The sequence below is a fragment of the Ursus arctos genome, unplaced genomic scaffold (assembly GCF_023065955.2).
Source record: "Ursus arctos isolate Adak ecotype North America unplaced genomic scaffold, UrsArc2.0 scaffold_30, whole genome shotgun sequence".
Lineage (NCBI taxonomy): Eukaryota > Metazoa > Chordata > Mammalia > Carnivora > Ursidae > Ursus > Ursus arctos.
The window spans coordinates 11,095,234-11,167,322 of NW_026622986.1; the positions used below are offsets into that span (position 1 = coordinate 11,095,234).

Consider the following 72,089-nt stretch of genomic DNA (forward strand, 5'->3'; position numbering starts at 1 on the left):
TTTACCATATTCTTTACGTTTCTAAGTTTTTTCTCCCATATGAATTCTCTGATGTCCAATGAAGCTTGACTTCTGATTTTAAAGGGCTTGCCAAATTCATTATGTTTGCAAAATCTTCTCCAGTATACATTCTCTGATCATAAGTTAAGACTTTAGCATTGCTTAAAGGCCTTGACACATTCTTTATTTTGGTTAGGGTTCCTTCAAGTATGAATTCTGTGATGTTGAGTAAGGTTTGAGTGCTGGTTAAAGGCCTTGCCACATTCTTCACTCTGGTAAGGTTTCTCTCCAGGATGAATTTTGTCATGTTGAATAAGGTATGTGTGGTGGATAAACACCTTGCTACATTCTTCACATTTGTAAGGTTTCTCTCCAGTATGCATAGGCTGATGTTGAGATAGTGTTGAGTGCCAGTCAAAGGCTTTACCATATTCCTCACAAATGTAAGTTTTCTGTAGCGACTGTGTTATGTATGTTTAGTCCTGATGATTGACTCAACATGTCCCCAGGTTTATTATCTGTATGAATTTTTTTCCATGTGAATTCTCTGATAATCACCAACATGGGAGGACTGCTTAACAGATTTCCCACATTCATTATATTTATAAGGACTCTCTCCCATAGGCATACTCTTATGTATAATCACGTTGGAGCTTTGATAAAAAGACTTCCACACATGTATCACGTTCATAATGATTCTCTGGAAAATGAGTCCTCAGACATTTATTAACATTTGAACCCTTGTTAAATTTTTTCTCAGATTCACTGCATTGAGCAATTCTATTTTCACTGAAAATACTCTGGTCATCTTGTAGGGTCGACCCGTTGGTGAAGGACCTCTCAAATGGATCCCACTTAGCACTTTGTTCTTCATTTTTAAATCTCTGATTTTCAGAAATATTTGACTCAAAGGTCAATCCAATCCTACTTTCAAAATGGTTCAAATAATTATTTTCAGTGTGGAGAAGGCAACTTTCCAGATTTTCCAAATTTTCGTTCTCCAAATATGTATGTTTCACCATTTGATTTGAGCCCTTGCTTACAGAAAGACACTGCCTTTCAGAAGTAGCAGACTTAAGAAGGGATGTTTTCCAAAGTGTTTTATATCTTTCACCATTTTGGGGAGTGAGAGTCATACTATGGACAGTTCTCTCAGTTTGGAAAAGTCCTTCATGATATCTCTGATGCTCTTCACTTTCCCCATCATTTTTCCAGTCTATCATTAAGTGTAAATTCTCAAGGGCACTATGATTATATCTACCCACTGCCACATTTTGGAAAGAAGCTTCTATGCACAGCTTTGACAGGAAACTCTGGGTGCCATGTGAAGATGCAGCTGGGTGGATGGCCACTCTCTTCTTTCTCTTCATATCCCAGAGCTCCTTCTCTTGCTCCAAAAAGATGACCAGGTTTGGCTTCCACACAATGAGATCTGAGAATTGGCCATTTCTTCTTCTTTTACCTCATTCTCTGGATTTCTTTTTCAGAGCAGATTCATGGAGAAATCACAGCTGCATCAGGAGAAAATGTCCTGAGAGCCACCAATAGAGCCTCTTCACACGTAAACCGGTTGCCTGCAGGCAGGACCGTGAAATGCAGAAAAGGCCCAACTTCCTAGTCCTTTGTGTCAGGAGCCAGGCAGAAACTTTTTTTTTTTTTTTGCCTTATTGCACTCAAACTTCTGGTGTAATGTTGAATAGAAGTTGTCATAAAGAAAATTCTTGTCTTTATCTGGATCTCAAGGAGGAAACTTCCGTAACTTCACCATTAAGTATGACAATTTGCTTTAGAAGTTTTGTATATGACACTTGTCAGATTAAGAAAATTCTTCTCAGTCCTAATTTTCTAAGGTTCTCTCTTCATAGGTAGGTATTGAATTTTATCAAATGCTTTTTCTCTATTTTTGAGATGGTTGTATAGTTCTCTTTATTCCATTAAAATGATAAGTTTACTTGATTAATTTTCAAAGCTCAAACCAACCTTGCATTCCTGAAATAAACCCACTTTGTGATGCATTATCCCCAAATAATCCATTATCAAAGAAGATATCACATTGGAAATTTGAGTATATTTTGGACTGAATGAAAATGAAACTATGATATAGATCAGATCATAAACATGACATTCTTATACTATTCTTTTAGTGTCTATTCTAGATCACAAAACATGCATCCTTGATTTACTAAAGACTAATATAAACTGTAACTTTTACAACCTACTGGACAAAACACGTAATTTAGAGCACTTTAACTCCATTTACGTCCCTCCCAACTTATGTGTTATTGCTGTTGCTATGGGTTAAATTGTGTCCCCCTGGGGCGCCTGGGTAACGCAGTCATTAAGCATCTGCCTTCGGCTCAGGGTGTGATCCCGGTTCCGGGATCGAGTCCCACATTGGGCTCCTCCTCTGGGAGCCTGCTTCTTCCTCTCCTATTCCCCTGCTGTGTTCCCTCTCTCGCTGGCTGTCTCTCTGTCACATAAATAAATAAAATCTTAAAAAAAATTGTGTCCCCCAAAAAGACATGTTGAATTGCTAACCCCCAGAACCTGCACATGTGACCCTATTTCGAAATAGGGTCCTTGCAAATGTAATGAAGTAAGATGAAGTCATACTAGATTAGTGTCCTTAAAATGATTAGCACCCTTATAAGAAGAGGAAATACAGACACAGATACATAGGAGAGAAGGCCATTAAAAAATGGAGGCAGATTTTGACTGATGTATCTAGAAGCCAAGGAACGCCAAGGTTTGCCAGCTACGAGGGAAGTAAGGATAATCCCCTAGAGCTTTCAGACAGTATAGCTTTTACCAACACCTTGATTTCAGACTTCTGGTTTCTAGAATTGTGAGAGAATACATTTGTGTTGTTTTAAGCCACCAAGTTTGTGGTACTTTGTTACAGTAGCCCTGGGAAAGTAACACAATTGTCATGTATTTAAATTCTATATAAAATTTAATCTCTACAAGAAAATATTGGTATTGTTTGTATAGTGAATATTCATTTATGTTTATCTATGTTTGACTCTTTCCACTTTTCTTCATTTCTTTTTAAATCTCTGTATATCCCTTCTAGGATTGCTTTCTTTTTTTTCTTGGAGTACTTCTACCAGTATTTCCTTATTTTGGGTTTGCTGTTGGTGAATTCTCTTAGTTTTGTTTGCCTGAAAATGCTCTTATTTTACCTTCACTTTCTGAAGTATATTTTTGCTGGGCATAGAATTCTCGGTTAGTAGTTCTTTTAGCATCTAGCACATCGAAGATACCATTCCATTATCTTCTGACTTCTGTTATTTGGTTTTGTGAAGTTTTACTATAATATACACTGGTGTTGTTCCCTTTGGCTTTGTGTTGCTTGGTATTTACTTTTCTTAATCCTGTGACTTGATGTCTTTCATCAATTTTTGACAATTTTTGTCATTATTTCTTTACATATTACTTCTACCCAAATCTTTCTCTTCTTTTCCTTATGGGACACAGATGATAACTTTATTAGACCTACTTGTTCCTAATCTCTTTTTATAACCTGTTTTGTTTTTCCCTTCCTTCCCTATTCTTTCCTTCCTAGGTTTTGGAATATTTTCTACTCCACAACATTTTCAGCATTGCTTCTAAAAATTTCTTTAAAATAGGTATCTAACTCTATGAGATGCTTGCTTAAAAAACTTCAGTATCTCCTTTTCCACCTGTCCTTCAGCAAACATGTATTAAACAACTATTATGGGTTATGAACTGAGTTTAGTGCAGGAGACAAAAGGATGAGCAGTATAAAAGCTATTTCTATCTTTTTAGAGCTTATAGTCCAGGGACAAAGAAAATTTATAATAGAGTGCAGTAAGTGCTTTGTATGATGGGGGAAGTATAGGATGTTAAGAGAATACATATCAGGAGCATAAAACTCATTTGGTGGAGGCCAGAAGATGGACTCTTTGGAGGTAGTGACATGTAAGTGGAAATATTAAGAATGAATAAGATTTATCCATGTGAAGATATGGGTGACGGACCTTGTGAAGGCCTAGAGGTAGTTATGGTATGCTGGAGGAACTAAAAGAACTTCAAGATGGTTGAGGCACAGAACACAAGATGAATGTTTGATGAGATAGGTCGGGCCAGGCTACAAGATACATAAACAATTTCATGGGTTTGAGCTTCGTCATGAGGACAATGGGAGGAAAAAATGAAAATATATTTAAGTATGGAAAGTGAAGAGGTTTTTAAAGATAAACAATATTTTGTGATTAATTATAGGTGGGAGTTGAGAAAGGGAAAGGAATAGAGAAAGATTTTCAGGTCCTAGGGTTTCTGAATGGCATCTGCTGAGATATAGGGCAAAGGTGGAATGACAAACTTTGAGGGAGAGATGATGAGATAAATTTTGTAAATATTAGGAATGAGACACTCACGGGGCATCTAAGAAATTATAAGCAGTTGGCCTCATGAATCAGGAATTCAGAATAGAGGGTTAGGCTACAGATACAGATTTTAGAATCTTTACTACTCCATTTCATTTTCCATATAGCTTTCAAAGTTCTCTTTCAAAAATAGATCTACCTATAAGAGACACCTGCTTATAAACCATCAGAGTCTCCTCCTAGTTACCTGATACAGTCTAAACTCTTTCACATAATGGTTTGCAAAGGCCTTTAAAATTTAGTACCCACCAAACTTTCCAGACTAACGTCTCAACATATATTTCAGTTGGATACAATTTCTCACTGTTCTCTAGACACACAGGGTTTATTTTTATCTCCATATGCTTTTAAAATATGCTGTTTCTTTTATTCAAAATGCCTTGTCCACTTTCTTTTCAACCTGAATAACTTCTATTCATCCTTCAATATCATAGTTCAAATATATATCCTCTGAGTTGCCTTTTCAATTGCTTTCATGTCACTTTATAAATGTTTCTAAAATAATGTTTTTCAAAAAGCAGATCTTATCCCATTTATTGGTTATGAAATAAATTTAGAGGGTCATGACAGGTACTTGAAATAGAACAGAGTAGGAAATACAGACGGCTCAAAAAATTAAGTATTGCCTTTTGAAACTTTTGTTTCAGTTACATATGTACATGTATATGTATATTGAATAATTATATATACCATATTTCTTATTGTGGTTTATGGTCAAAAATATTTGAAACTCATTACCCTACTACTTTTGTTGCTTTACTAGTTATCTTTCTCCCTAGAAAGAGGGTGCCTTATTTGTTTTTGTGTCTCTGGTGCTTAGCACTGTGATTCATTATAGGCACTCAGTCATTTTTGAATAAATTGTCCATGGTGGAAGATGCTTTGCATAGTTGCCAATGTTCTCTCCCCCTTTCTTTTGTTCAGTGTTCCTTCAATTCTTCTCTTAAGGTAAAGAAATAGTTTAAGTTTGTTGATAACATATCTTTAATACATATTCATACTAAAAGGAATGATGTGTTCTAGGTTTCAAGATATATTAACAATTGCGGATAAATTTTTTGAGCTTCAACAGCTCAGAGTGGAAAAATTTCAGAATTTTGAGTTAGATTTGAGCGGAACAACAATACAATACAAAACACCACCACCAACAACAACACCTAAGTTCATGGATATTGCTTCAGGGAGAGGGGGAGGAGATAAGGACCACAGAAGGAACTACAGGGGGATTCTGCTTTATAAGTATTCTTTATGTCTTTTAAAATAGAAAGTTGCTGATGCAAATATGACAACATATTAACATTTTCAGCTGGGGGAGTAGGCAGAGGAGTGTCTTTTGCAACTTTCTGTATCTAATAGCATTAAAAATTTTCAAAGAGGGAAAATTTTCTAGCTCTATTACTAACTTTCTTTATCTGTCAAATGGGAATAATAATAGAACTTATAAAGAGATGAAAATGTTTTAGTATCTATCATCAGATTTCTCTTAAGATAGGGGAGGATATATTGATAGCCTTTTGATAGAAGTTGCGGGTATCTCTGAAGTTATGGGAGTAAGTGTGCTTCTAACAGATAAAATGAGAGCAATTGTGGCAAGAGATTTAGCTGTTCATGGAATGAAGGGCCAGTGGATGCCCTCTCCCCCTTGGTAGGATAGCTGAAAGGATCTTCAGGAGAATCTATTCACAATTTTTGGCTTTTTTTGTGGGGGGCTTTGATGAAACTCTCTTTCATAACTCCATAATTATCAGGAGTACTTTCTTTGTGTGAGTGGTTTTTGTGTGTGTTTTAGTTTGTTGTGAACATTCAGTGTGGAAGAATGAATTTCATATCTTATTTAATCCTTTCATAATGTGTAGGCACTAAGTTAAGGGGAGCCTTTGTGCATTTTGTGATTTCTATCAGATTGGAAAAAATTCCCATACATTTTAGAAGTTCAGAACACTCCCCCAAGTTTCTGCTAATTCCAATGGGAATAAATTCTCAGCAGATCAAATGATAAGTGGTAACTCTCAGCAAACATCCTGCTGTTGCTTTAGAAGCACTCTCATCAAGGGTAAAAATAAGCCAAAGATGGTCATGCTCACTGGAACTATTCCATAATATACCAGAAAACCTAGGCAATTTAACAACATAAGAAAATGGTAAAGGACTTCTGATGAAGATGGCAGAGTGGGAGGATCCTAACCTCATCTTGTCCCACAGATACAACTAGATAACACCCACATCAGTGCAAATAACAAGAAAACAACCTAAAGACTGGCAGAACACACTCTCCACAGCTAAATGTAGAGAAGAGGCCACATCAAAGAGGGTAGGAAGGGTGGAGACATGGCTGGGAGCCAAACAGACCCACAGGACTTTCCCAAGGAGGGAGGGATGCCACCAGTGTAGAGGTGGGGAGAGGACCAGACCCCATATCAGGCACCTCAGGCACAGGGAACATACATGGAGAAGATGAATCCCTATAACATTTGGCTTTGAAAACCACAGGGGCCTAATAATCAGTGGGGCTTAATACCTGGAACTTTAAAAATCAGTGGCTCAGCCCTGGGATAGCTGGGAGGGTGGAGTCCCTGCCCTTATAGAGACAGCACAACAAACAGTCCTGCGAAGTTACAGCATAGAGGCAGCAGTTTGAAAACTGCCTGGAATATACAAGAAGGGGATTTATTGGCTCATCTCAGAGCATGTGCTGGAGAGGCAGGGATCTTTGGGAGACTACTGCAAGAACAAAAGAGCTGGTGGGTGCCATTTCCTTCCCCTGTATCCCGGCCTAGATATGTGGACGCCTGTGGGAATGAGTGCAATGCCAACAATCTCCACCTACCTTGCTAAAAGCACACCCCACTCCTGCACTCTTCTGTGGACAGCCCATGCACCAGCCTCTGCAACAGTTCTCCAAAGTGGCTAATGGGTCCCCTGCCATAGCAGAGGCAACCTTGCTAACACTGCATGCCAGGCCCCTGTGAACTTCTTCTGATCTACCCCCATCAACCTGGTGGGCCTTGGCAATTTTCCTGGGTGGTTACAAGGGCTCTCCCACAGCAGACCAGCATGACCCTTGCTGGCACCTCAGCCCACCCCCATGTTTTTCTGTGGACCTTCCTCCTCCAAAATGCCCTTGGATGGAGCCCATCCAAAGTGGTACAAAACAGCCCCATCAGGGACCAGGACCACTGCAGAGTGACTCTTACTGGAGAGGGAAAGATAATGAGAGAAACCAGTCCAACTAAAGCCGCACAGTGGGCTGGGGCCAAGTATCAGGTCTGACTACAGGCCCTGACCACCAACAAAAGCTTCTCAGGGGCAACACAAAAGAAAGCTTTGCAGTTTAGTGCTACTGAAGTGCTGGAAAACAACTGGTCTGATTCAACTCAAGCTCAAGGTGACCCCAGACTGGCCCACTAAGAACACAGAGACCAAACACTGCCCACAACAGGCACAGAGTCATTGCAGATGACTAGAATGAAGGTAAATGTGACTCAGCTACAATAATAGGGCATACACAACAAACATGGAAGGCACCCCTGAAGTGCCAGGTTCTGGTGAACAAGAAAGATTGCACTGCAGGGCACTATAAGACCTCTTCTTTATAAGGTCATTACTTTCAAGGGCAGGAGATATAGCTAACTTTCTTAACATTTTGAAAGAGACATGGAGAGTTAGACAAAATGAGGAGACAGAGGAATATGTCCCAAATGAAAAAACAAGACAAAATCACAGCAAGAGGGCTAAATGAAATGGAAATAAGTAATATGCCTGCTAGAGAATTAAAGTAATGGTCATAAAGTTACTCACTGCACTGGAGAAAAGACTAGAAAACATCAGTGAGACCCTTAACAAAGAGACATAAAACATAAAAAAGGAACCAATCAGAGATGAAAAACTCAAAAACCAAAATAAAAATACACTAGGTGGAATAAAGGGTAGACTAGAGGAGGCAGAATAGATCAGTGACCTGAAGGACAGAGTAATGGAAAGCAATCAAGCTGAGCAGGAGAAAAAAAACTAATAATAAAAAATGAAAGTAGATGTAGAAAACTTAGTGACACCATGTAGCATAACATTTGTATTATAGGGATCCAAGAAGAAGAGAGAGAAATGAGGGCAGAAAATTTATTTGGAGAAATAATAACTTAAAACTTCTCAAATCTGGGGAGGAAACAAATCCAGAACCAGGAGGTCGGCAGTAAGTACACATACCTATCACTAATTACTTCGAATGTAAATGGACTAAAGCCTCCAGTCAAAAGACTATATAGGGTGACGGAATGAATAAGAAAGCAAGAGCCAACTATATGCTGCCTACAAGAGACTCATTTCAAACTTAAAGACACATGCAGATTAAAAGCGAAGGGACTGAAAAGCATTTATCATGCAAATGGATATGAAAAGAAAGCTGGGGCAGCAATACATATCAGACAAAATAACCTTTAAAACAAAGATCATAACGAAAGACAAAGAAAGACACTATGTAATCATAAAGGGAACAATTCGACAAGAAGATATAACAATTGTAAATATTTACGCACCCAATATGACAGCAGTCAAATACACAAAGCAGCTAATAACAAACATAAAGGAAGTAATAGTAATACAATAATAGTAGGGGACTTTAACACCTTACTTATCTGATAAAGGGTTAGTATTCAAAATCTGCAAGAACTTATAAAACTCAACACCTAAAAAATAATAATCCAGTTTAAAAAAAGTGAGAAGACATGAATAGACATTTTTCCAAAGAAGACATACAGATAGGTAGCAGACACATGAAAAGATGCTCAGCATCACTCGGCATCAAGGAAATACAAATCAAAACTACAATGAGACATCACCTCACACCCGTCAGAATGACTAAAATTAACAACATAGGAAACAACAGGTATTAGCAAGGATGCAGAGAAAGGGGAAGTCTCTTATACTGTTGGTGGGAATGCAAACTGGTGCAGTCACTCTGGAAAACAGTATGGAGGTTCCTCACAAAACTAAAAATGAACTACCCTACATTCTACAATTGCACTACTAAGTATTTAACAAAGGATACAAAAATACTGATTCAAAGGGAAACATGCACCCTGATGTTTATAGCAGCATTATCAACAACAGCCAAATTATGGAAAGAGCCCAAATGTCCAGTGACTGATGAATGCATAAAGAAGTTGTGGTATATATATGCAATGGAATATTAATTAGCCATAAAAAGAATAAAATTTTACCATTTTGCAAAGATGTGGATGGAGCTAAAGAGTATAGTGCTAAGTGAAATAAGTTATTTCACTCATATGTGGAATTTAAGAAACAAAACAGATGAACATAAGAGAAAAAAAGAGAGGCAAACAGGAAAATGGACTCTTAACTATAGAGAACAAACTGATGGTTACTGGAGGGGAGGTGGCAGGGGAATGAGTTAAATGGGTGATGGGTATTAAGGAAGGCACTTGCTGTGATGAGCACTGGGTGCTGTAAATAAGTGATCAATCTCTAAATTCTACATGAAACTAATATAACACTGTATGTTAAAAAAAAAAGAACTATATAATTGAACACCAAAGAAACAAATAATCCAATTGAAAAACGGACAGAGGACCTGAATAGACAGTTTTCCAAAGAAGACATACAGATGGCCATTAGACACATGAAAAGATGCTCAACATCATTAATTATCAGGGAAATGCAAATCAAAACCAAAATGAAATATCACCTCACACCTGTCAGAATGGCTAAAATAAAAAAGACAAAAAATAACAAGTGCTGGTGAGGATGTGGAGAAAAAGCAACACTTGTGCACTGTTTGGTGGGAATGCAAATTGGTGCAGCCACTGGGGAAGACAGTATGGAGGTTCCTCAAAAAAATGAAAACATAATTACCATATGATCCAGTAATTTCACTACTGGATATTTACCCACAGAAAATGAAAAAACTAATTAAAAAAGATATGTACCCCTATGTTTACTGCAGCATTATTTACAGTAGCCATGATATGGAAGCAGCCCAAGTGTTCATCCACAGATGAATAAATAAAGAAGTGGTATGTGTGTGTGCATCTATCTATCTATCTATCTATCTATCATCTATCATCTATCTATATAATGGAATATTATTCAGCCTTAAAAATGAATGAGATCTGACCAATTGCAACAACATGGATAGATCTAGAGGATATAATGCTAAGTGAAATAAGTCTGTCAGAGAAAGATAAATACCATATGATTTTACTCATATGTGGAATTTAAAAAATAAAACATGTGAACAAAGAATAAAAGAAACAAAAAGACTTTTAAAAAATTATTATAATACCAGTAGGGTTAACAGACAGTGTGGTATTAGTTTCAGATGTACAATATAGTTATTCAGCAGCTGAATATATTACTCAGTGCTCATCAAGATCAATATAGTCTTAGTCCCTTCACCTATTTCACCCATATAATATAATATTAAATATAAGTATTGCTAAAAGAACTCTTTAAATTTCAGACCAAATATTTTACTTGACAGATGAAGAAACTCAAGTATAAAGATATAGGGTATTTAATTTTATGAAATGGAATATATTCAGGATTTTACATAATTTTCATCATTTCACTTCTAAAAGTTACTATTTGGGGGGTGCTACATCCAATTATGTGTTGGTCTACTAACACAGTGGTTTTCATACTATGGTATAGAATTCTGTGATTCCAGGGAGGTGCCTCAAAGATCACAGGGAAGAGGGAAAAAGCAAGGAAAGATGAGATGGGAAAAGGGTGTAGTGGGCAGTGGGAATTGCTATCTTTTCTTCAACTTGGACAGGCTTGCTTTTACCCATTTTATATATTGGGTTTGACATTTCATTTAAAAAAGCATCCCTCTACTAAGTAAATGTTTGCAAATCATTATAGTTTGAACAGGATATAGCACCTGTATGAAACAGACTTTATCCACAGCTTAGGATCTGGCACTGTGTTATAATTAGTTTCTTGTAAACATCTGGGGTCACCTGATGAACCTCATGAACTCTTTTCCCAGGAAACAGCATACAGACACACATTTGTGTACCAAATACAGGAGTTCAGGCACTTCCTGAAATCTATTCAAAGATCCTGGGTTAATAACACAACTCTGAAAACTTAAGATGACTTAAATAAGAAACTTCTTGTTGAAAAATAATAAGAATTTGGAATTAAATTAGAATGTGTTTGGAAGAGATGGATTTATCTTTAAGCAGAGCATAACTTTGTAGGGCCAGTTTTTCCTGCCTAGTGAAAAACAAATGTACTTTTGACCAAACTTCAAGGATCCTATGTACTCTTGCTGGCCACACTATTCTTTTGATTCACTGATTCATTCAACAGATACCAAGAACGGTAGAAGACACCGTGCTAAAGCAAAGGGAAGTGAAGGAGTTCAGATATTTGCTTTAGAAGCCATCTATACTTGAGGATATGAATAGCTTTTAGTCCTTAGTGAATTTTACCACTTAACCCCTTTCACCAGGTCTCCCTCATTCCCTCCTACTCTCTTGCCCTCCCTCCCCACACCCACACATCCCTTAACTCTCCACTGGAGTAAGTATCCCTTTGACTTGCCTGGGCTGGATCAGGCCTGGATGACTGAGGCCTTGGCTGTCTATTTAAGCTGCTTCTAGCCATGCATGTAGTGCAAGTTTCAATCAGAGGACTGTAGGGATGTGCAGGGACACTGGGACTGTGGCACCAAGGACTGCTATTGGGAAAAGGGTTTGGTGGGTTTTCTTTTTCTCTATAAAAAAACAAAAAGCCAAAAGTGAATTCAAAAGGTATCTTATATAGTGGAATTAGCAATGAAAGCTCAATTAAAGTGAAAGAATGTTTTAAGACCAGAGAGTATGGCTTTTCTAGACCTTTGGGCAGCACTTTTATCAACATCAGAAGCATTTGCCTAGATATGTGTGACATAAGTTCTGTACTTTAAGCCACAAGCCAGCTCTTGATCCAAGATTAAATTTCTAGATGATGCACCTCTTCCTCCACCTAAGCACTGCTAAAGACATGGTGATAACTTCATCTCTTCCCCTCTCCACAGCCTTGCCTCTAACAGCAGTGCCACTAAGAAGTGAAATGGCCAGAGGGGTCTTGTTATTGCCTAATGGAAGTCACCAGCCTTTACTGTCCCATGACTATAACCCTGCTTGCTTTGTGTTTTTCATAAAACACAAAAGTATTATGGTTTTTATGGTCCTATTTGAAATAGGATTTTTTTAAATTTGATTTACCTATTCATCATGTATCGATTTGTCACCCAGTCATTCCTACTTGCTCAGTTACTAATTGTGGGAAGGACTCAATTAAAAAAAAAAAAAAGCCAAGCAACTTTTACCTTTTAAGAAAACCTCTGACTTGTTCCATCTGATACTTTGAGATATCTTTATTACATTTATCTTGTTTTTCTTTAGTTGTAGTTATAGTTGCTGGCCAATTAAACATGTGTCTTCGAGACGCTGAACTTACTACTGAGCATCTGTCAAATTCAATGTCAGTCTCTAATTTCTCCCATGCTTGCTTCCAGTGAATAGGAGTGTACCAGGCAACAGCCTAACAAAAATGATTCATTAATATCAAATACAAGAGCAGTTAGATAGATTTTTTAAATGTCATAGGCTTATTGCAATAACATTTCAAAGTCAAACAGTTTAATGTCACTTACTTACCGTGCGTGAATTAGTGGAACACCATGAGGATGTAATAAGACATCCTGGCCTTAGTTTCTAATTCTGAAAATTATAAGGGGCATAACCTCAGGCAGATTAGTCACTTACTGTCTTGGGCTGTGTCGTCCATATATGAAATGGGGAGGGTGATAGTAGGGAATTGCTATATGAATGTGTTGTGAGATTCAGCTAAACTTCTAAATTTCATAACTATAAAGAACTATGCAAAAAGTAGTTGTAATGTTATCATTAAAATTTAAATATTTTAGATATTATATATATGTATATGTGTATATATAGGTCTCATTTGAAATGAGGAAATGGGCAGTAGAACTAGAGACATGGAAAGGAAACCACTTTTGAGCTAGAATCCTGCGTGGAACTATTAAGGAGACTAACTAGACTCTGAATTTCCTGAGGATAGAAACTATGCAATAGTTATGCTCTTTTTTTTCCAGCACCTAGCATAATGCTTGGCGGACACTAAACATATGTAAATGTTTCCCACAGGAATGAACCGGTCAGTTTCACTCTTTGACTAGCAAATAAAATTATATTTGTGTTTACGTCACCCTGCAGAAATAATCCGATCCTATATGTGCAAAGTAGTTCAAACCAGAGTAAAAAGAGTAGTGTAAAGACTAATCCCACTGCAGGGGATGACAACTTACTCAAACGGGCATTCCAGGAGCTTAGAGACCTGTTCTGTCTGGTTCAATACTCAGTGCCTGGCAACAGTCTGCATACTAAGTAGAAACCCCAAATGTGTTTGCAGAGTGAATAAATGGGTGGATAAATGTGATGAAAAGTCTGAAATAAGAATGCCTTAATCTTAGAATTTTGCCAATGATTTTTATGAGCCTGAGTAAATAATTTAGATTACATCACCTTATTTTTCCCAACAGTGAAAATCATTAGAGAAGTATTATAAAATTCATTTTAAGCCCACTAAAAGATCTAAAGGTGAGTAAAGGCTTCAAAATTACATCTAATGAGGGTTCTATCTAATGACAACTGCTGTTCTTACAGAAAGACATTAAGTGGCTCTTAATAAATTAGCAAGTCTACTCTAAAGGAAGAGTTAAACTAAGCATGAGGTATAATGTAGTAAGCAAGACAAACAGAGAGATAGATTCTAATCAATCTGGATTAGTAGTTATATGACATAGTAAGACTGAAGGTAAGAAAATAAAAGGGCAGGTATTTTAGAAAAATCGAAAGAATGGTTTTGCAAAAGGAATAACTTTTTTGTTGTATACAAAGATATCTTTCAATTTTATTAGTGTGTCTTTGGGCATATATTTATGCTAATGTTATGCTAAGGAAAAGGTAGAATGAAAATATAAAATTGTCAAATACTGGGAAAGAGTTACCCAAAATTATTACTAATACACTTAATTTTATAGTGAATAATGTATAGTTGTTACAAATTAGACTATAGATCCTTTCATTAGAATATTAGTCTCTTTTTTTTTTTGAAGATTTTATTTATTTATTTGACAGAGAGAGACGGCCAGCAAGAGAGGGAACACAAGCAGGGGGAGTGGAAGAGGAGGAAGCAGGCTCCCAGCAGAGGAGCCTGATGTGGGGCTCGATCCCAGAACGCCGGGATCATGCCCTGAGCCAAAGGCCGACGCTTAACGACTAAGCCACCCAGGCGCCCCTAGAATATTAGTCTCTTAAGAGCAGATATTGTGTCTTATTCTACACTGTATTCTCAGCACTTACTATAGCCATTGGAATAGAGAATCATCTCAACAAATATTTGAGAAATGAATAAGTGAATAGAAAAAATCTCTATGTAGTACTTCCTTTCTTATCCCGTTCTTCAACCTAAATATCATAAATAAAATCCATCCTTGACTCTGAAATTTGAAGTACTTCTTAGAAATATGGGCTATGAAAATTATTTTTGTCAAATTATAAGTAGCTCTCTGGCACTCTGGCCCTGGGAACAGGGTGCTGTTGATTTGCCTGACATGTTCTTGCAGTTAGTGATGGTTTTATCTAATCTATTAAGGATGGGAAATACTTGAGTCAGCTAAGAGGAGAAGGGGAACCTAAGGACAGCAATCCATTCTTCTTTTAATTTAATTCTTAACTGTTGTTAAGAATAGGACACTGACTTCACCATTCGGTTTGCACAGAATCGTTGTACAGTTTGGGCTTGTTCCAAACTTGCTTTGTTCTCTCCAAAGAAAATCCGATGGTGGCTGATGCTTTGCTTCAGAGGCAGCTGCCCACACCTGTAGGAAAATGGTGTGTTAATGACAAATGCTATTTGAGTTCCATGTAGTTTTGCATATGTCAGAGGGTCACTGCAATGTATCATTCTGAACAGATGAGGTTCTAAAATATGACTTTACAATATATAACGTCAAGCTGTGTAACACCAAGCAGCCACTATATGTAGTTTAAAGGAAAGCACAAGAAAGAGAGGAAACCTTCCAGCATCAGCTAATTACCTGTTCTCTAAGCAAATAATCTCTTTGCTTTTCTTTTAAGGCTTATGTTTGCTTAGTTTTAGGAACCTAGGTATTTTGTTTTAATAGCTGAATCATAAAAACAAAAGGCATTCAGGGCGCCTGGGTGGTGTATTTGGTTACCTCAGTTACCTCACCGACTCTTGGTTTCGCTCAGGTCATGATCTCAGGGTTATGAGAGCGAGCCCCGCACTTAGCGTGGAGGCTGCTTAAGACTCTCTCTCTCTCTCCCTCTGCCTCTCCCCCCCCAAATAGATAAGTAAATCTTTAAAAATCCCCAAAGGTATTGTACACTAAATTGAGGAAAGCCATGGAAATTTAATTATGGGTATTAATTTACATTCAGGAATGGACAAAGTGGGACAAGCAACTAGTAACAAGAAATCACATTTTACCTGGAGATTGAGTGATGAAGAAACTGGTGCTAAGCCAGTCTGGCTGGGTGAGGTTTTTCCTATAAAATTCAAGTTCATAGCATTTATATCTCATACTCACTGTTACTGCGCAGTTGGCCTGCATTATGATATGCGGAAGGAAGCGGTAAAAAGAGACTGTTTGTCCATTCACATTTTGCTGGAGAATATGACCTCCAATCTCCAGTTCTTTGTCAAGGGAAGAGTTAATGAGTCTCACGAATAAACCCTTGACATTTACTTCAGCTATTTTAATGTCTCCAAGAGCACTAAAAAAGAAAGCACAAAGATTATAGAGTGACTTTAGAGAAATGTGTGCTTAGTTCATTTTAAGAACTGAATAATATGCTTTAAAAGTACAACTTTTAAATAGCTGTATATTCTATTGGACACATTCTATGTAGAAATGGTGTATTTTATAACCTAAGACATATGGTTTGATCTCTTAGTTCTGTTTATCTGTGTAATGAAATTATCTCTTTCACATAAAATAATTAAAGGAAAGTTAAAAAGTGCTTTAGGTGTCAAGGTATAAATGCCATAGGAAGAGGTGATTGTCATTATTTAAATTTCCTTCTATTCACCATAAAAGCATGAGACATGAAACTATCAAGTAAATAAAGAGGAAAGGTAAATCATTTAGATTGTTTCTGATAAAGTTACTCTGAAGATGAATAGCAACTATGTGCTTAAAAGAATTTACAAACTTAGAATATTATGCAAATATAAGATGGTAATTTTTCCCTCTAACATGTGTTGAGAGCCTATTTGTACCAGGGACTAGGGTAATAAACGTTTTTACGTTAGCTTTTCTCAAAGTGTGGGTCACAACCTAATAGTACATCATGAAAGCCCTTCAGTGGGTTATAGCTGTCATTTTAAAAATGAAATGCCAATAATAATAACCAATACTTATTATGTGCTGGATACTTTTTAATGATTATATCTACAAATTCATATCCACAATTCCAAAATCCATAAAGTTCTGAAAAACCCAAAACTTAAAAAAAATGCATTTGATGTTTGATGAGTACCAGGTGTGGTATATAAGAGATGAATCACTAAATTTTACAGCCAAAACTAATATTACACTGTATGTTAATTAGCTGGAATTTAAATAGAAACTTGGAAAAAAATATATTTGAGACAAAATCTGACCTGATTGCTTTGGTGGCAAAATCTGACCTGAAACTGAGGGGAGTCTAGTTATAGTCTTTATTTTTGATTTTTGTGAATTATTCATATGTTTGGCTGTGGACAAATTAATGTTTGATTTCGGATACTTTTCTAAGCCCTGATGGGGTGTTACATAATATGTGTTCTAGTCATCATACTACTTTCCTGAAATCCCCCAAGTTCTGAATTTTGAAATACATCAAGTCCCCAAATATTTTGGTAAGGATATTGTGAACTTGTAGATATTCACTTAATTCTCATGATAAGGCTACATATTTCTTACTGAAAGTCATGGTAAAAAAAAAATTGAGGTACACTAATATTTCATTTAATTCTCACAACAACCCAGTGAGACAGGTTCTATTTTTAGTCCCATTTTATAGAATAGGAAACTGAGGTTTAGAGAGATTGCCATGTTCAAGATCACTCAAATGTTAGCACTTGCTCTTCTGTCTCATTCAAGTAGTAAATTCTCAAAGACGTTTGATGTAACCATTCAAATTGTTTACAGTCTGTATATAGCCTGGTGGTTGAGCACTGCTAGAACACACACACACACACACACACACACACACACACGCACACACGCAGATTGCTGCCACTGAATAAACCAGTCTCCAACGGTCTCCTTAATGATTCCCTTAGTAATTGGAAGCAAGCAGGTGTATGTGTGTGTTAGCAAGTTGTGTTCTTCATGAGCTGAACTAGCATAGTCTTTTATTCCTCCAACAATGTACAAATCCCTGCCGTCACATCTCCATCCTTACTCTCAGCAAATAATCTCACTGGGAAAACAGGATCATTAGAGAGAAGTGTGTTTTCCTACTTTCCACTTAGAAGCAGGTTCACCATACCCACTTGACCTCTTCTTGGTTCCAGCCCATCTTGTTTCAGTGGAAGAGGGGCCCTTTTCCCATCTAAAGCGAAACCCTCTGTTCACCACCTCCTCCTGCTACTTCAGCATCTCAGTCCATTCATTATTCTCCTTTAACGTCCACCTCTCCCTCCACGCTGCCCCATTCCCCCAAATATGTATGTATCCTCAAACTGCTACCACCTTAAAAAAGAAAAAAAAACCCACGATCTTCCTCCATCTTCCACTTCATAGTGCTATTACAATCAAGCTTTGGAAAGACTATGTCATTAATTCTTCACCGCTTATGACTCCTCAATCCACTACCATTTACTTCTGCCTTAGACCAAGATGACCAATGTCCTCCCAGTTGGTAAACAGAGTGGTAAATTAAATGGTTACTTACTTTTTATTGAGGTAAAATTGACATATTATATTAGTTCCATGTTTACAACATAATGATTTGATATTTGTATACACTGAGAAATGATTGCCCCAATAAGTCTAGTTAACATTCATCACCAGACATAGTTACGAGTTTTTTTCTTGTGATAAAAAAATTTAAAATCTACTCTCCTGACAACTGTTAAATATGCAATACAGTAACTTTTTATTGAAGTATAATTGATGTACAATATCCTATTAATTGCAGGTGTGCATCATAGTGATTTGATATTTTTACACATTAAGAAATCATCCCCATGGGAGGGGAGTTAAGATGGCGGAGGAGTAGGGGACCCCTTTTTCAGCCGGTCCCCTGAGTCGAGCTGGATAGGTACCAGACCAGCCTAAATAACCACGGAATCAGCCTGAGACGCAGGATGATGCATCTGGATCTCTACAAATGAACATCTCCAGCGCTGAGTATTGAGGTACGAAGAGGGGAGCTGTAAACCGTGCACAGATATCGGAAGATAAACGGAAGGGGGAGGGAGCCGCCGCGTTTGGGCGCCAGGAAGCGGCAGCCACCTGCACGGGGGAGCAGACGGACCCATGGAGGGCACCCGCGAGAGAGCGGACTGAGACCGGTGAGCCGTGAATGCGCACCACCAGGCATCTCCTGGAACACCGGAATCCCGGTGTGCTCACGGGATCCACACTGAGACCGGGAGCTCCTGGAGCGCGCGCGGGGGTGCTGGTGGCTGGCGGGCCACCTGCACGGGGGAGCGGGCGGACTCGCGGTCGGCACCCGCGAAACAGCAGACTGAGACCCTGAACCGGGTGCGCGCGCCACCAGGCTTCTCAAGAAACTCCGGAATCGAGGTGTGCTCACCGGGCATAGACTGAGACCGGGAGACCCGGGAGCCTGCGGGGCGGCCGGTGGCTGGCGGCATTAGAAACACAAAGGACAGAGACGCACCGGCCCTGGAAGTGAGGGCAGGGATGCCAGGTTGGTGCGCACATCCCGGGACGCTGCAGGGTTGAGCAGCACCAACAGTAATAGAGTTAAAGTGGCCAGAACATCAGTGGAGAACGGGCCGCAATCCCTCTGTTTTGTGACAATGCAGCCTCTGCTGCTCTGACTCTCAGAAGAGGCTTAGCCGGCCGCCAGGGAAAGCCGCCAGAGAACAAAAGCCTGGAAATACTGGCTCAGAGAGTGACCATCCCCATCCCCCCTCGCAGGGGACACGGAGACTCTAACCAAACAGGGTTGCCTGAGTATCAGTGCGGCAGGCTCCTCCCCCAGAACACAGAAGGCAGGCTGAAAAATCAAGAAGCCCACAACCCGAGGCGCCTGGGTGGCGCAGTCATTGAGCGCCTGTCTCCGGCTTAGGGCGTGATCCCAGCGTTCCGGAAAGGAGTCCCTCATCGGGCTCCTCCACTGGGAGCCTGCTTCTTCCTCTCTCACTCCCCTGCTTCTGTTCCGTTCTTGCTGACTGTCTGTCTCCCTCTCTCAGATAAGTAAATAAATAAAATCTTTAAAGAAGAAGCCCACATCTCTAAGATCCCTATAAAACAAGGGGCACGGCCTGGGACCCAGTCAATAATTTGGGCTCTGGACAACCCCGCAACCTCTCCTCATCAGAATGACAAGAAGGAGAAGACCCCCCCAGCAAAGAAAAGACAGTGAGTCTGTGGCCTCTGCCACAGAAGTAATGGATATGGATGTAACCAAATTATCAGAAATGGAATTCAGAGTAACAATGGTCAAGATAATGAGTAGACTTGAAAAAAGTATTAAGGAAAATGTTACTGAGAATATAGAATCCCTAAAGGCGGAAATGAGAGCGAATTTGACAGAAATTAAAAATTCTATGAGCCAAATGCAGACAAAACTAGAGGCTCTGGGGCGCCTGGGTGGTACAGCGGTTGGGCGTCTGCCTTCGGCTCAGGGCGTGGTCCCAGCATTATGGGATCGAGCCCCACATCAGGCTCCTCCGCTGTGAGCCTGCTTCTTCCTCTCCCACTCCCCCTGCTTGTGTTCCCTCTCTCGCTGGCTGTCTCTATCTCTGTCAAATAAATAAATAAAATCTTTAAAAAAAAAAAAAAACTAGAGGCTCTGACGGCCAGGGTCACAGAAGCAGAGGAAAGGGTTAGTGAATTGGAGGATGGGTTAATAGAGGAAAAAATAAAAATACAAGATGGTCTTAAAAAAATCCATGCCCACGAATGTTGGCTACGGGAGATTACTGACTCAACGAAACGATCCAATGTTAGAATCATCGGCATCGCCGAGGGGGTGGAGAAAAACAGAGGTCTAGAAGAGATATTTGAACAAATTGTAGCTGAAAACTTCCCTAATCTAGCAAGGGAAACAAAAATTCGTGTCCAAGAGGCAGAGAGGACCCCTCCCAAGCTCAACCATGACAGACCTACACCACGTCACGTCATAGTGCAATTCGCAAATATTAGATCCAAGGATACAGTATTGAAAGCGGCCAGGGCAAAGAAATTTCTCACGTACCAAGGCAAAGGCATCAGAATTACGTCAGACCTGTCTACACAGACCTGGAATGAGAGAAAGGGTTGGGGGAGCATATTTAAAGCTCTTTCAGAGAAAAACATGCAGCCAAGGATCCTTTATCCAGCAAGGCTGTCATTCAGAATTGATGGAGAAATAAAGACATTTCAGAATTGACAGTCACTAGCCAATTTCGTAACCACGAAACCAGCCCTACAGGAGGTATTACGGGGGGTTCTATAAAAGTAAAAAGGCCCCAAGAGTGATACGAAACAGAAAGTCACAGCCAATACAAACAAAGACTTTACTGACAACATGGCAGAATTAAAAGCATACCTCTCAGTACTCAGTCTTAATATTAATAGTTTAAATTCTTGCTTAAAACGCCACAGGGTTGCAGATTGGATAAAAAGAAATGACCCATCCATTTGCTGTCTACAAGAGACTCATTTCGAACCCAAAGATGCATTCAGACTGAGAGTAAGGGGATGGAGTACCATCTTTCATGCAAATGGACCTCAAAAGAAAGCTGGGGTAGCAATTCTCATATCAGATAAACTGGATTTTAAACTACAGACTATAGTTAGAGACACAGAAGGGCACTATATTATTCTTAAAGGAAGTATTCAACAAGTGGATATGACAATTATAAATATATATGCCCCCAACAGGGGAGCAGCAAGATACACAAGCCAACTCTTAACCAGAATAAAGAGACATATAAATAAAAATACATTAATAGTAGGGGACCTCAACACTCCACTCTCAGAAATAGACAGAACACCCTGGCAAAAACTAAGCAAAGAATCAAAGGCTTTGAATGCCATACTCGATGAGTTGGACCTCTTAGATATATATAGAACACTACACCCCAGAACCAAAGAATACTCATTCTATTCTAATGCCCATGGAACATTTTCAAGAATAGACCATGTTCTGGGACACAAAACAGGTCTCAGCCGATACCAAAAGATTGAAATTATCCCCTGCATATTCTCAGACCACAACGCTCTGAAATTGGAACTCAACCACAAGGAAAAATTTGGAAGAAACTCAAACACTTGGAGACTAAGAACCATCCTGCTCAGGAATGACTCGATAAACCAGGAAATCAAAAATCAAATTAAACAATTTATGGAGACCAATGAGAATGAAAATACAACAGTCCAAAACCTATGGGATACTGCAAAGGCGGTCCTAAGGGGGAAATACATAGCCATCCAAGCCTCACTCAAAAGAATAGAAAAATCTAAAATGCAGTTTTTATATTCTCACCTCAAGAAGCTGGAACAGCAACAGAGGGACAGGCCTAATCCACGCATGAGGAAGCAGTTGACCAAAATTAGAGCTGAAATCAATCAAGCAGAAACCAGAAGTACAGTAGAGCAGATCAACAGGACTAGAAGCTGGTTCTTGGAGAGAATCAATAAAATTGACAGACCACTGGCAAGACTTATCCAAAAGAAAAGAGAAAGGACCCAGATTATTAAAATTATGAATGAAAAAGGAGAGGTCACGACGAACACCATTGAAATTGGAAGGATTATTAGAAATTTTTATCAACAGCTATATGCCAATAAACTAAGCAATCTGGAAGAGATGGAATCCTTCCTGGAAACCTATAAACTACCAAGATTGAAACCGGAAGAAATTGATTTCTTAAACAGGCCAATTAATTATGAAGAACTTGAGTCAGTGATAAACAACCTTCCAAATAACAAAACTCCAGGCCCGGACGGTTTTCCTGGGGAATTCTACCAAACATTCGAAGAAGAAATAATACCTATTCTCCTAAAGCTATTTCAAAAAAATAGAAACAGAAGGAAAGCTACCAAACTCATTCTATGAGGCCAATATTACCTTGATCCCCAAACCAGGCAAAGACCCCCTCAAAAAGGAGAATTACAGACCGATCTCCCTAATGAATATGGACACCAAAATCCTCAACAAGATACTTGCTAATAGAATCCAACAGTTCATTAAAAGGATTATCCACCACGATCAAGTGGGATTCCTACCTGGGATGCAAGCGTGGTTCAATATTCGCAAATCAATCAGCGTGATACATCATATCAACAAGAAAAGACTCAGGAACCATATGATCCTCTCAATCGATGCCGAAAAAGCATTTGACAAAATACAGCATCCTTTCCTGATTAAAACCCTTCAGAGTGTAGGAATAGAAGGTACATTTCTCAATCTCATAAAAGCCATCTATGAAAAGCCTACTGCAAATATTATTCTCAATGGGGAAAAGCTGGAAGCCTTTCCCTTAAGATCAGGAACACGACAAGGATGCCCACTCTCGCCACTATTATTCAACATAGTACTAGAAGTCCTTGCAACAGCAATCAGATGACAAAAAGGGATCAAAGGTATTCAAATCAGCAAAGAAGACGTCAAAATGTCTCTCTTCGCAGATGACATGATACTCTATTTGGAAAACCCAAAAGAAGCCACTCCCAAACTATTAGAAGTTATAGAGCAATCCAGTAATGTGGCAGGATACAAAATCAATGCTCAGAAATCAGTTGCATTTCTATACATGAATAACGAGAATGAAGAAAGAGAAATTAGGGAATCCATCCCATTTACAATAGCACCAAAAACCATACGTTACCTTGGAATTAACTTAACCTGAGACGTAAAGGACCTTTATTCTAGAAACTATAAATCACTCTTGAAAGACATTGAGGAAGACACAAAAAGATGGAAAGATATTCCATGCTCATGGATCGGAAGAATTAACATAGTTAAAATGTCCATGCTACCCAGAGCAATCTACACTTTCAATGCTATCCCGATCAAAATACCGAGGACATTTTTCAAAGAACTGGAACAAATAGTCCTTAAATTTGTATGGAAACAGAAAAGGCCCCGAATCTCCAAGGAACTGTTGAAAAGGAAAAACAAAGCTGGGGGCATCACAATGCCGGATTTCGAGCTGTACTACAAAGCTGTGATCACAAAGACAGCATGGTACTGGCACAAAAACAGACACATAGACCAATGGAACAGAATAGAGAGCCCAGAAATGGACCCTCAGCTCTTTGGGCAACTAATATTTGATAAAGCAGGAAAAAACATCCAGTGGGAAAAAGACAGTCTCTTCAATAAATGGTGCTGGGAAAATTGGACAGCTACATGCAAAAGAATGAAACTTGACCACTCTCTCACACCATACACAAAAATAAACTCCAAATGGATGAAAGACCTCGATGTGAGACAGGAATCCATCAAAATTCTAGAGGAGAACATAGGAAGCAACCTCTACGACATCGGCCAAAGCAACCTTTTTCATGATACATCCCCAAAGGCAAGAGAAACAAAAGATAAAATGAATTTATGGGACTTCATCAAGATTAAAAGTTTCTGCACAGCCAAGGAAACAGTCAGAAAAACTAAGAGGCAGCCCACGGAATGGGAGAATATATTTGCAAATGACACTACAGATAAAGGACTGGTATCCAAGATCTACAAAGAACTTCTCAAACTCAATACACGAGAAACAAATAAACAAATCAAAAAATGGGCAGAAGATATGAACAGACACTTTTCCAATGAAGACATACAAATGGCTGACAGACACATGAAAAAATGTTCAAAATCATTAGCCATCAAGGAAATTCAAATCAAAACCACACTGAGATACCACCTTACGCCATTTAGAATGACAAAAATAGACAAGGCAAGAAACGACAATTTTTGGAGAGGATGTGGAGAAAGGGGATCCCTCCTACATTGTTGGTGGGAATGCAAGTTGGTACAGCCACTCTGGAAAACAGTGTGGAGGTCCCTTAAAAAGTTAAAAATTGAGCTACCCTATGATCCAGCCATTGCACTACTGGGTGTTTACCCCAAAGATATAGACGTAGTGGAGAGAAGGGCCATATGCACCCCAATGTTCATAGCAGCAATGTCCACAATAGCTAAATCGTGGAAGGAGCCGAGATGCCCTTCAACAGATGACTGGATTAAGAAGTTGTGGTCCATATATACAATGGAATATTACTCAGCAATCAGAAAGAACGAGTTCTCAACATTTGCTACAACATGGACGGCACTGGAGGAGATAATGCTAAGTGAAATAAGTCAAGCAGAGAAAGACAACTATCATATGATTTCTCTCATCTATGGAACATAAGAACTAGAATGATCAGTAGGGGAATAAAGGGATAAAGAAAGGGGGGGTAATCAGAAGGGGGAATGAAACATGAGAGACTATGGACTATGAGAAACAAACTGAGGGCCTCAGAGGGGAGGGGGGTGGGGGAATGGGATAGGCCGGTGATGGGTAGTAAGGAGGGCACATATTGCATGGTGCACTGGGTGTTATACACAACTAATGAATCATCGAGCCTTACGTCGAAAACCGGGGATGTACTGTATGGTGACTAACATAATATAATAAAAAATCATTATAAAAAAAAAAAGAAAGAAATCATCCCCATGATAAGTCTAGTTATCACCTGTCACCATACAACGTTATTACAATATTATTGACTATATTCCCTATGCTGTACATCAGCATGATTTATTTTATAACTCAGAGTTTGTACCTCTTAGTCCCCTTAACCTATTTCATATGCCCCCAACGCCTCCCAACTCTGGTAACCAATAGTTTGTTCTGGTATCTATGAGACTGTTTCTGTCTTGTTTTGTTTGTTTATTTGTTGTTGTTGTTGTTGTTGTTGTTGTTGTTGTTAGATTCCACATATAAGTGAAATCATGCAGTATTTGTCTTTGTCTGACATTTCATTTAGCATTATATTCTCTGGGTCCATTCATGTTGTTGGAAATGGCAAAGTTTCATTCCTTTTTATGGCTGAATTATATATATATGGCTGAACATACTTCTTTATCCATTCATTTATTGATGGGCACTTAGGTTACTTCCATTATCTTGGCTATTGTAAATAATGCTGCAATGCAGATAGAGGTGGGCATATATCATCTCTTGAGACTGTTTTCATTTTTCAGTAAATACCCAGATGTAGAATTGCTGGATCGTATATTATTAATTTTTTGAGGAACTTCCATATTCTTTTCCATAGTGGCCACACCAACTTACAGTCCCGCTAACTTAGTCTTTGTCTTAATGTCTCTGTGGTATTTGCCTTTACCAGATATGCTTTCTTTTTGGAACTCCTCTCCTTGTTTACCGAAGTCCATTGTTTTCCTTCTATCAGTCTGGTTGCTCCTTTTCAGTCACTCTCTCTCTTTTTTTTCTTTTTAGTCTCTTTTTCAGAGTCTTCTTCATCTATCTCTCAGATACTGATCCCTGGGATTCTGTCCGTAACCATCTTTTACTTTCACCACATTCCATATATGTGATATCACCTATGAACAGGGCATCGGTAATCTTTAATACACTGATGACTGGTAAATCTAAATCTCTTGCTTAGATTTAGCTGCTGAGCTTTGGACCCATAGAAATAATTGACCACCACAGACCCCAAAGATGTCTCTGAATCAACATACATCAAATTGAATTCATCATTTTGGAAGGGTGGGAAACCTATTCCAGTGAATTGGATCATCATTTATCCTGTTGGCCATGTCTGAAATTTCCATTACTTTCTCACTCTCTTAACCTTCTTGTGTTATCTATGACAAATACTATTGATTCTATCACTATATCTTCTATAAACATCCATGCTACGAAGTTGGTGTTTTCTCTGGAAGGAAATGGTCAGTTATTGCAATATTTATCCTTGTTCTGGATAGCAAACAAAGATTGTTCTGAAAACAAAATGGAGAATAGTTAGGAGGGTACAGAACTGGAGAAACCAGTTAGAACACTGTTAAAATATCACACAGAGGTGAGGAGGACCTAATGAAGACCACAGCAATATGGATGGAAGAAAGAGGATGTTTTTATACTATGATTGAGTTCATAGTTTTTAAATAAAATAGCACTTAAATATATAAACATATTTTTAGAAGAAGAACTGTGCAGTAGTAAAAGTATTATTCATGCTATTTTAAGTTGCTATAATGGTGATAATTTGTTACGGCAAGCAACAGAAAACTAATATCCACTTCTTGTAAATTTTTTTAATGTTTTTTTTATTATATTGTTAGTCACCGTACAGTACATCCTTGGTTTCTGATGTAAAGTTCAATGATTCATTAGTTGCGTACAACACCCAGTGCACCATACAATACGTGCCCTCCTTACTACCCATCACCAGTTTATCCCATTCCCCCACCGCCCTCCCCTCTGAAGCCCTCAGTTAACTTCTTGTAAATTTTTAAATCATGTGCCAGAAATGTTGTCAGAGTTTTCTGTCTTCTATTTTTCTGATGATAAACCACTCCCAATCTTCTATTGTTCCTTTGAATGTAAGTTTCCTTTTTCTCTGGCTAAGATTTTCCATGTCTTCAGTTTTTCATTTGTTTGCTTGTTTGTTTGTTTGTTTGTTTGTTTGTTTGTTTGTTTAAAGGGGGGTTGGAGAGGAGGGACAGAGGGAGAGGGTGAGAGAGAATCTTAACCAGGCCCCAGGCCCAGCATGGAGCCAAAATCAAGAGTCTTAACTGACTGAGGCTTAACTGACTGAAGCCACTCAGGCACTCCTCTTATGTCTTCTGTTATAGAAGTTTTTCCAATATGCACCCAGAGGTTTGGGTTTTTATTTTTCTTTTATCTTTCTGGGGTTGGTAGTGCTTCTTGCATCTGTGGCATGATGTCTTTCATTAGTTCGGGAAACTTCTCTGCTATATTTCCACCAGTACTGTTCTACCTTCATCTGTGTCTTCTCTCCTTAAGTAACTTCAATTACAAGTAGGTGGATTTTTTTTAATCTTTCTCTATTTGTCTTTATGCCTGTTTCTCTTTGTCTAATATCTTTGCAATTCAGACTGGGTATTTTCTTCTAAGAATGTTTTAGTGCAATAATTCTCTCTTCTGTTGTATCAAATATATTATTAAACCCACCTACTTCTGAAATAGTAATTTCTCTTATTGGATTTTTTAGTTTTAGAATTTCCTTTTGATAATTTAATAAGAATAAACCATTAAAATATTTAGTTTCCAGTTCTATCTTGTCATTTAATTCTTTGAATATTTAGTCATTGTTATTTTAAAATCCCTGTCAGATAACCATAATATCTGCACCACCAAGGCCTGTTTTTATGTCCATTTTAACCTTAGTGTTTGGTTAACTTTTATCAGTTGTATGCCTTATTATTTTTTACGTAGTGCCTAATATTAAAGATTAAAAAACTGCAGAGATAATTTAAGGCTCTGTATAACATTTTCTCAACCCATAGAGGATTTTCTTCAGCTTCTCAAAGCCATCTAAGTTGGGGGTAAATCACTTTAATCAAACCAGGGTGTGAAATGATTTGACACTATGCTTAAGCTCCAATTAGGCTGGTCTATTTTGAATATAGCCTTATTATTGGGTGACCCTTTGAAGTTTCAACTGAAAACCTGGGTTGTTTATCAGGGACCCTCTTTCTGGATAGGCTCTGAATCCCAATTTTTATTCACTGGGCCTATGAAACTGCCAATATATTATTAACTTCTGAGCTTCTTAGCTGCTGCTTTCAAATTAACAACTGTTTTGAGGAGAAAAGTGGCTCCAAATGTCGGCCATCACTCTGAGTTTCCTCTTTGAGAAGAGGAATTGTAAGAATAGAGGATGTAAACATCCATGAAATCTCAATATACACGACTAAACTGCTTTCAAAATAGTGGTCTCACTTCATACTCTAATTGCATTATATGAGAATGCCTGTTTTGCAGAGGTTCACTTTTGAGTAAGTTACATGCATAGTCTTTTCTTTTGCATTACCATTATGGTTCTTACTAAATTGTGGATATAACATTTTATTCTTCTTTGAAATCCCTAGAATTCCTCCATGTCATCCTTATCCTACTGTTATTGAATTCTCTGTGGTATGTTTTAATTTCTTAACAAGATGTCTTTTTGTTTTTAAGACTTGCTTTTTTTGCATGGGAGATGAGCACTATTTTGAATTTTGCTTTTAAACAGATAAGACACTAGAATAGTTCAGTTATCCCTTTGTTATCATACATGTAATGGAATATGTATAGTTGTTTTTCAAAAATCTTTCATTATTTAAGTGAACTATTTACTGATCTTCAATTTTTATTTTCTGTACATAAAAATAAATTAGCTCATATGAAAGAAAAAATTACATCATCCATATCAGAGCTAGTAATTTCATCTGCCTTCCTTTTGATGTAAGTCCAAAAGCTATAAGAAAATACTTCACACAGTACACAGAAATTCACAGAGGCAGAGGGTTGTTAAATTGCTATCACACAGACTTTAGTAGTTATTTTTTTCTCTTTCCAATTAGTTTTTCCATTTTTCTTTAGTAGGAAAGTGACTTGAAACCTCTGCTTATAAGTCATTATTTGATGAGAGTGTAGAGTGATGTACCAATCATTCTGTCAGGAGTCTTTGCAGGGGACTGATTTGTAAAGAGATTGAAGAGACAGGGCTATGTAACTTTTTAAAAAACAATGACTTTCCATCATTTAAGTCTTGATTTATCTAGATCTTGGGTTTTTCTTGATACCTTCATGCTACTTATCTGTCTCTAGGTTTCTACATCTTTAAAGTTTGCTAAAATTACCTTTAGAGTTTCAGTTCTTCCAATATACACCTACCTAACATTCTCCATACAGATTGGCATCTGTGTTCATAGCTGTGGGGTGTCTAACAAAGGGGTTGACATTTAGGACCTCCTAAATTTTTAAGAGACAAACTTAGGGAGACTCAGGGAACTTGATTCAGTTCATTGGTATTACAAGAGAAAAGCCCTCAGACTGAAAGTTCTGGTAACAGATCCTTTAATGTAACGAGGAGGTAAGTTAGTACATCATTATCATCAGGTTTTAAAACATCTGAGGGAATAACAACTAGGACTTAGTTTGAATTAGAATCCTTGGGGAATATGAATAGATTTGTAATATCATAAGCTATTTTGGACCAAAACTATTCATGTAGTTATCATTATTTTGGTGAGGCCCATCTCAGTTTACACCTTACTACCATCCTGATTCTAGATTTATAGAATGGAGAATTGCCTGGGGGGTAGAGAAGGTGAACGGGTGGGAAGGTAGCCTTAATGTAGTTTGGTTACTCCTGAATCATCTAGAACTGACCTGGAAGCTAATACATGGTCTTAGATGTAGGGGAAAAGATCATGTGTAGCCAATGAAAATTCTAATGATGTCTCCATCTTGCTTCTTGTTTGCCTATGAACTTTTTCCCCTCCTGGTGGAAGATATTAAACATTCTTAGAGATGATGAATGATAATAGGAAAGAAACAACATATTTTATTGAAAACAACCAAATTGAGAGTTGGCTCCTGTTTCTAACCAAGATAGAATAACAGAAACTGTATTTGACCACCCAACTAAAAATCTGGAAAACTAAAAATCTGGAAAAAATTATATGAACCAATATTTTTCAAGGTATTGGACACTGGCCACTGAAGGAGTGATCTCTGAAAGATAGGAAATAAATGAGGTGAGCCTTAAAATTTTCCCACATTATTGCCTTGAGAGTTTCCAGGCTGTGTCACAGAGAGGTGGAGCCAGGTAAAGCCTGGTGGATTCTCTCACTTGAGGAGATGGAGCTGAGAGCCTGGAGAGACCAAGGTGGCAAGAGGTCATAGGCAGAGTTACCAGAGAGGAGATTGCTGCAAAAGAGAAAATTCTGGAGATTTTCAGAAGATTCCCATTAAGTATCCAGCAGAGGATTGATTAGCATATGCCTTTGAGTAAACTCTCTAAGACAGGATAACAAGAGTACTTGAAAGGATTAGAGACACCAGCACTCAGAACGCTCCCAGGATCAGGAAAAGTGCATGTTCCCATCAGCCAGACTGAAAATCCTCACAATTCATGGGCCATTGGGTAGAGTACTCGGAAGAGTCTTGTCTCAATAGTGAGGATTAATTAGCCATTGCTCTGCTGCCAGCTAACAACTTTTGGTTTTTGGTTTATTTATACATTTTTAAATTAAAATTCAATTAATTAACATATAACGTATTACTAGTTTGAGGTAGAGTTCAGTGATTCATCAGTCTTATATAATACCCAGTGCTCATTACATCATGTGCCCTCCTTAATGTCCATAACCCAGCTACACCATCCTTCCCCTCCAGCAACCCTCAGTTCATTTCCTATGATTAAGAGTCTCTATGGTTTGTCTCCTTCTCTGATTTTGCCTTGCTTTATTTTTCCCACTTGTTCCCTATGATCCTCTGTTTTGTTTCTTAAATTCCACATATGAGTGAGATCATATAATTCTTTCTCTGATTGACATATTTCACTTAGCATAATACACTCTAGCTCCATCTGTGTCCTTGCAATTGGCAAGATTGCATTTTTGATGGCTGAGTAGTATTCCAGTATGTGTGTGTGTGTGTGTGTGTGTGTGTGTGTGTGTGTGTGTACACACACACACATATATATATATACCCCACATCTTCTTTGTCCGTTCATCTGTCAATGGCCATCTGGCCACATAGTTTGGCTATTGTGGACATTGCTGTTATAAACATTGGGGTGGAGGTGCCCCTTGGATCACTACATTTGTAACTTTGGGATACAAACCTAGTAGTGCAATTGCTGTGTTGTAGGGTAGCTCTATTTTCAACTTTTTTGAGGAACCTCCATACTGTTTTCCAGAGTGGCCACACCAGCTTGCATTCCCATCAACAATGTAAGAGAGTTCCCTTTTTTCCCCATTGTCTCCAACATCTGTCGTTTACTGACTTGTTAATTTTAGCCATTCTGACTGGTGTGAGGTGGTATCTCATTGTGGTTTTGATATCTATTTCCCTGGTGAAAAGTGATGTGGAGCACTTTTTCATGTGTCTGTTGGCCATTTGTATGTTTTCTTTAGAGAAATGTCTGTTCATGTCTTCTGCCCATTTTTTATTGGATTTTTTTGTTCCTTGGGTGTTGAGTTTGATAAATTCTTTATGGATCTTGGATACCAATCCTTTATCTGATAAGACATTTGCAAATATCTTCTCTCATTCTGTCAGTTGTCTTTTGGTTTTGTCCACTGCTTCCTTTGCTGTACAAAAGCTTTTTATCTTGATCAAATCCCAATAGTTCATTTTTGCCTTCATTTCCCTTGCCTTTGAGACATGTCTGGCAAGAAGTTGTTGCGGGGTGCCTGGGTGGCACAGCGGTTAAGCATCTGCCTTCAGCTCAGGGCGTGATCCCAGCATTAATGGATCGAGCCCCACATCAGGATCCTCCGCTAGGAGGCTGCTTCTTCCTCTCCCACTCCCCCTGCTTGTGTTCCCTCTCTTGCTGGCTGTCTCTATCTCTGTCGAATAAATAAATAAAATCTTTAAAAAGAAAAAAAGAAGTGGTTGCAACCAAGGTCTGCCTGTGTTCTCCTCTAGGATTTTGATGGATTCCTGTCTCATGTTTGGGTCTTTCATCCATTTGAGTCTATTTTTGTGTATGGTATAAGGAAATGGTCCAGTTTCATTCTTCTGCGTGTGGTTGTCCAATTTTCCCAATACCGTTTGTTGAAGAGTCTTTTTTCCATTGTATATTCTTTCCCGCTTTGTTGAAGATTAGTTGACCATAGAGTTGAGGGTCCATTTCTGGGTTCTCTATTCTGTTCCACTGGTCTATGTTTCTGTTTTTGTGCCAGTACCATACCATCTTGATGATTACAGCTTTGTAATAGAGCTTGAAGTCCAGGATTGTGATGCCACCAGCTTTGGTTTTCTTTTTCAAAATTCCTTTCACTATTCAGGGTCTCTTCTGGTTCCATACAAATTTTAGGATTATTTGTTCCAGCTCTGTGAAAAAAGTTGATGGTATTTTGATAGGGATTGCATTGAATGTATAGATTACTCTAGGTAGTATAGACATTTTATAGTATTTGTTTTTCCAATCCATGAGCATGGAATGTTTTTAAATTTCTTTGTGTCTTCCTCAATTTCTTTCAAGAGTGTTCTATAGTTTTCTGAGTACAGATCCTTTGCCTCTTTTGTTAGGTTTATTTCTAGGTATCTTATGATTTTTGGTGCCATTAAAAATGGGGTCGACTCCTTAATTTCTCTTTCTTCTGTCTCAATGTATGGAAATGCAACTGATTTCTGTGCATTAATTTTATATCCTGCCACTTTGCTGAATTCCTGTATGAGTTCTAGCAATTTTGGGGTGGAGTCTTTTGGGTTTTCCACACAAAGGATCATGCCACCTTTGAAGAGTGAGAGTTTGACTTCTTCTCTGCCAGTTTGGATGCCTTTTATTTCTTTTTGTTGTCTGATTGCTGAGGCTAGGACTTCCAGTACTATGTTGAACAACAGTGGTGATAGTGGACATCCCTGCTGTGTTCTGACCTTAGGGGAAAAGCTCTCAATTTTTCCCCATTGAGGATAATATTTGCTGTGGGGTTTTCATAGATGTCTTTTATGATATTGAGGTATGTTCCCTCTATCCCTGCACTGTGAAGAGTTTTAATCAACAAAGGATGCCGTATTTTGTTAAAAGCTTTTTCTACATCTATTGAGAGGATCATATAGTTCTTGTCCTTTCTTTTATTAATGTAGTGTATCACATTGATTGAGTTGCAGATGTTGAACCAATCTTGCAGTCCAGGAATAAATCCCACTTGGTGGGGGTGAATAATCCTTTTAATGTACTGTTGGATCCTATTGGCTAGTATCTTGGTGAGAATTTTTGCACCCATGTTCATCAGGGATATTGGTCTGTAATTCTCCTTTTTGGTGGGATCTTTGTCTAGTTTGGGGATCAAGGTAATGCTGGCCTCACAGAATAAGTTTGGAAGTTTTCATTCCATTTCTATTTTTTGAAACAGCTTCAGAAAAATAGGTATTAATTCTTCTTTAAATGTTTGGTAGAATTCCCCAGGGAAGCCATCCAGGCCTGGACTCTTGTTTATGAGGAGATATTTGATTATTGCTTCAATTTCCTTGTCGGTTATGGGTATGTTCAGGTTTTCTATTTCCTTCTGTTTCAGTTTTTGTAGTTTATATGTCTCTAGGAATGCATCAATTTCTTCCAGATTGCCTAATTTGTTGGCATATATTTGCTCATAATATGTTCTTACAATTTTTTGTACTTCTTTGGTGTTGGTTGTGATCTCTTCTCTTTCATTCATGATTTTATTTATTTGGGTCCTTTCTCCTCTTTTGGTAGGTCTGGCCAGGGGTTTATCGATCTTATTAATTCTATATGCTTCCCTCTTAGGACTGCCTTTGCCACATCCCAAAGGTTTTGAACAGTTGTGTTTTCATATTCATTTGTTTCCATGAATTTTTAAAATTCTTCTTTAATTTCTTGGTTGACCCACTCATTCTTTAGTAGGATGCTTTTTTAGCCTCCATGTATCTGAGTTCTTTCCAAATTTCCTCTTGTGATTGAGTTCCAGTTTCAAAGCACTGTGGTCTGAAAATATGCAGGGAATGATCCCAGTCTTTTGGTACAGATTGAGAACTGATTTGTTACCCAGTATGTGACCTATTCTGGAGAAAGTTCCATGTGCCCTTGAGAAGAATATGTATTCTGTTGCCTTAGGATGGAGTGCTCTATATTTGTGAAGTCCATCTGGTCCTGTGTGTCATTCACAGCCCTTGTCTCCTTGATCTTCTGCTTAGATGATCTGTCCATTGCTGTGAGTAGGATGTTAAAGTCCCCTATTATTATTATATTATTATCAATGTTTTTCTTTAATTTTGTTTATTTAGTTTCTATATTTGGCTGCTCCTAAGTTAGGGGCATAAATATTTACAATTGCTAGATCTTCTAGTTGGATAGACTCTTTAAGTATGATATAATGTCCTTCTTCATCTCTTACTAGTCTTTGGTTTAAAATCTAATTTGTCTGATACAAGGATTGCCACCACAACTTTCTTTTGATGTTCATTAGCATGATAAATTGTTTTCCACCCTCTCAGATTCAATCTGGAGGTATCTTTGGGTCTAAAATGAGTCTTTTGCAGACACATATCAATGGGTTTTGCTTTTTAAAATCCAATCCGATACCCTGTGTCTTTTGATTAGGGCATTTAACCTATTTACATTCAGTGTAATCATTGAAAGATATGAATTTAGTGCCATTGTATTACCTGTACAGGCACTGTTTCTGTATATTGTCTCTGTTCCTTTCTGGTCTATGTTACTTTTGGTCTCTCTCTGCTTAAAGAATCCCTTTTAATATTACTTGCAGGTCTGATTTAGTGACATAAATTATTTTAGTTTGTCCTGGAAGTTTTTTTCTCTCTATTTTGAATGATAGCCTTGCTAGATCAAGTATTCTTGGCTGTATATTGTTCTCATTTAGCACCCTGGATATATCACACCAGTCTTTTCTTGCCTGCCAGGTCTCTGTGGATACGTCTGTTGCCAGTCTAAATTTTCTACTCTTGTAGATTACGGACCTCTTGTCCTGAACTGCTTTTAGTATTTTCTCTTTGTCTCTGAGATTTGCAAGTTTCACTATTGTATTTTGAGGTGTTGACCTATTTTTATTGATTTTGAGGGGGGTTTTCTGTGCCTCCTGAACTTGAATGCCTGTTTCCTTCCCCAGATTAGGGAGGTTCTCTGCTATAATTTGCTCTAATATACCTTCTGCACCCCCTTTCCTCTTCTTCTGTGATCCCAATTATTCTAATATTGTTTTGCTTTATGGTATCACCTATCTCTTTAATTCTCCCCTCATGATCCAGTAAATGTTTATCTCCCTTTTTCCCAGCTTCTTTATTCTCCATCATTTTGTCTTCTATATCACTAATTCTCTCTTCTGCCTCATTTATCCTTGCAGTTACAGCCTCTTTGATTTCAACTTGATTTGATTTTAATTCTTTTATTTCTCGAGAAAGGAATTCTCTACAGTCTTCTACACTTTTTTCAAACTCAGCTAGTACTTTTATAATTGTTATTCTGAACTCTAGTTTCAACATCTTACTTATATCCATACTGATTAGGTCCTTGGCAGTCAGTACTGCCTCTTGTTCTCTTTTTGAGGTGAGTTTTTCCATCTTGTCATTCTGTTTTGCAAAAAGTGGTCACTTTTCTATTTGTAGAGTTGCAGCTTTTCTTAGATCTTTAGTTGGGTTCACAGGTGTTTAGAATGATTTGATAATTATCTAGCTGAATTCCTGGGACCAGACAAAACTAAGGTATCCTACTCCTCTGCCATCTTGGATTCCTCGCCACTAAACAAATTTTAAAAGCAAGTTCCCAAACGCCCAAACTATTTCTAAGTAACTTAATTTCATTCCAGAACAAAGCTCAAGAATATTTTTAGAAATAGAAAGATATTCTAGCATTGAAATAACATAAAAATGACAATTTCTGGCATTTAATAAAAATTACCAGGCATATAAATAAATTGGATAATACAACCCATAATAAGGAGAAATAAAAATAAAAATTGATCAAAATTGATCCAGAATGGATGAACATGTCAAAAATAGCAAAAGGGCAAAGTACTTGTAACTATATTCTGTACATAAAAAATTTAGGTGTAAGTTCGAACATGACTGAGACACAGCTGAAGTAAAAATACACTAGATGGGATTAACAAGATTAGTCATTGCAGATAAAAACATTAGTGAATTTGAAGACATAGCAATAGATATTATCCAAAATGAGACACACAGAGGAAAAAAGAAAAGACTAAAAAAGAACACAGCATTAGTGAATTGTGGGATGACTTCAAATAGCCTAGTATATGTGTAATTTGAGTTTCTAAAGAAAAAGAGAGAGACAAAATATATTTTTATTTTAATGCTTTTTTTATTATATTATGTTAGTCACCATACAGTACATCTCTGGTTTCTGATGTAAAGTTTGATGATTCATTAGTTGCGCATAACACCCAGTGCACCATGCAATACGTGCCCTCCTTACTACCCATCACCAGTCTATCCCATTCCCCCACCCCCCTCCCCTCTGAAGCCCTCGGTTTGTTTCTCAGAGTCCATAGTCTCTCATGCTTCATTCCCCCTTCTGATTACCCCCCTTTCTTTATCCCTTTCTTCCCCTACTGATCTTCCTAGTTCTTATGTTCCATAGATGAGAGAAATCATATGATAGTTGTCTTTGAGAGACAAAATATTTTAAGAAACAATTACCTAAAGTTTTCTATAATTTTAAAATTTTAAGTCTATATATCTGTAAATCATAGAAGCTCAACAAAGTCCAAGCATAGAATTCCTGATAAAAAAGTTATACCAAGGCACATCATAATCAAATCTCCCAAAAGCAACAAGAGAAAAAAGACTAATCACATACAAGAAAACCACCATAACACTATAGGTAGATTTCTCAACAGAAACTGTGTGGCCAGGGGAAGGTGGGATAGTATATTCAAAGTACTGAAAGAAAAAATTGCCAACCAGATATACTTTACCTTGCAAAGCTATCCTTTAAAAGTGAAAGGGAGATAAAGTCTTTCCCAGACAAACAAAAACTAAGGGAGTTTTTCACCATTAAAACTGCCTTACAATAAATTCTTAAAGAAGTTCTTCAAATAGAATTAAAAAACACACTAAACAGGCTGCCTGGGTGTCTCAGATGGTTAAGCATCTGTCTTTGGCTCAGGTCATGATCTCCAGGTCCTGGGACCTAGCCCCATTTTGGGGTCCCAGCTCAGCGGGGGAGTCTGCCTCTCCCTCACCCTCTGCCTCTACCCCTGCTTTCTCTCTCTTAAATGAATAAATAAAATCTTTAAAAAAAAAACACTAAACAGCAACATGAATGTATGTGGAAGTGTAAATCTCAGTGGTAAATGTATATATCTATATATCTATCTCTCTGTCTATATATAGTCAAATACAAAATAATAGGACTTTAGTGGTAGTGCATATAATTACTAATTATCAAACATAAAAGTTAGAACAAAAATATTAAGAATAACTATAACCATGAAGACTTGCAAAGGATTCACATTATTTAAAAAAGCCAACTCTGACTTCAAGAACACAAATTGTTTGTAAGGTAAAAGTGTAGAATTTTTATATTGAATTGAACTTAAGTAATTATGAAATCAAAATAGACAGTTAAAGCTACAAGATTTAGACAAGCATTATGATAACCACAAAATCCCTATAAATTTCATTACAGAAATTTATCAAATAACAAGACAGAGAGGAAGAAAGGAACAAAGGAACTGCAAAAACAAAACAATGAACAAAACGGCAATAGCAAGTTTTTATCTATTGATAGTCATTTTAAATGTAAAATGGGTTAAATTCTTCAATCAAAAGGCATAGAGTGGTTGAATAGATTAAAAAAGAAAACAATAGCCAGCAATGTGCTATTTACAAGAGACTCACTTTAGATATAAGGACACACATAAGTTGAAAGAAAAGGATAGAAAATGATACATCATGCAAATGGTAACCAAAATAAAGCAGAGGTAGCTGTACTTATATTAGACAAAAAAGACTTTAAGTAAAAAACTGCCATTAAAGACAAAGAAGGTCATTAGATAATGATAAAAGGGTCAATTCAATAGGAAGATGTAACAATTGTAAATATTTATGCACCCAACATCAGAGCACCTAAATATATAAAACAAATATTGACAGAGCTAAAGGGAAAAATGACAACAATACAATAATAGAAAACTTTATAACCATACTTTCAATAATAGAATATTGAGGGTAGAAAATCAATAAGGAAACAGCTGACTTGAACGACTCAATAGACCAAATGGATATGTCTATTATACAGCCACCCTAGGGGGGCAGAATACACATTCTTCTCAAGCACACACAGAGCATTCTCCAGGACACATCACATGTTAGGTCACAAAACAAGTCAACAATTTAAAATTAAAACCATCCTAGCTATCTTCTCAAACCACAGTGGAATGAATGTAGAAATCAATGACAGAAAACAGGAAAATTCATGAAAACATGGAAACTGAACAATACATTTTTTAAAGATTTTTTATTTTATTTATTTGACAGAGAGAGCCAGCGAGAGAGGGAACACAAGCAGGGGGAGTGGGAGAGGAAGAAGCAGGCTCCTAGTGGAGGAGCCTGACGTGGGGCTCGATCCCAGAACGCTGGGATCACACCCTGAGTCGAAGGCAGACGCTTAACGACTACACCACCCAGGCGCCCCTGAACAATACATTCTTGAATCAATATTGGGTAAAAGAGGAGATCAAAAGGGAATTTTAAAAATAACTGGGATGAATGAAAACAAAAATACAACTTACCCAAACTAATGGGATGCAGCAAAAGCAGTGCTAGGAGGGAATTTTATAGCATCAAATGCCTACGTTAAAAAAGAATAAAGATCTCAATTAAAATACCTAATTTTACAACTTAAGAAAGTAGAAAAAGTTAGAACAAACTAAACCTAAAGTAGAAAAAAAGATATAGTAAAGATTAGAGCAGTAACATAAAAAATTGAGAATAGAGCAACAATTTAAAAACTTAATGAAATGAAAAGTTTTTAAAAAAAATACAAATGAAATTGACAAACCCTTAGCTAGATTAAGGAAAAAAGAAGATTCAAATGAAAAATATCAGATTTTTTTTTTTAAAGATTTTATTTATTTATTCGACAGAGATAGAGACAGCCAGCGAGAGAGGGAACACAAGCAGGGGGAGTGGGAGAGGAAGAAGCAGGCTCACAATGGAGGAGCCTGATGTGGGACTCGATCCCAGAACGCCGGGATCACGCCCTGAGCCGAAGGCTGACGCTTAACCGCTGTGCCACCCAGGCGCCCCGAAAAATATCAGATTTAAAAGAGGAAACATTACATTCGATGATACAGAAATAAAAAGGACCGTAATGGACTACTATGAACACTTATATGTAAATAATTGGATAACCAAGAAGAAATGGACAAATACTAGAAACATACAAAGGCTATAAAGACTGAACCAAGAAGAAATAGGAAGTGTAAATAAATCAGGAACAAACAAGGAGTTTGAATCAGTAATCAAGAACATTCCAACAACAACAACAACAACAACAAAAAACTCTGGAAACAGATGGCTTCAAGGATGAATTCTGTGAAACATTCAAAGAACTAATGCAAACCCTTCTTGAAGTTTTCAAAAAGTAGAGAAAGGGAGAACCCTTCCAAACTCATTTTATGAGGCCAGCATCACTTTGATTCCAAAGCCAAAAAAGACAACACAAGACAAAATAAAAACCACAAGAAAATAGGCCAACATCCCTGCAGAATGTATTTGCAAAAATCCTCAATAAAATACTAGCAAACCAATTCAACAGCACACTATAAAGATCATACACCATGACCAAGTGGGATTTATCCCTGGGATGGAAGGAAGTTCAACATATGAAAAGTCAATATGACATGTTCCATCAACACAATGAAAGACAAAAACCACATAATTCCATTTTTTGTATCAGATGCAGAAAAAACATTTGGCAAAATTCAACATTCTTTCATGATAAAAACTCTCAAAAAATAGATAAAGAAGCAACATACTTCAGTATAATAAACGTCATATAGGAAAAATCCACAGTAAACATCATAATCAATGGGGAAAAACTGAAAGTTTTTCTAGGATTCAGAACAAGGCAAGGATGTTCATTCTCACCATTGTTATTCAATGTAGTCCTGGAAGTCCAAGCCAGAGCAATCAGGCAAGAAAAAAAATTAAAGATACCCAAATGAGAAAAGATGTAAATTATTGCTATTTGCAGATGACACAATCATATACGTAGAAAATCCTAAAGACACCACAAAATGCTGTTAGAAAAAATGAATTCGGTGAAGTTGTACACTACAGAATTAACTTGCAAAAATCAGTGGAATTTCTGCACATTAATAATAGACTAATCAAAACAGATATTAAGACAACAATCCCACTTACATTAGCAATAAAAAGAATAAAAGACCTACATATTAACCAAAGAGTTTTGTGAAAAATTTGTACACTGAAATTATTGTACTACAATATTGAAAACTTATACACTACAAAATATTGATGAAGGAAATTTAAAAGACACAAATAAATAGAAAGACATGGCATGTTCATAGTTTGGAAGACCTAATATTGTTAAAATGCTCATGCATTTTACCCAAAGTGATCTACAGATACAATGCAATTTCTATCAAAATACCAATGACTTGTTTTGTGTGTGTGTGTTTTCTTTTTTTACAGAAGTTGAAAAACCAATCTCAAAATTCATATGGAACCACAAAAGACCCCAAATAGACAAAGCAATCTTGATCAAGAAGAAAAAAGTTGGAGGTATCCCACTTCCTTACCTCAAATTATATTATAAAGCTAAAGTAATTAAGACAGTATGGTATTGGCATAAAAATAGACATATAGACCAATGGAACAGAATAGAAAGCCCCAGAAGAAACCCATGCATAAAAATTATGGTTAATTAATCTTCAACAAGAGTGCCAAAACCACACAATGGGGAAAGGGTAGTTTCTTCAATGAATGATGGAAAACTGGTATCCACATGTAAAAGAATGAAATTGGACCCCTATGTCACACCATATACAAAAATTGCTCAAAATGGCCCAAAGACTTAAAAATAAGACTTGAAACCATGAACTCATAGTAAAAAAAGAGGGACAGCAAAAATACAATATCTGGGATGAAAGAAATAAAAGAATAGTATTGTAAAGCTCTTATACTATTTGGGAAGTGCTATAATATCACTTGATGGTAGTCTGTGATAGGCCGAAGATATAACCTATAAACCTGAAAGGAACCACTAAAATAACAGAGTTATAGCTAATCAGCCAACAATAGAGATAAAATGGAATCATTGATAATACTCAATTCAAAAGAATACAGAAAAAGAGGAAAAAGACAACAGAATATTTGGGGCAAATAGAAAACAAATAGCAAGATAGTAGACCGAACTCTAACCATACTAACAATTACTTTAAATGTAAACAGTTTAAATTCTCAAATTAAAAGACAGAGATTATTAAACTTGATAGAAGAACAAGTCTCAACTACATGCTATTTAAAAAACATGCATTCTAAATATAAAGACACAAATAGGTTAAAAGTAAAAGAATGGAAAACGACCATGCTAACAATAATAAAAGGAAAGCTGAAGTGGCTGTATTAATATAAGTAGATTTTTGAGCTAAAAATAATGCCAGGGATAAAGAAGGTCATTTCATAATGATGTAGAGATCAGATCATTAAGAGGATATAACAATTCCAAATGTTTGTAAATCTAGTAACTGAGCTTCAAAGTACATAAAACAAAAACTGATAGAACTGCAAGGTAAAACCAACAAATCCACATAGTTGATTTTAACATTCCTTTCTCAGAAATTCATAGAACAGGTAGACATAAAATCAGCAAAAAGACAGTTACTAAATGCCATCAACCAAATTTGACCTGATGGACATTTATAAAACACTCTACTCAAGAACATCAGAATATAAAATCTTTGTAAGTGCACTCAGAACATTAACCAGGATAGACGATATCCTGACTATAAAAGAAGTCTCAATACATTTAACAGGACTCAAGTCATACAAAGTGTGTTCTTTGACCACTATAGAATTTAATAAGAAATTGATAACAAAAACATATCTGGACAATCACTGAAACTGGCAAATCTGTCAATATTTGGAAACTAATCAATATACTTTTTATTACACAAAGATCAAAGAAGAAATTAAGTGGAAATTAGAAAGTATTTTGAAATGATTGAAAATCCAACATATCAAATTTGTGGACAGCAAATGGATGGGTCATGTCTTTTTATCCAATCTGCAACCCTGTGGTATTTTATGGGAGCATTAGGCCATTCACATTGAGAGTATTATTGAGACATATGATTTTAATGATGTCATGTTACCTGTGAAGTCTTTGTTTCTATAGATTGTAAATTTCTGTTCTGTATCACTCTTGAGATACCACCTTACGCCAGCCAAAGTGGCAAAAATTGACAAGGCAGGAAACAACAAATGTTGGAGAGGATGTGGAGAAAGGGGATCCCTCTTACATTGTTGGTGGGAATGCAAGTTGGTACAGCCACTTTGGAAAACAGTGTGGAGGTCCCTTAAAAAGTTAAAAATTGAGCTACCCTATGATCCAGCAATTGTACTACTGGGTATTTACCCCAAAGATAGAAATGTAGTGAAGAGAAGGGACATATGCACCCCAATGTTCAAAGCAGCATTGTCCACAATAGCTAAAGGAGCCAAGATGCCCTTAAACAGATGACTGGATTAAGAAGACGTGGTTCATATATACAACGGAATATTACTCAGCCATCAGAAAGAACGATTACACAACATTTGCAGCAACATGGACGGGACTGGAGGAGATTATGCTAAGTGAAATAAGTCAAGCAGAGAAAGACAATTATCATACGGTTTCACTCATTTATGGAACATAAGAAATAGGAAGATCAGTAGGAGAAGGAAGGGAAGAATGAAGGGTGGGTAAACAGAAGGGGGAATGAACCATGAGAGACTGTGGACTCTGGGAAACAAACTGAGGGCTTCAGAGGAGAGGGGGGTGGGGGACTGGGATAGGCCAGTGATGGGTATTAAGGAGGGCAAATATTGCATGGTGCACTGGTTGTTATATGCAAATAATGAATCACGGAACATTACATCAAAAACTAAGGATATACTGTATGGTGACTAACATAACATAATAAAAATTATTTTAAAAAAATTAAAATAAATAAAATAAAAAATAAAAAAAATAAAAGTATCGAACTTCAAAAAAAAATTTGTGGGATGCCACTAAAGCTGAACTTAGGGGGAAATTTAATAAATGCTTGTATTAGAAGAGAAAATAGTATCAAATCAATGATCTCAGGCTCCACCTTGAGAAACTAGAAAAAGAAAAGGAAATGAAACCTAAAGTGGGCAGAAGAAAGTAAATACATATCAGAATGGAAATCAATAAAATAGAAAACAAAACAAAAAACACAGAAGACCAATGAAATCAAACACTGTTTGAGAGGCTCAATAAAGCTGATGACTCTCAGGCAAGACTGATCAGGAAATGGAGAGAAGATACATTTGAGCAGTATCAGCAATAAGAAATGTGACATCACTACAGATTCTACGGATACTAAAAGGATTATAAGGAAATATTATGAACAAGTTCATGACAATTAATCTGAAAATTAGATGAAATGGACAAATTGTGTGAAAGACACAAACTATCCAAGAAGAAATAGATAACTGGAATATCCTGATATCTATTTTCAAGAAATACAACTTGTAGATTAAAACCTTCCCACAAAGAAACTCTGGGCCCAGAATGCTTCACTGATGAATTCTATAAAATATTTAAGAAAAAAGTTACTTCTATACAAACTCAGCTAGAAAATGAAAGAGGAGGGACTATATCTCAACTCATTCTATGAGGCAAGCTTTACCCTGATGCCAAAGCAGACAAAGACATTACAGGAGAAGAAAATGACAGACAGATACTCTGCACAAACATAGATGTAAAGATTTGAAACAAAATTTTAGCCAATAAAATTCAATAATATATTAAAAGAATAAACATTATGATCAAAGGAGGTTTATGAAAAACCATACAATCATCTCAGTAGATGCATTAAAAGCATTTGACAAAAATCTAATATTCATTCATAATATTTATTTCCACAATTAAACATTCTGAATCATGATCCTGTTACTCCTTTGTTTAAAACTTTCCCATTGCTTCCCATTTCCCATTGTGAAAATAAAATTCCTCATCCTGTGTTCAAGGCTCACTGTGATTGCTCCCCAACCCTGGCCCCTACAAACCTGTTACAACAATTGATGCGTTGCTCAGTGGGGCAATGCTATAAAATGCCTTATATCTACCTAATCCTAGCTTTTTCTGCCTCCTTCACTTCGTTTATGCTCGTCCTTTGCTCTAGGCTGGTGGTTCTCAACCTTGACTGTGCATTAGAATTACCATGGGATTTAAAAAATGATGATGATCAATTCTACTGCTAGAAATTCTGACTCAAAGAGTCTAGGATAGGGTCAGGACATTAAAAACTTCTCAGCTTATTCAATTGTGTAAGTAGGATTGAGAACTAGTGCCCTAGAATGTTCTCACAGACTCCAAATTTGGATATCCAAAATTTATCTTTCTAAGATAATTCTAATTAACAACTCCTTCATAAAAATCTTCCCAGATCACCCTCTCCTGGAGAATGTTCTCTCAATGCCTTGATACTTTGTCTCTCTCAGTCCTTATACCTGCAGGTCTTTCTTGATCTGAGTGAAAGTTCTTCAAACCATATTCACAAATCTTTTTTTTTCTTTGAATTTTTGTTCCAAATAAGTCATCATTCTTAACATGTTAGATAGATATTGAATGAATAATTTGATGAAGTGTTTTTAGATGGTTGAAAGAATGCTTATTTATTCACTGCAGTTGAATGGTTAGCAGTAGTTGATTTTAGGAAATCTGACCTAAGAGGAGAATAGTTTCCTTTATGTCTCATCTACAAACCTGGCTAATAAGTTCTTTTAGCCCTCTCACACTCTTTGTTGACATGTGTTTATTTCTAATAATTCATAATTCAATCTGTTGTTAAAGCAACAAGAAAATCAGGGATAAGTAAATGTATAGATGAGCCAGCTCTTTTATTTTAGCTCTAATATAAACTTTCTTCCTGATCAATTATTTTTGCCATAGCTATCAACAACCATAAAAATGGATCAATGAGTAAGTCCACATTTTTCCTTCTATCTCAAACTCAAGTCCCTAGAAAAAAGACACTAAATCCATCTGAATGATTTGCCAATAATAAAAAATAGAGTTGACTTTATCTGTAGAGATTATGTAGTGCTGTTTTCTTTGGCATCTTTGAAAAATCAGCATTCCTTGTTTGGCTCCCTAGAAAATTACATTGATTTCTTATCATTGCTCAGAACATGACACAGTTATATTTCAATAAAGTGCTTAAGGTTTTAGATGAAATCATGGAAGTAATATCAGAGTAGAACTTTATTACCTACTGAAGTAAAGTAGCTCCTATTCTAATAGAAGATATTAAATAGTTCAAATAAAATAGGTACCTGGATCTAGATTGGCCCACTTCTTCAAGAATCACAGAGAAGTGCTTCCAGGCTTTCTCAGCATGGAATGAGTGCGAAAGAAGTTTCTTTGAATCACTAAACAAAGATAGGAAATAATCTTCTCCTTTCCCAGTTACTGGTATCTCAGGATCAAGGATTGGTAGAGCCTGTCTCTTTGTCATTATGGAGCTACCGATGCCTTTCAAAGAAACTAGAGAGAAAAGCAACAGAAAGAAGTAAATAAAAGGACATTAAAAGAACACAAACCACTATCTTTATTCTTTGCATCTACAAAATTATACTTTATACATTTTACTGTCACTTTCAAACTCAATGAGGATAATTAAAAGCTATAAACCAAAGTCTGTGAAATAACTAGTAAGTGATTATTTTTAGTGACATACAATTCCTAGAGATTATGTCTGTTATCTTACATTATCAATAATATCATTAGCATAATGACTTTTATTTAACTGATTATTCAGTTGTACTAGGAGCATCATAAGTTTTCAAGGTGGTAAACATTTGATTCTCTCAAATCTGGATATGATATATATAAATACAACTTTATTTCATATTAGCCATCCTCCCCAAATTATTACCCGTAAATTAAGACCTCAAATGAACCCTTCCTACCAATAATTAGTAATTTCGCTAGGTAAAGACTTAAATTTCCTCTAATCAACTAAAATAGTTTATTAGAAAGAAAGAGTAATGCTTAATCAGACTCTAGTATCCTCTTGGAAATTCGCTCTTTTAAAGTTATCACTACTACAATTTAAATACAAAATAGTTTTTATAATTCTGCATGGAAGGAAGCAGGCTTGATAAATCTAATGTTGTGTCTGCAAAGAGTAACACTACAGAGAGAGACCATGATGAAGTGGATAGAACAATGAATCTTGGATTTAGACAGACCTGCAATTGTATCCCAGCTCTGCCACTTAGTAAGCCAACTGATTTAAGCATTCTAATTCTCCATTTTCCTGAACATAAAATAACACAACCTTTGTGTAAGGTAATGTGAGGATTGAAGAAAATGTAGATAACTCTCTAGTACAGTGTCTAGTTTTTAACAGGTATTTAGTAAATGATAGCAATTATTGTAGTTCAGGGGCTTTGGTTAATGTGACACTGTGTCCAAAATCATTAAAGGACTGAGACAATCTAGAATTTGCTTTATATTCTTTTATCTTTAACAAAACCAAAGCAATGTGAAAGATGGAAAAGAATAAACATAGTTTCTAAGGAAGATTCCTCAAAATATTTTGTCTAGAAGAAATGTTTGGAATTAAATTAGTTCATTCTCAGTCACTTAAGTATTTACTTAATCCTTAAATTCCTTTGGAGAAGGAGATTATATAGTACCCTTTTAATGGCTCATCTCGAAGGATGAAAACCTTTATATTCTAAAAATGAAGAAGACAGATTAATTTTAGTTCTAGTTGTTATTTCATCTAGAGGAACAGATGGAAATGAACCAAATGCAACAAGCTGCAGTGGACCCAGGCATTTATCTACAGAACCTGAATCTATAGTAACTGAAGGAGAAGATTACAATATCCCAGTTCAGCTTTCATCTTACGTGGGGAAACCACTATATTTTGTTTTTCCCCTAAGAGCTTGCACAGTTTAATCCAAATGTAGAACATATACCATGATGATATGGGGATAAAGAAGGAAAAATATTCCCTCCTTAGATGTAAAGTTGGTATTTTCATTTTTGAGTATATGGATTTTGGTCATTGCTAAAGGTCAGTGTGATCTTAGGAGCCTTCTTTAAAGAGTGCATTATAGTCATACAAACAATGAAGCATAGGGAATAATAGCAGTAGACCAAAATCCTACATAATATTGTGTCACAAGTTTAGGAAAATGCCAGAAACAAAATGAAGTATAGATAAGCAGCAGCCAGGCTTAAAGATCCACAGAATAACAGAGGAAAATAGAGGCATCAAGTAGGCATGGGTGTGTTTATGTTACTACTTTTGAAACTTATTGACTGGTAATTGAAATACAAACCCCAAATTTAGCCTATTCAACAAGGAAGTATTTACAGATATATTCATATTCACGACTAATTTTTATTAAATACTTGCTATATGCTAAGTAATTTTCATAAATATTTTATTTAATCCTTAGGCCAGCCCTGTGAAGTTGATATTTTAATCCTTATTTTGCACTTGCGGGTAATAGGACTCAGGGATACCTAACCTATTATCTCACAGTGTAGGTAGTAGGAGTATCCTTTGGACCTAAGTCCTCTGTTTCCAAGACCATGATTTTTTCAGTACAAATTTCCCTAACGTCATGAGGAACACACTGGGGATATTGCTGAGTGCATTGCTTACACTGTTGGCAACTGTCAAGACCCGAATTTTTCCTATTGTAGTACTGTTTTCATTTTCTTCTCCTCCAAATTCATTATTGTTCTCCTATCTTTACACTATTTTCTTACCATTTATTTTGCTTCTTTCTGTTGTATGTCTGTCTTTTCCTCACTTAAGCTATAAGTCTCCTAATGGCACAAATACACAAGACATTGCTTATTCTTTCTGGTAGTGTTCAGAGGAAGGGGAATTCATGCTATACATTAGATTTTTAATCTAGCAATTCTAGAGCATCTAAACCATCAACCCATGAATCATTATGACAATTCAAGATATTGTAATCATGGGGATGATACATTTGGCCACATACACTTACATGACCTGAATATGACTCAGTGTTAGGATCAATGATGAGCATAATCAAATTACTCTACTTATGACATTAAGATATCTGTGTTATTGGAAGTCATTCTGACTTCTTGGCATATAAAGAATCTATTGAACTACATGCTTTAAAAACAGTCTCAAAAAATTTGGTACATGTTTTGCTTACCCAAGCTGTATTCTGATCTTGAATGGCCCACTCCTGTAGTTTTCGGAGACTTCTGCCCAATTGTTGATATAGTTATTCCACTAAACTGAGGGCTAGACAGATTGTCACCAAGAGGCATTTCATAAGATAATGACCATGACAATGGCAATGTTGTATCTGAATCTGCTGTCGAAAAAAAATGTACTAAAGATCGCTGTGTCACTGGGAAACTGTCTTGGGAGTCTTTTCTTCTGTGTACAAAAATTAGTATAATAAGCAAAGTGAGAAAGTCAAAATGAATAGATATGAACATAAGAATCATGAATTATATTTACTACCCAGAGTTCTGCTTTTCAAAGGTATTATACATCTACATAAGCATGAGGATATCTTATAGTTGTAGTTTAACAATCTAAATAAGACACTTGAGTGTCAAGAAATGCTTTTATTTACTCTTTCATCTAAAAATCAGTCAATTGGTGTTGTTTGGGTGGCTCAGCTGGTTAAGCGTCTGCCCTCGGCTCAGGTCATGATCTTGGGGTCCTGGGACTGAGTCCCACATCAGGTTCCCTGCTCAGCGGTGAGTCTGCTTCTCCTTCTCCCTCTGTGCTCTCTTGTGCTCTCTCTCTCTAGCTCTCCCTCAAGGAAATAAGAAAAATCTTTATTAAAAAATTAAAAATCAGTCAATAGCTACTGCAGATGATCTTGAAAAAGCGCAAAAGTAGAAAGAAGAAAACAAAATCACCAAAATGCTACCAACCAAAAATTTTACCAGAAAAATCACTGAAATGCTACCAACCATTTCATTCCAGGCCTTTTTTTTTTAATTGTTATGTTAGTCACCATACAGTACATCATTAATTTTTGATGTAGTGTTCAATGATTCATTATTTGCATGTAACACTCAGTGCTCAAACAACATGTGCCCTCCTGAATACCCATCACCCTGTTACCCCATCCCGCCAACCCCCCCCAAAAAAACTCTCAGATTATTTCCCAGAGTCCATAGTCTCCCATGGTTTGTCTCCCCCTCTGATTTCCCCCCCCTTCAGTTTTCCCTTCCTTCCCCTAATGTCCTCCATGCTATTCATTATGTTCCACATATGAGTGAAACCATATGATAACTGTCTTTCTCTGCTTCACTTATTTCACTTAGCGTAATCCCCTCCAATTCCATCCATGTCAGTGCAAATGGTGGGTATTCATCCTTTCTGATGGCTGAGTAATATTTCATTGTATATATGAACCACATCTTCTTTATCCATTCATCTGTTGAAGGGAATCTCAGCTCCTTCCACAGTTTGGTTATTGTGGACATTGCTGCTATGAACATTGGGGTGCATGTGCCCCTTCTTTTCACTACATCTCTATCTTTGGGGTAAATACCCAGTAGTGCAATTGCTGGGTCATAGGTTAGCTCTATTTTTAACTTTTTGAAGAAACTCGATACTGTTTTCTAGAGTGGCTGTACCAGTTTGCATTCCCACCAACAGTGTAAGAGGGTTCCCTTTCTCCATATCCTCAACAGCATTTGTTGTTTCCTGTCTTGTTAATTTTTGCCATTCTTACTGGTGTGAGGTGGTATCTCAATTTGGGTTTTATTTGAATTTCCCTGATAGCTAATAATGTTGAACATTTTTTTTCATTTGTCTGTTAGCCATTTCTATGTCTTCTTTGGAGAAATATCTGTTCATGTCTCCTGCCCATTTTTTCACTTCATTATTTGTTTTTTGGGTGTTGAGTTTGATAAGTTCTTTATAGATCTTAGATACTAGCCCTTCATCTGTAATGTCATTTGCAAATATCTTCTCCCATTCCATGGGTGGCTTCTTAGGTTTTTTTGACTGTTTGCTGTGCAGAAGCTTTTTATCTTGATGAAGTCCCAAAAGTTCATTTTTGCTTTTGTTTCCCTTGCCTTTAGAGACATATCATGAAAGAAGTTGCTGTGGCCGATGTTGAATAAGTTACTGACTATGTTCTCCTCTACGATTTTGATGGATTCCTGTCTCACATTGAGGTCTTTCATCCATTCTGAGTTTCTCTTTGTGCATGGTGTAAGGAAATGGTCCAGTTTCATTCTTCTGCATGTGGTTGTGCAATTTTCCCAGTGCCATTTATCAAAGAGACACTTTTTTCCATTGGATATTCTTTCCTGCTTTGTTAAAGATTCATTGACAATAGCATCGAGCACCCATTTCTGGGCTCTCTATTCTGTTCCATTGATCTATGTGTCTGTTTTTGTGCCAGTGCCATGCTATCTTGATGATCACAGCTTTGTAATATAGCTTAAGTCAGGCATTGTGATGCCTCTAGCTTTGGTTTTCTTTTTCAACATTCGCTTGGTGATTTTGGGGTCTTTTCTGGTCCCATACAAATTTTAGGAAGGTTTGTTCCAGCTCTTTGAAAAATGCCACTGGTATTTTGATCAGGATGGCACTGAAAGTATAGATTGCACTGGATAATACAGACATTTTAACAATGTTTATTCTTCCAATACATGAGCATGGAATATTTTTCCATCTTTTTGTGTCTTTTTCAATGTCTTTCATCAGTGTTCTGTAGTTTCTATAGATCATTTACCACTCTGGTTAAGTTTTTCCGAGATATCTTATGGTTTTTGGTGCTATTGTAAATGGAATCGATTCCCTAATTTCTCTTTCTTCAGTCTCATTGTTAGTGTATAGAAATGCAACTGATTTCTGAGCATTGATTTTATATCCTGTCACATTACTGAATTGCTGTATGAGTTCTAGTAATTTGGGGGTGGAGTCTTTTGGGTTTTCCACAAAAGGGTCATGTCATCTGTGAAGAGAGACTTTGACTTCTTTGCCAATTTGAATACCTTTTATTTCTCTGATCGCTGATGCCAGGACTTCTAGTACTATGTTGAACAATAGCGGTGAGAGTGGGTATCCTTGTCCTGTTCCTGATTTTAAGGGAGAACTGTATTTGTTGTGGGCTTTTCATAGATGGTTTTTATGAAATTGAGGTACGTTTCCTCTATCCCTACACTTTGAAGAGTTTTAATCAGGAAAGGATGCTGTATTTTGTCAAATGTTTTTTCTGCATCAATTGGGAGGATCATATGGTTCTTGCCTCTTCTGTTATTAATGTGCTCTATCACACTGATTGATTTGTAAGTATTGAACCACCCTTGCATCCCAGGAATAAATCTCATCTGGTCATGATGGATAATCCTTTTAATATATTGTTTGATTCTATTGGCTAGGATCCTGTTGAGTATTTTGGCATCCATGTTCATCAGGGATATCGGTCTGTAATCCTCCTTTTTGATGGGATCTTCGCCTGGTTTTGGGATCAGGTTAATGCTGGCCTCACAGAATAAGTTTGGAAGTTTTCCTTCTGTTTCTGTTTTTTTGAAACAGCTTCAGAAGAATGGGTATTATTTCTTCTTTACATGTTTGGTAGAATTCCCCTGGGAAGCCATCTTTCCCTGGACTCTTGGTTTTTGGGAGGTTTTTAATCACTGCTTCAATTTTTTACTGATTATTGGTCTATTCAGATTGTCTATTTCTTCCTGCTTCAGTCTTCGTAGTTTATAAGTTTCCAGGAAGACAGCCATTTCTTCCAGGTTGCTTAATTTGTTGGCATAGAGTTGCAGATAATAATTTTTAATAATTATTTCTATTTCCTTGGTGTTAGTCATGATCTCTCCCCTTTCATTCATGATTTTATTAATTCAGGTCCTTTCTCTTTTCTTTTGGATAAGTTTGGCCAGAGGTTTATCAATCTTATTAATTCTTTCAAAGAAACAGCTTCTAGTTTTGTTGCTCTGCTCTACTGTTTTTCTGGTTTCTACTTCATTGCTCTCTGCTCTAATCTTTATTATTTCTCTTCTCCTGCTTGGTTTAGGTTTCTTTTTTTTTTTAATTTTTTATTATATTATGTTAGTCACCATACAGTACATCCCCGGTTTCCGATGTAAGGCTCGATGATTCATTAGTTGTGTATAACACCCAGTGCACCATGCAATACATGCCCTCCTTACTACCCATCACCGGTCTATCCCATTCCCCCACCCCCCTCCCCTCTGAAGTCCTCAGTTTGTTTCTCATAGTCCATAGTCTCTCATGTTTCATTCCCCCTTCTGATTACCCCCCCTTTCTTTATCCCTTTCTTCCCCTACCGATCATCCTAGTTCTTATGTTCCATAGATGAGAGAAATCATATGATAGTTGTCTTTCTCTGCTTGACTTATTTCACTTAGCATTATCTCCTCCAGTGCTATCCATGTTGTAGCAAATGTTGAGAACTCGTTCTTTCTGATAGCTGAGTAATATTCCATTGTATATATGGACCACAACTTCTTAATCCAGTCATCTGTTGAAGGGCATCTCGGCTCCTTCCACAATTTAGCTATTGTGGACATTGCTGCTATGAACATTGGGGTGCATATGGCCCTTCTCTTCACTACGTCTGTATCCTTGGGGTAAATACCCAGTAGTGCAATGGCTGGATCATAGGGTAGCTCAATTTTTAACTTTTTAAGGGACCTCCACACTGTTTTCCAGAGTGGTGGTTTAGGTTTCATTTGCTGTTCTTTCTCCAGGTCCTTTAGGTGTAAGGTTAGCTTGTGCATTCGGGATTTTTCCACTTTTTTGAGTGAGGCTTGGATGGCTATGTATATTCCCCTTAGGACCGCCTTTGCAGCATCCCATAGGTTTTGGACTGATGTGTTTTCGCTCTCATTGGTTTCTATGAATTGTCTAAGTTCTTTAATTTCCTGGTTGACACAAACATTTTTTAGCAGGATGGTCTTTAACTTCCAAGTGTTTGAATTCCTTCCAATTTTTTTCTTGTAATTGAGTTCCAGTGTCAAAGCATTGTGGCCTGAAAACATGCAGGGAATAATCTCAATCTTTTGGTATCGGTTGAGACCTGATTTGTGACCCAATATGTGGTCTATTCTGGAGAAAGTTCCCTGTGCCTTCGAGAAGAATGAGTATTCTGTTGTTTTAAGGTGGAATGTTCTGTATATATCTGCAAAGTCCATCTGGTCCAATGTGTCATTCAGAGCTCTTGTTCCTTTGATCTGTCCATTGCTGAGAGTGGAGTGTTGAGTCTCCTACTATTAAAGTATTATTATCAATATGATTCTTTATTTTGGTTAACAGTTGGCTTATGTAGTTGGATGCTCCCCTGTTGGGGCATAGATATTTAAAATTGTTAAATCTTCTTGTTGGATAGACCCTTTAAGTATGATATAGTGTCCCTCTACATATCTTACTACAGTCTTTAGCTTAAAATCTAATTTGTCTGATATGAAAATTGCTACCCCAGCTTTCTTTTGAGGCCCGTTGGCATGATAAGTGGTTCTCCATCCCCTCACTTTCAATCTGGAGGTATCTTTAGGTTCAAAATGAGTCTCTTGTAGACAGCATTTGGATGGTTTATTTATTTTATCCAATCTACAACCCTGTGCCATCTCATGGGAGTATTTAGGCCATTCATGTTGATAATGACTATTGAAAGATATGATTTTAGTGCCACCATTTTGCCTGTGAAGTCCTTTTTTCCATAGATTGTCCATAGACAATAGATTTCTGGTCTGTATCACTCTTGGGGTCTTTCTTCTTTTATAGAATCCCCCTTAGTATTTCTTGCAGGGCTGGCTTGGTGGTCACATATTCTTTCATTTTCTGCCAGTCCTGGAAGCTCCTTGTCTTTCTATCCATTCTGAATAACGGCCTTGCTGGATAATGTATCCTTGGCTCATGTTCTCATTTAGTACCCTGAATATGTCTTCCCAGCTCTTTTTGGCTTTCCAGGTCTCTGTAGACAGGCCTGAAGTTATTCTGATGTTCCTCCCTGTATATGTAAGAAATCTCTTCCCCCTCGCTGCTCTCAGGATAGTTTCCTTGGCTCTAAGATGTGCAAGTTTTACTATTATATGTTGGGGCGTTGGTCTGTTCTTATTGATCTCTGCCTCTTGAACAGGAATACTATTTCCTTCCCCAGATTAGGAAAGTTCTCAGCTACGATTTACTCAAATATACCTTCTAGTCCTCTCTCTCTCTCTCTCCCCGCCCCCAAGGGATCCCAATAATTCTGACACTGGAACGTTTCATGGCATCATTGATCTCTCTAATTGTTCTCATGGGTTTCTAGCTGTTTATCCCAGGCCTCTTTGGCTTCCTTCCTTTCTATCATCTTATCTTCTAGCTCACTAATTCATTCTTCTGCATCATTTACTCAGGCTGTCAGGGTATCCAGTTTAGACTGCTTCTCATTCATAGCATTTTTAAGTTTGTCCTGATTAGATCTCATTTCTGCCCTTAGAGATTCTATATTGTCACTAATATTTTTCTGAAGCCTAGATATTGACTTCATAATTGCTACTCTGAAGTCTACCTCTGACATCTTGCTTATATCCATATCCATTAGGCCTATGGCAGAGGTCATAGTCTCTGGTTCTTTTCTTTGTTGGGAGTTGTTCCTCTTAGTCACTCTGTTGAGGGGTGGTTGAGGGAATGTACAGAATCCAAAGTATTAACCACAATCCAAGCAAGATGCAGCCATTTTATGGGGACCTGAAGGTTGTCGTCCTCTTGTTCTTCCAGCCTGTCTTCTGGGGGAGGGGCCTGCTGCGCTGTTACTGGGACAACCCTGCTTAGGCAGAGTTGCCCTGCCCCCGTACCAGGGGTGGGCTCAGTGGAAACTGGTATTTTCAGTTTTTGTTCTATGGTGGCGTTCCTCGTCTCTTCCAAGAGTCAGAGCAAAAATGGCTGCACCCAAACCTCTGTCCAAGAGCAGAGAAATTGGGTCTGCTCTTCACTGAGCTCTCCAGGGCACAGTCTCCATTTCTGTATGTGCTGCTAAAAACTGCAGCCTCTCACAGTGGTGCACACCCACAGCAACTCTCTGAGAGGTCGACCCCAGGTCTGGGGCATGTCTCTGGCCTTTGTGCTTCTAAAACTGTGAGTGGTTCTGGGTTTGCATGCATGCACCCACAATTCCTGGATCCTATCTGGGCACTGCTCTAAGGCCCTTTCCGGCTGCTACTGTTCTGCAAGTTTGTGCTTGGTTCCCAGTGTGGGATGCTTTTGTGCTCCAGTGTTATATCACTTTCCAGGTGCCAGCTGATGGTGGCTCCCTCCCCCTTCTGTTTATCTTCCGATATCTGCCCAGAGATTCATGACTCCACCCATCATAGCTCGTGACCAGCAGAGATTTTCTGCTTGTAGAGATCAAGATATATATTTTTACATCTCAGGCTGATTTCATGGGTGTTCAGAATCATTTGGTAGATATACAGCTACGTTCAAGGGGCCAGTTGAAACAGGGTTCCCTATTCCTCCACCATCTTGCCTCCTCCACTCCATTCCAGGACTTTTAACGTATTTTTTTTACTGAAAATTGAATCTCTGGAAACCATTTATATCCCACTTTTATTACTTAGTATATCATATTTCCCTTTCCATTAACTAAAAAAATATGATTATAATTCCTGTTTAATGTATTGTTTCGGAAACTTTTCCCCTTAATTCCTGCTGCTTAACTAATTTTCCTATATTTATAATAATTCTAGAGTTATTGTCTACTTTCAAATATATTCTGAAAATTAATTACTCTGAATACGGTATACATGTGTATATGTGTGTACATGTGTGTACGTGTGTGTACATGTGTGTATGTATGTTGAGAGGAATACAGAAAAGGAAGAAAACAGACTTAATTTCCAGGTATTATTTTTTTTTAAGATTTTATTTATTTATTTGACAGAGAGAGAGACAGCCAGTGAGAGGCAACACAGGCAGGAGGAGTGGGAGAGGAAGAAGCAGGCTCCCAGCAGAGGAGCCTGATGTGGGGCTCAATCCCAGGACTCTGGGATCATGCCCTGAGCTGAAGGCAGATGCTTAACGACTGAGCCACCCAGGCGCCCCTCCAGGTATTATTTTATAATTAAATCTTACTACGAGTACAGTTTTTTCTTTATTTCTTTTTTAAAAATATAAAAGCATTTGTGGGGCACCTGGGTGGCACAGCAGTTAAGCGTCTGCCTTCGGCTCAGGGTGTGATCCCGGCATTATGGGATCAAGCCCCACATCAGGCTCCTCCACTATGAGCCTGCTTCTTCCTCTCCCACTCCCCCTGCTTGTGTTCCCTCTCTCGCTGGCTGTCTCTATCTCTGTCGAATAAATAAATAAATAAATAAATAAATCTTTAAAAATATAAAAGCATTTGTTAACTAGTGTGCATTTAAACAAAGCCTCTAAACTACAACACAATTATTTTATAAGTAAAACAATATTCCCATGGCATAGCTCATGAAAAGATCTATGACAACTCCATTTTATGAGTCACATTGAGACTCAGTTACCTCAAAGCATTCTGTGTGCATGTGTATGTATGTGTGTGTGTTTAATACTTGGATTCTGAACAAAGTCCTGGGGTCCAAAATCCTTTGGCTTTTTGAAAAACTGGATAATGGCCAGTTCATGCATCCCCTTACTGGGGGCCACTTATCTATCCTCTAAGTCAAGAGCTAAGAATTTTGCCTCCACAGTTTGTCTCTATTTTGATCCTTGGTTTTACACAATTACTGTAAAGATATTTTAGCAAGTCTTCTGGTTTTTTGTTTGTTTGTTTTTGTTTTCCAAATGTTTCTATAAGGGAACAAGGGCCTGAAGTTTCCTAATCTGCCAAAGTGATGTCAGCCTTAATGTCTTTGCTTTCTAAGAGGTATTCATAATCATTTTATTCTATATTTTGTAAATTCCTTCATCAGAAATATTATATCTGCAGAGCTTTGTACTAAAAACCAGACTTCTCTAAATGTACCTCTCAGAGTGTACAGACATCTCAGACAATTTTTTTTTTAATAAATGGCATTGGCTTTGAAAACTGCATTAGGCCAGTACATATTAAGCTTGAGCATTTGCCATTCTGCTGACACCCCAAGCACTCATCTTTGTCAGAAAAGCTCTAACCCATGAAAATATACTCTTGAGTAGGATGTGGTGGTTTGTGGGAAGGAGACTAAGAGGCAGATTGTCAAAATACAATATTTCATCTCTGTCCAACCTAAGACAGGATCATATGACACGATTTCTGCCTGACAGTGGCTAACATAAGCAGGAAAAGTACATTTCTTTTCAAAGTTCCTTACATCTGGGTTCATTACAAACTGGCTAATCTTTTCAGCATGCTCATTTTAAAAGCTCCAAAGCTTTTTCCTCCTCCAGTAACACAATAGCATTTCCAAATAACTTAATTCCACAGGAGATTCCTAATAAGCCTCTGCAAATGTTGTGATTAAAGAAATCTGGCCTAGAGCCACAAAGTGTTCTTATTTTTGTAGTTGAATAAGAAATTTCTGATGGCTGCACACAACTTTGAAAGAGTTGAGACATTTCAGGAAGAGACACACGTGATGTAGCCCATTGTCTAAACACTGCACTCACCATCCTGTAGAGCCCTTTTGTAAGATGAGAGATTTGGCCTAGTGGTTAGTTAGCTTGCCCTCTATCATATGGAATTTCCAAGCCCCTTCTTGATATTTTGTTCCTTCTGTAATTGATTAACACTACACCAGAGGTAGTGAAAAAAGTTCCATTCCCACATTTCAATGTTATTTTGGGAGATGCTACATTGGTAATTCTGACAACAATCATTTCTCAGATGACCTCTAAGAGCAAACATTTAAAAAATGAACTTGAACTGATCAGTAAACACAGGACATGGAGGTGCAAAATAACATTAGCTTTAAATTGGGTATATTCAATACTAGAGGTCATTTTTTAAAAAACACTGGAAAACCCATGCTAATGCTTTTATTAAAAGAAGATTTATAGTAGTAGTAAAAATAGGGAGGTTTTTTGTTTTGTTTTGTTTTTCTTTTTCTTTTTTGGGGATGGGCAGGAAGTTGTCATTTTTATTTAACATCTTCACAGGCATTTCCAAAACCAAAATTCTCTAGCAATTCTTTGTCCCAAAAGTTAGTAAAGGAGTTCTAAAGAAATTGTCTGTCAATTGCCTTAACATGTTAGATGTAAGTTCTGGAATCTCAACCATGTCTTGTATGATAGAGATCTGTCCAGGTAAATTTTTGTATTACTCAAGGACTGAACTTTATAAAACAGTGGTTGAGGAAACAGTTGTACATTATAGTTAATTAATTTAAGAAAATGTGTGGAATCAATTCTAGTTACAACTACTTCATAAGATGTTTTGAAACAAGAGGTCAAGTGCTCCATCACTATCCTCTAAATCTCAGATCCTTCTTTCATTTATGCCATTCTTACCGTGCTTGATTCTCCATTTTATCTTCCTGCTCATGGAGTTCACTCTGCAGGGCAACCGAAGTTTCCTGACTGGCTTGCATGCCTTTCATCTTGGCTAGAAGAAAAGTCTCTTTTCTTTCCTGGGGAAACAAATCATGATACTAGTAATAAATACAGCCGAAGTTCAAGGTAGATTTTCTTTTCAAGTGACCTCGGCTGCTAATCTAACTACCTCAAAGCATCTGCCAGATTCAATAATTTCTTTCCCAAGCTGGTGCCAGAACCAGGTTTCTAAAGTGAATATGTAAGTACTGACATAGCCAATACTAGTACTGGCTAAGCATATTATGCAAATCAAGGTGAAGGTGTGTGGCATTCACTGGAAGCAGCTTAAGAGACAGGGCGGCAACCCAGCACAGCTACCTTTATGACTATAACCTTCACATCTGGCCAACAGTGCCTGTTAGAACACTGTGAGGTAATGTCTCCATGGTTACAAGGTTCCAGTCTCTAAGCAATTATGATGATGCTGCACCTGCTTTGTAGTTTGCAGACATTAAGTAGGGTAACTTGCTTTTAGGAGAGCCATACCTTTCACCAGACAAATTTGCCACCAAAATATTCAATAACCTATTTTGGATTTATGAGGGTCAAAGCTAGTATGTAAATATTTAGAGCGTTAGTCACTGTTTTTAATTTTTTTTTATTTTTGTTTGTTTTGTTTTGACAAATGCTCTTTGAACACTTGGAAATGGCCAAGCAGCAGGAACAGAAAACTTGTGTACTTTTCAGACAGAAAGAGACCTATTGGTAGAAGTAGTGAAATCAAAGCCAGGATATTTACATTCTTCTAGTTATGCCAGCAGTATGATTTAGAAGAAATCACTTAGTTCAGATTCTAACCTTGAATAAAATACTCACACTTAATGTTTTATGATAACAATGATAGAAGAATAAAATTAACACTGTACACAGTAGTAAGATAGATTAGCAATGATGATTACTGGATGAATAAATTTATTAAATAAATATTTATATAAGCATCTATTCTGTACCAGGAACCAGAGAGGTACTATGAATAAACAGTTCCTGCTTCAAGGAATAATGATAAAATGTTTTCCAATCTAGATTAGAAAATGGCTTCCATCATGGAATGATGAGCATTATTTTAAATACAAAGGACAATGAACAAAGTAACTATTTTAATAAATCAAAAGAAAAAGATTTCTTGTGGACCCTGTGAAATAGTAGCATAGGAGGATCCTAAACTCACCTCGTCACACAGATACTCCTAGATAACAGCCACATCAGTGTAACTAACCCAGAAAATGATCTGAAGACTGACAGAATAGACTCTCTACAGTTAATTGTAGAAAGGAGGCCACATCAGAAAATGGTGAAAAGGATGGAGCCCCAGTTGGGAACAAACCTAACCTGAGAGACTAACCACAAAGACTGGAGGGACACCACAAGTAAAGAAAAGGCAGAGGAACAGATCCCATACCAGACACCCCAGACATGTAGGACCTACACTGGGAAGATGAGTCCCCATAACATTTGGCTTTAAAAATCAGAGATGCTTAACTTTGTGAGTTTTTACAATCACTGGGGTTTAACACTGGGAATTTTTAAAAATCAGTGGGATCAGCTCCAGGAGGACCAGAGGGTGATAGGAAATAGTCCCCACCCTTAAAGAGACAGCACAGAAATAACCCTACCAACATACAGCATACAAGCAGCAGTTTGAAAAGCACCTGGAGATTAATTTACTAATCTCAGAATGTGTGCTAGGGGAGCAGAAATCTTTAAGAAATTTCTCCAAGAACAAAAGAGCTGGTGGGCACCATTCTCCCCATTTACCCCCAGCCTAGATACCCAGACATCTGCAGGAATCAGCATGAACACTTGCTAGTTAGCCCAAGTTTCATCCTGCAAGCAGATGGGCACTTACCTTGCTAACACCTGCGTGCTCTACCCCCACATTCTCCTGAAGACTGTTTAATTCAACCTGCCTCAATCCTTCCAAAGCTATGCCTGCTGCACTTCATTCTGCAAGCAGCCCTGACAGTGGCCAGTGCCACTCCAAACTGACTCTTGCTCTGGTGAGAGGGAAAGACAATCATACACACCAGTTCCACTGAAGCCCCAGAAGCAGGCTTGGGGAAAACATCTGATATGACTACTGGCCCTGTCCACCAACAAAAACCTCACAGGGGGCAGCACAAAGAGAGAACTCTGTAACGGGGGGGGGGGTGGTCACTGCAACCGAAAAAGACAGACTCAGGGCAGACATCTGGCCTGAGCAGGTCTCACTCTCCAAAACAAGAAACAAACAAACAAACAAAAAAGCCACTCAGAAGACAATGCAGGGACAGTGCCCTGCAGGTAGGTGTGGCCACAGTTCTGGCAAACAGGCTGACGGCAAGCATCTGGTCTGATCCAACTACAAGCCCAAAATCAGCCCAGACTGGCCCCATAATACTGCAGATGCCAAACTTTGCCCACAAGAAAGACGGCTATGCAGCTGACTGAACTGAAGGCAAATGTGGCTCAACCACAATGGTAGTGTGCATGCAACAAACATAGGAGACATCTGTGAAGCACCAGGTTCTGGTGAACAAGGGACATTGCACTGTAGGGCACAACAGGACCTCTTCTTCATTAAGTCCACTACTTTTAAAAGTAGGAGATGTAGCTGACTTTCCTAATACATAGAAACAAACACAGAGAGTTAGACAAAATGAGACAGAGGAATATATCCCAAAGGAAAGATCAGGACAAAATCACGACAAAATGATTTGGAGGTGAGCAATATACCTCATAAAGAAATCAAAGTAATAGTCATAAAGATACTAATTGATGTAAGAAAAGACTGGAGGATCTCAGTGAGACCTTCAACAAAGAGACAGAAAATTTTTAAAAAATCAGTGATGTAGAACGAAATTGCTGAAATTAAAATACACTGGAGGGAATCAATAGTAGATCAGAGAAAGCAGAAAAATAAATCAGTGAGCTAGAAGACAGAATAATGGAAAGCAAAGAATCTGAACAACCAAAAGAAAAAAGTATAATAAGAATGAGGATATGTCAAGGAAACTCAGTGACATTATCAAGCATAGTAACATTCACATTATAGGGGTTCCAGAAAAAGAAAATAGAGAAAGGGCGGCAGAAAATTTATTTGAAGAAATGACAGTGGAAAACCTCCCTAATGTGGGGAAGGAAGTAGATACCCAGATCTAGGAGGCACAGAAAGCCCCCTCAACCCAAGGAAATCCACACTGAGACACATAATATTCACAATGGCAAAAACTAATGGCAAAGAGAGAATCTTAAAGGCAACAAAAGAAAAGAAAACAGTTACATATAAGGGAAACCCCATAAAGCTATCTGCTGATTTTTCAGCAGAAATTTTGTAAGCCAGAGGTGTGGCATGATATATTCAAAATGCAAAAGGAAAAAACTTGCAACCAAAAATACTCTATCCAACAATGCTATCACTCAGAATAGGAGAGATCAAAATTTCTCAGACAAACAAAATTTAAAGGAGTTCATCACCACTAAATCAGCCATATAAGAAATGTTAAAGGGAATTCTTTGAGCAGAAAGAAATGGCCAAGTGGAAAGAATAAGAAAATTTTAAAAGGAAAAAATTTCACAGGTACATGCAAACATAATACAAGTAGTAGATTAGTTACTTATAAAACCAGTATAATTAAACCACAAAAACAGTAAAGTAATATCTATAAAAATCAGTCGAGGGTAAACAAAATAAAAGGATGTAAAGTATGAAATCATATACATAAAATGTGGAAGGAGAGAGTAAAAATGCAGTGCTTTTAGGATGGGTTCAAACTTAAGCAACCATCATCCTAATAGAGACTGCTACATGCATAGGATATTATATACCAACCTAACAATAATCACAAATAGAAAACTGTAAGAGATACGCAAAGAAGAAAAGAAAGGAATCCAAGTATATCACTAAAGAAAGCAATCAAACCAAAAGGGAAGACAGAAAGAGAAGAAAGGAAGAGAGAAGAACTACAAAAACAAGTAACAAAATGGCGATAACTATATACTTATCAATAATCACTTTGAATATAAATGGACTAAATGCTCACATCAAGACATAGGATGACTGAACAGATAAAAAAGCAAGCCCCACGTATATGCTGCCTATACGCAACTCACTTCTAACCTAAAGATGCATGCAAACTGAAAATGCAGGGATGGAAAAACAATTATCATTCAAATGGAAATGAAAACAAAACCAAAAATAAACAAATAAAAACAAGTGAAAAGAAAGCTGGGGTAACAATACTTATATTGGACAAAATAGACTTTAAAACAAAGACTGTAACAAGAGACAAAGAAGGATACTACCTAACGATAAAGGGAACAATCCAACAAGAAGATATAACAATTGTAAATATTTATGCACCCAACATGGGAGCACCCAGATACATAAAGCACCTATTAACAGACATAAAGGGAGTAATCTTCAGTAATACAACAATAGTAAAGGGCTTTAACACCCCACTTACATCAATGGATAGATCATCCTGATGGAAAAATCAACAAGGAAACTGTGGCTTTGAATGACACATGGGACCTAACTTGCATGGATGGATCCTTAGATGGATCTAACAGATATATTCAGAACATTTCATCCAAAAACAGTATAATACACATTTTTTCCCCAGTGCACATGAAACATTCTCCAGGACAGACTGCATGTTGGGCCACAAAACAAATCTCAAAAAATTCAAAAAGATTGATATTGTATCATGCATCTTTTCTGATCGTAATGGTATGAAACTAGAGATGTAACAAACACACACACAAGTCTGGGAGAAAACAAATACATAGAGGGTAAAGACCATGGTCCTAGAGAATGAATGGGTCAACCAAGAAATCAAAGATGAAATAAAAAATACATGGAGACAAATGAAAATGAAAACACAGGGGTCCAAAATCTTTGGGATGCGATAAAAGCTATTCTAAGAGGGACAATCAGAGCAATACAGGCCTATCTCAGGAAATAAGAAAATCTCAAATAAACAACCTAACTTACACCTACAGGAGCTAGAAAAAGGACAAACAAAGCTCAAAGTCAATAGAAGGAAGAACATAATAAAGATTAGAGTAGAAATAAATGAAATAGAGACTAAGAAAACAAAAGAACAGATCAATAAAACCAGGAACTGACTCTTTAAAAAGATCAACAAAGTAGATAAATCTTTAGTCAGATTCAACAAAAAAAGAAAAAGGGAGGACTCAAATAAAATCAGAAATGAAAGAGGAAAAATAAAATGGACACCACAGAAATTATAAAGGATTATAAAAGAATATTATGAAAAATTATACATCAACAATTTGGACGACTTAGAAGAAATGGATACATTCCTAAAAACATACAGCTTCCCAAAACTGAATCAGGAAGAAATATAAAATCTGAACAGACCAAATACTAGCAATGAAATTGAATTAGGAATCAAAATCTCCCAACAAACAAAAGTGCATGACCAGATGACTTCACAGGTGAATTTTACCAAACATTTAAAGAAAAGTTAATACCTATTTTTTAAAACTATTCCAAAGAATAAAAGAGGAAGGAAACCTTTCAAATTCATTCTATGAGGCCAGCATTACCCTGATACCAAAACCAGATAAAGACACTACAAAAGAGAAAAAACTACAGGCCAATATCTATGATGAACATAGATGCAAAGATCCTCAATATATTTAGCAAACTGAATCTAACAATATATTGAAAAAATTATTCACTATAATCAAGTGGAATTTATTTCAGGGATGCAAGTGTTGTTCAATATTCACAAATCAATGTGATACATCACATTAAAAAAAGAAAGGATAAAAACCATATGATCATCTCAATAGATGAAGAAAGTCATTTGACAAAGTACAACATCCATTCATCCATTCATGATACAAACCTTCAACTTATACAACTCAACACCAAAAAACCACAAATAATCCAATTAAAAATGGGTAGAAGACATGAAGGCATTTCTCCAAAGAAGACATACAGATGGCTGACAGACACATGAAAAGATGCTCAAAATCACTAATCATCAGGGAAATGTAAATCAAATCCATAATGAAATATCACTTCATACCTGTCAGAATGGTTAAAATAAAAAACACAAGAAACAACAAGTGTTCACAAGGATGTAGAGAAAAAGGAACCCTGTGCACTGTTAGTGGGAATGCAAATTGGTGCAGTAAACTTGGAAAACAGTATAGAGGTTCCTCAAAAAATTAAAAACAGAATTACCATATCATCCAGTAATTCCACCTTTGAATTTTTACCCCCCAAAACAAAAGCATTAATTTGAAAAGATCTATGCACCCTCTCTTTACCATAACATTATTTACAATAGCTAGGATATGGAAGCAACCCAAGTTCCACCAATATATAAATGGATAAAGAGGCAGTGTGTGTGACTATGTGTGTGTGTATGTATAATATATATGTTTTATATATATAATATATATAATATAATGGAATATAATATTTAATATATAATGGAATATACATTCCATATATATAATGGAATAGTACTTAGCCATAAAAAATAATGGAATCTTACCATTTGCAACAACAACATGAATGGATCTAGAGGATATAACGTTCAGTGAAATATGTCAGAGAAAGGCAGGTAACCATATGATTTCACAGCTCTGCTGCTCCTGGGCCACAGCTGGGTGTCACCCTACTGTCCTTTCTGGGGCTACTGCCACACTGGAGAGCTGTTGCCTGGCCGAGGACGCAGCTGTTTTGCCCCTCCCAGGGGAAGGTAAACAGTCCATGTATTCCAGTCCTTTTCAGGGTGCTCAGGCAGAGAGTGGGTGATGGGTATCACCCTACTGTCCTTTCCAGGGTTGCTGCTGCCCTGAGAGCTGTTGCCCGGTGGTGGGCGCAGCCATTTTGCCCCTCTGGAGGGATGGTAAACAGCCTGTGCATTCCAGTCCTTTTCAGGGTGCTCTGGCAAAGAGCAGTCACCCAACTGGCCAGGCTCGGGGTTTATGGCAACCCAAGCTGAGAGCCCCCTCCTGGGCTTGCTGTCCCTAACCAGTTTCCCCAATCCACTATTTGGGCACTCTACTGGTTCAGACAACCCACCCCCCAACCCTGGTTCATTCTGTGTCTCCTGGGATCCTGAGACCACAATGACACATCTAGAATTCTGCTCTTTTCATCCCCTGAGCCCCTTTCAGAAAGGGATGTTTCTCAGTGGAGCAGATTTCTGAGGGTTCTGATTTTGCACTCTGCGGTGGTTATATCTATCACTTTCCAGTAGCTGGCTTATGGAGGCTCCCTCCTCCCTCCATTTATCTTCCGATATCCCCCCCCCCAATTCACATCTCTGCACCTTCTACCTTGCAAAAAGCAGTCACTTTTCTGCTTATAGAGTTTCAGATATATTTTCTTATATCTCAGGCTGAATTCATGGATGTTCAGTATCAGTTGATAGATATCCAGCTAAATTCCAGGGACCAGATGAAACGAGGTCCTACACTTGAACTTCCCCAGAATGATTCTTTACCTTTCCTGTGAACACCTCCAAGAGGACCTTAATGGCTAAAGGTCATTTAGCCTACACTTCTGCCATCTTGCCTTTCTCCCCTGAGGTCCAATACTCTACACAGGTTCTTTCATCACAGCTCTGGAAGATAGGAATTTCCCCATGTCCTCAAATGAGGAAGCGGAAGTTCAGAAAGATGAATACCTCTTCCAAGGTTATACTGCCAATAAATGGCAGGGTCAGAATATGATCTCACATTTATTACAAACACTCCTTCATTGTACTCCCTGTTTCTCTACTGCAGTTCCTGTCCAAAATCTTCCTAACTCTTTCTATGGTAACTGCCTGACCTTTTACCTACTCTTGAACCAGCTGCCCCAATCTTTCTGTTTTGGTCTCAAATGACTCTCCCCTGGCTTCCAGACCCTGTGCCAATTCTCTGGTCTTACCCTCTGTTGGAAAAACACCAGAATTTTGCATGAGAAATTGAAGTACTCCCCATGAGATAGATATAGGGTAAAATAGGATGATGAAAACTGAATTTTATTTTCTGAGCTTTCACCTTGATTAAGAAAAAATTAAAAGTGGCAAAATACCATATTAAGCAATTTAAAAAAAAACAGGAAAAGATTACATGTACATAATTTTTTAAAAGCTGAAAAACACAAAGAACTGGCTTTATGTATTCTAGTCCTCAGTCTCCACATATGGAGAATACTTGCACAGTAGGGGATTTTATTAAATTGGTAATGTAAATAAAATGTCTTGTGTGAATGCAGACTGTATATATAAAGAGAATTTTCATCCCCTCTCGGGCCATGGGTGGGAATTTCCATATTGAGTAATATGCAGCTAAGAATTACAATTTAAAACATGAGAGGTTTCACTAGCTAAGATTCAAAGAGTTTGTATATATAGGAATACAGTTTCATATTTGCACCTACATGAATATAGTACAGATTCCTATTGTAAAGCATCTTCCTAGTCTAAAAATGTGCTAGGTTGGTTCATTTCCTTCACAAGATCCACATTTAAGTAACATAGCTGCAAACATAAATGCTATTATTTTCCCTTGGAGTCAGGGTCACATTAAGGTCCTCTTGGAGGTGTGCACAGGAAAGGTAAAGAATCATCTTGTGGAAGTTCAAGTTTCAGATAGTTTGTTCAAATACCTTCACAGGTCTTTCCAATCACAAAATTCTATTGGGAAGGAACACTAAGATCTTAGATCTGCATATGTGATACTGAGTATCAAACAACGGTTTCAACCCTCAGACATTCCTATCAGTTTTAGCAATGGTTCATACATAACTGCACAGTTACTTCACACACAGCGTACATGTATTTTAGGCTTAGTCTCTATCCACGAATTTTTTTTTTCTATCCATGTTCTTTAGAGGAATATAATGCTTATTATTCTAAGACAAAGCATCTCAGACTTGTTTAGGGGGCAGAGACCCAGATTACAATCTTATTTGCAAAACACCATGTTCTTTTGAGAAATATTTTTAAAAATACAAATAAATATATTTTTATTTAATCCGTACATTATTTATAAATACTAGCAAAAAGAAATCCATCTTTTATTATTTGTATAGCATATAAACTCACAACAACCAGCTTATATGTCTTAGAATAAAACACCCAACAAACCATTGAACCAAGAACAAATGATTGGTTTTGAGTTTTCCTATTGATATGAATTTGCGATTTCATTTTCTTCTATCATCTACTGGCAACCTTTAATAGAAAAGTGGTGTCTGGAGCCAAAGACATGTAAAAAATTATTGGAGAACAATCTAAATTGTGAAAATGCTACCCATTAGCTTTTGTTTCTCTGCAAGCAGGGTAAAGGCAATCATTATTCAATATCACAATCAAATAAATGCTTTTTTCTCTACAGCTTATGGAAAACTAATTCCCCCTAGACACACTGTGTGAGAAGCACTGGATTAAAAGAGTATGCAAGAGAGTTGTTAGAAATCTGAACATCAGCCCTACCAATGGCTTCAGGCACAAACAGAAGTATAAATGGAGCCCAGCCAAGTTCAAAGTGGAAGCACACCAGTCAAGAGGGGAGGGGGGAGCTCCTCTTCCTCTCTGGTTACTGCACACATAACAAATTTGATCAGTGGTATCTACTGTTAGAATTACTCATTATTGATGATGGTGATAGGTGGTGATGAGAGGTACAGTTCACCAAAAGTTAGTTATTTATTCTTGAAAAATCCCATGATACTATTTACATACATGACAATTTGAGGTATAAGCAAACTTAAGTTGGGAAATTAAATTTAAGGTGGTTGGCAGTTTTCTTCCTCATGTGCAAATGAGAGAACAGAAGAAATTAGGAGGTTTCTAAGAATATTAAGGACCCTGAGCTTTTAGTTATATCTTTTGCAAGAGGACACGTTTAACCTTCACTAGCAACAGAAAATAAGCCACTGGGGTGGATAATACTGTCTGAAATTTTACCGTGTCATTTGTTTGAGACCCTGTATGTTAGAAAGAGGTGAGAAACCAGACACCTGAGATGGAATGAGAAAATTCATGCAGCGTTAGGAAACAGAACTCTCTAAAGGATCTTTGGCTATATGTAGATTAGTCTGCAGAAGAAAGACAAGCTGGACATTTTTATGAAATGCTTTAAACATCATCTAGCTTAGTTTTGTTCTATTAGTCTTAGTTTTGTTGTTTTTTGTTCATTTTGTTTCTCCCTTAGTCTTTTGAGTAAATCCTCTTACAATCCAGAGTCAGCCATAATCAAAGGAATACTACTCCTATTGCTCTTATCAGCTATTATTTATCATGTTTCCTATTTGTGTTAAGTACTCTATGTATATTATCTCATTTCACCCTTTTAAGTAAGGATGCATTATTATCTACCTTTCACAGGTTAGCAAATTGATGCCTACAGTAGTTAGGTAATTGCCTAGAGTAACCCAGCTATGAAGTAGCAGAACCAGGGCCAGAGTTTAAGTCTCTCGCATTTCAGGGTTTGCTTTCTTCACCATTACACCACACTATTCCCTGAAAAATACTGAGCACCACTGTTTAGTAACTGGACAGATACTCTACAATAATATAAAGAGATGTCAGAAATGTTCCTTGCTCTTCTGGAATTTACTCTTTTGATGAGATAGTAGTATCTGAATATGAAAAAAATATAATACATGTGATAAGCATCAAAAATAGTTTTGTTAAGGGGCGCCTGGGTAGCGCAGGCATTAAGCATCTGCCTTCAGCTCAGGGCGTGATCCTGGCCTTCCAGGATCGAGTCCCACATAGAGCTCCTCCGCTGGGAGCCTGCTTCTTCCTCCCCCACTCCCCTGCTGTGTTCCCTCTCTCTCTGGCTGTCTCTCTGTCACATAAATAAATAAAATCTTTTAAAAAATAGTTTTGTTAAGAGCTATAAGAACTCAGCAAAGAATTACTTTTGTTGTTGTGGTTAGGCAAGACTTCACAGAAGAGGTAAGATAAGGTGGACCTCTAAGGATAGATAGGATTTCAAAAGACAGAGAATAGGAAGGAAGGCATTTATTTTCATATTTTTATTTTTTAAAAAGATGTTATTTATTTGAGAAAGAGAGACAAGCATGAGTGGGGGGAGAGGCAGAGGGATAGAGTGAGGGAGAAGCACACTCCCTGCTCCCATCTCAGGACCCTGAGATCATGACCTTAGCCAAAGGCAGATGCTTAACTAACTGAGCCACCCAGGCACCTCTATTATGTAGTGCTTTCATTATCATTTATTTCAATGTATTTTAAAAATTTCAAATAATAAAATTTAAAACTTAGGTTTTTTCTTTTAAATGGCTATTGCTTAATTTCCAAACATATGACAGTTTTCTAGTTATTTTTTTGGTAGTGATTTCTTTGTGGTCAGAGAACAAATTCTGAATATTTTAAGTCCCAAATTTATTGAGTTTAGTTCATGGCCAGCATATGGTCCATTTTTGTAAAATTTTCATGTATTTTTGAAAGGAGTGCATACATTTTTTTGAGTGTAGTCCTTTATAGGTCTCAGTTTAATTGTAATAATTGTTATTCAAATCATTTGTATTCTTACTGATTTTTTCCTAGATGTCAAAATTACAGAGAGTAATATCAAAATTTATCATTTTGATTGCAGGTTTTGCCTATATTTTACACTCCCACCAACAGTGCATGAGGGTTCCCTTTTTTCTACACCCTCATCAACACTTGTTATCTGGTCTTTTTCATAAAAGTCATCCTGACAGGTGCGAAGTGTTAGCTCACTGTGGTTTTGATTGCATTTGTCTTATGATTAGTAATGTGACGCACCTTTTCACATACCTGTTGACCATTTGTATGTCTTTTTTGGGAAAATGTCTATTCAGTTTCTTTGCCCATTTTTAATTGGATTATTTGGGGTTTCTTTGCTATGGCATTGTATAAATTCCTTCTATGTGTTATTTCTGTGTGTGTTTAGGCACCTGTCTTGTTTCTTCATATTTCTGAATATTCTTGATTGAGTACCAAACAGTTTATGAAAAAATTATGAGATATAACTTAGGTCTAAAGTGACATTATATGCCTTCAGAGTATATATATTAGGTGGCTAGGGACACAAGGAAGTTCATATTAACTTAATTAATTCAATCAGAGATAAAGACAATTTAAAGCTGGGTTTCAATTTCTGTGAAGGCCAGTCCATTTCTGGAAACGGTATGACTTTCAGGGTTTTAACCCAAAGTCTGGAGGGAGATGTTACCAGGGCTCGCTCTTTGTTGAATCTTGAACTCCAACTTCTGTCCTCCAGATCTTCAAATCTATAAAATCTCTGTTCATCCTGTCAACCAACTCTTCCTAAAATAGCCTAATGAATTAAGGGCAAATCTGACAGTAAAGATGGGTTATTTGTTGTTGTTGTTGTTGTTGTTGTTGTTGTTGTTGTTGTTGTTTCTGGATTCTGGGAATCCAGAAATACTGAATGCTTTGATAGCTTTCTGGAATCTTCAGTTCTGCTACATTTTCCCAGCTTTTCTAGATGTTTTTAGCAGGAGAGTTAGTACAAATTACCTGGACAGCCATCACTAAAAACTTATGCTCATATTGTTTAAACAAAATATTTGTATGTCTTTCGGCTTCACTGTTTACTATATTGGTGTCTTCAGTCAATAATAATAAAAAATACTCCTTTTAGTACTCCTTTTAGTATTGGGCTTATACAAAAGAGGTATTCTTATAGCCTATAAGTTACATGACAAATTTAAGGTGAGATTCAAATTTATCTTGTTACTTGGCGATATTTCTTTGCCCAAATTATCTTGTTCTTATAGCTACTTCACTCTTCTCCTCCTGTTTTTACAGAGTATGTTATGCAAATTAAATGAGAAAATGCCTGTGAAAGGTCTTTGTAAATGTTTGAAGAACTATACAAGTATACAAGTATAAGGCAGTGTTACTATTCTAGACTCATAATCATTTACTTTGTAAAAACCTTATTCACATAGATTAGTGCCTCTGAGAATGTTTTTGTGGGGCAGTCT

General features: G+C 37.2%; 1 protein-coding gene across 1 annotated transcript; it reads right to left on the bottom strand.

Annotated features, from left to right (window-relative positions):
- Positions 1–203: 203 nt before the first annotated feature.
- Positions 204–46,122, bottom strand: LOC113244269 (lamin tail domain-containing protein 1-like). Its single transcript, XM_057304644.1, has 6 exons — positions 45,918–46,122; positions 16,054–16,240; positions 15,202–15,321; positions 12,745–12,959; positions 11,928–12,147; positions 204–386 (listed from the first exon to the last, which is right to left on the bottom strand). The coding sequence occupies exons 1-6, from the start codon at positions 46,097–46,099 to the stop codon at positions 204–206; spliced, it is 1,107 nt and encodes a 368-aa protein (XP_057160627.1). The 5' UTR covers positions 46,100–46,122.
- Positions 46,123–72,089: the final 25,967 nt, after the last annotated feature.

Bases quoted from the DNA above. Each gene is read 5' to 3' on its own strand.
- LOC113244269 (XM_057304644.1), bottom strand. From the start codon at position 46,099: ATGACAAAGAGACAGGCTCTACCAATCCTTGATCCTGAGATACCAGTA. The intron at 16,241-45,917 runs GTACCTATTTTA...TTTCTTTTTTAG, and splicing joins GTGGGCCAATCTAGATCCAG to TGCTCTTGGAGACATTAAAA. The intron at 15,322-16,053 runs GTGAGTATGAGA...ATTTTCCTACAG, and splicing joins AGGCCAACTGCGCAGTAACA to GTGTGGGCAGCTGCCTCTGA.